At 39.8% G+C, this 72,089-nt stretch overlaps 1 protein-coding gene across 3 annotated transcripts; it reads right to left on the bottom strand.

Moving 5' to 3' along the window:
* Positions 1 to 16,382: 16,382 nt before the first annotated feature.
* ATP6V1C1 (ATPase H+ transporting V1 subunit C1) lies at positions 16,383 to 54,426 on the bottom strand. Of its 3 annotated transcripts, none has more exons than XM_068525854.1 (14): positions 54,262 to 54,423; positions 53,216 to 53,391; positions 40,718 to 40,888; positions 39,372 to 39,439; positions 34,136 to 34,221; positions 31,446 to 31,540; positions 29,793 to 29,884; positions 28,514 to 28,612; positions 26,586 to 26,654; positions 22,291 to 22,383; positions 22,111 to 22,204; positions 20,077 to 20,174; positions 18,745 to 18,871; positions 16,383 to 17,016 (listed from the first exon to the last, which is right to left on the bottom strand). In XM_068525854.1, the coding sequence occupies exons 3-14, from the start codon at positions 40,847 to 40,849 to the stop codon at positions 16,921 to 16,923; spliced, it is 1,149 nt and encodes a 382-aa protein (XP_068381955.1). In that variant the 5' UTR covers positions 40,850 to 40,888; positions 53,216 to 53,391; positions 54,262 to 54,423; the 3' UTR covers positions 16,383 to 16,920. The 3 variants fall into 3 exon arrangements, with proteins under 3 accessions (XP_068381955.1, XP_068381954.1, XP_068381953.1); XM_068525853.1 differs by lacking the exon at positions 53,216 to 53,391 and adding an exon at positions 41,308 to 41,382; XM_068525852.1 differs by lacking the exon at positions 53,216 to 53,391 and having other exon boundaries at positions 54,262 to 54,426.
* Positions 54,427 to 72,089: the final 17,663 nt, after the last annotated feature.

The following is a 72,089-nucleotide window of genomic DNA, read 5'->3' as shown; positions in this document are numbered from 1 at the left end:
TGGAGAGGCCTTATGAACACATAGAGGGTTCAGGGGACTGAAGAGGCCAAGCAAAGAGGTGCACTTTTAAAATAACCGATGATAACTGCATGTCTTTTTGATTAAATATTATTATTTTACCAAGTTTTTTCAAATGCAAATTTTGGTTTCCTGTGTTTTGCAACAGCAAAAAAAATATTCATTGTCATATATTTAATGTTACTGTAGCCTTTGAGGGAGAGGAAATGTACCAGAAGCTGAGTTCAAATGAATCCAAAGAAAATCCCATTGCCCAGGATCTGTGACAATGCCTTTTGAATTTTCAAGATTTTCTGGAAATCCATACACATCAGGTGCTTGATGGGCAGGCAGTTAGCTTTAAAAGCAGGTTTCTGCTTCGCTGTCTACCATACATTGCATCAAATAAGCCAAGAGGCAGGTTGGGACCCCCTACAATCAATTCTACTGGACACAGCATCAGCTAGTCGGGCTTCTGGAAGGGCATCAATGAAAAGGCATTTTTCTAAGCTCCCCTGGTCCAAAGCAGGGCCCTCCCCAGTCTGGCTCCCCACTAGCTCTGGAAACTGGTCTCCTCCTAGTTTGCCTATGGCTCATTCCATTCCAGCCACGCTGACATAAACTGTATTTATCCATGCCCAGCGATCTCCTGACTCAGGGATATTTGCACTTGCTGTTCCCTCTGCTGGGATGCTCCCACCCCATGTATCTGTATGGCTCCCTCCTTCATCTCCCTTGTTCAAATCTCTCACTTTCTCAGGAACCCTGATATCCCATTTATAACTACACCCTTCCCCCCACATCTCCAGCTTTCTCTCCATTGCACTTGTCATCTTCTTACATTCTCTGTTTTACTTGATTTGTTGGTTGTCTGTCTTCCCCTTCTAGAAAGTAAAGTCCTTAAGGGCAGCGATTTCTTTCTGCTTTGTACACTGCTATAACCCTAGCACCTAGATCCTGGCACACAGTAGGCTCTGAAAATATTTCTTAAATGGATGAAGCAAATGACGAGTATTTATTGGATTTGAAAGTGACTTTACCTTTTTGACAGATCGCAAAGGGGCAAAGCTTAAAAATTTTTAAATGTTATTTGTGATTTCTACCCATGTCCTCCTCGAAATATTAATATTATGAATGTTTACCACAAGCATCTCTAAAAAGGCTACAGTTTTAAAAATGGATACAAGGCTTAAAATAGTAAATGATACTGTTTTCTTTCCTTCTTCTTCTATCTGCCTCATCCTCTCCACCATCACCATCAGCTTCCCCCACCCCACCCCTGCCCTCCACTAAAACACATACATCCTCTTGGATGTTTCCCCACTTTAGCATCTAGACTACTTTGTAAATTGAAAAATACCATGATGTACGGGGAAAAAAAAAAGAGTCTGTTTTTTGTTTTAAAAGCCTAGGCCCTGAGAAAATTCAGAGCACAGAAAAATCATGAGTATGAGCCAGGTATTTATACCCTCAGACCAGAAAAAGATTGCCCAGGCTATTGGGGGCAGAGACTAGGAGGACAACAGGAATGAGGAGGGAAATGGAGAGGTCAGCAGAGCCCGAAACAAGGGCCCCTTATACATGAAAGGGTCTCCGGTTGAGGAGCTAAGCCAGCACCCTCAGCCTCCATCCACCCTTTTGGTTGCAAGCAACATATCTGTCTAAAGATAGCTTAACAACGGAGACACTTAGTCATCTTATATGAAGTCTTTTTTTTTCTGGCTGCGTCGCGTGACATGTGGGATCCTAGTTCCCTGACTAGGGATCGAACCCGCATCCCCTGCAGTGGAAGTGCAGAGTCTTAACCACTGGACTGCTGAGGAAGTCCATGAAGTCTTAAGAAAGAATTCTTAAGGTTGGTTTGGCAGCTTAATGTCATCAAGGACCCAGGCTCTTTCTTCTGCTATCTCAGAGGATTGGGGTTTTTCTTAGGATTGTCAACTCGTGGAGGCAACATGGCTGCCATGGCTCCAGGCATTACATCCTCATATAACTGCATCCAAAGAAGAATGAAAGGAAATGGGAGAGAAGAGTTCTTCTTGTGCATATTTCTTTAGCAGGGAGGAAAATCTTTCCTAGACACTTTTCAGCAGTCTTCTCTTTACATCTTATTGATGAGGACTGGGTCACCTGCCCTCCCCAAGCTGCAGTGGAGGCTGGGAATGTCTGGCATATTCAGTGTCCATTGTGGGAGGTGAGTTCTTCCAACAGGGTATGAAGGGAAAAGGAATTTGAACAGCTCTATGAAGAGACAACCAACAGTGTAAGCCACAACCTCCCTGATACCAGGTTGTCTGTCATCCACTAGCCATCCTCCACCCCACCATTAGACAGGGGGCACCTGTCTGTGTCCAAGACTTGGTCCTTTTCACTTACACTTTAATGTCCCAGGACAGCCATAAAGCCTCTTCAAGGAGAGGAGGTCCCTAGACACTTGTCAAGGTGATGGCACTGGAGGAGGGAAATGTTCCACATTTGTACCTGGAGGCTAATGGGAGCACTTGCTCGGGATTCAACTCCTTGCTACCCCTTCAAGCCAGGACACAAAGGCCTCCCCAGCCCAGATCACACTAGAACATGGAAGGCTCTCAGCCACTTCAGGCCCTGCGATCAGAACGATCACTAGCAAAATACCATGAGAACAGTGAATCCAAAATTGAATGTTTTTATTTTGCAACTGGTAGTTTATATCTCTTAACCTCCCTCACCTATTTCTCCTCCCCCCTCCCTCCTCCCCTCTGGCAACCACCTGTTTTCTGTATCTATGATTCTGTTTACATTTTGTTATGTTTTTTGATTCGTTTTGTTTTTTAGATTCCACATGTAAGTGAAATCATACAGTATTTATCTTTCTCTGTCTGACTTATTTCAGTTAGGTCCATCCACCTTATCACAAATGGCAACACTGCATTCTTTTTATGGCTGGGGTGAGGCCAGCAACCTGTGGTCTAACAAGCCCTCTGGGTGATTCTGATGCATAACCAAGTGTGAGAACCACTGAAGGAAGGGTTGGGCAGAAAATGGAGGAAAGCAGTGCAAGAAAAGAGAAGAAATGATAGTTTCTGGAGGAAGAAGTGGTCAATGGTGACAAATGCAATGGAGTCAAGCAGAGCAGGAACTACATCTGATGAAACAGGATGCTCTCAATGACTTTGCCAGGAATAGTTTTTTCATGGATGGGAAAATTGAGGGTTTATCTGGAATTAAAAAAAAAAAAGGGGGAGTAAAAGGAAAAGGAGAGATCAATAGTAGCTGTAGAGGGACATAGAATCAAGGGAGAGATTTTAGGATGAAAGAACAGAATTATGCTTATATAATACCAAGGGGAAAAATAAACAAGAAAGAAGTGAACATTACAGGAGCAAAGTGCCAGATGCCTGTGACTGGACAGTAAGATCAAGCAGAATGTTACATGTAGCCGGGGCAGGGAAATACTGGTTGGAACAGGACATACCGTTCCAGAAATGGGAAGGACAAAGGCAGAGAGAAGTCCGGAGGTGTTGGAAAAGCAACGGTGTTTAGCACTTGGCATGATGCCTCGCACCCAGCACGCTCTTAGGACTAACAAGCCCAATCACTTCAAATTACAGTAAGTCCCCGACATACGAACCTTCAAGCTGCGAACTTTCAAAGATGCGAACGTGTGTTCACATGTCCAATCACGAAAGTTAGTTCATGTGTCTGGCGTACACTGTCACGTGTGTGCATCGTCTACAAGTGGTTGTGCTTTTGTGTACTTTACTGTACAGTACTGTAGAGAGTACAGTAGTACAGTACCTATTTCAAGCCCAGGATGTCCAGAAGCAAGTGTAAAAGCAGCGGTGATGTAGCTGGTACTTTTCAAGGTATTGTTGTGTAAGGTTAAAAATGTTTTCTCTATTTTTTGTGTTTGTTTTTTATGTATTATTTGTGTGAAAAGTATTAAAAACCTATTACAGTACTATACAGCCGATGGTGTTAGCTGGGTACCTAAGCTAACTTTGTTGGACTTATGAACAAACTGGACTTACGAACGTGCTCTTGGAACGGAACTCGTGTGTACGTAGGGCTTACTGTAAACCCGGTTTGACCGCTCAGTGGCTGTGTGGCCTTAGGCAAAGCAACTGACCTCTGAGTCTCGGTTTCTCCCATCTGTGAAAGAAGAGACCAGATTTTAAGCAGAAATCAAAGGGGCAGGAGTTGGGAAGGGGCCTTGAAAAATAGGAAGATTTGGAACAATTCCTGTGAAGAATGGGAGACAGAGACCAGTAAAAAGAGCGTGTACAAAACATGGGAAAGGGTACATAACCAGGTTGTGAAACCAGAGTGGTTGTAAAACTTAAAAATAATGTTCCAGCTCTGGACTGAGATTCTAGTCCTTATTTTGGTTCAACTTCTGTACATATCAAACAACAAGTAACCCCAAGCCCAGGACTGTGTGGTTACTGAGAAAGGAAGAGCTGCTTATAACGGATTAATTTCATGTATCATCTTGACTGGACCACTGGGTGCCCAGAGAGTTGGTCAAACATCATTCTGAGTGTTTCTCTGAGGGTGCATTTGGGTGAGATTAATACTTAAATGGGTGGACCTGAATAAAGCAGACTGCCCTCCCTAATGTGGATGGGCCTCATCCAATCAGTTGAAGGCCTGAATAACACAAAAGGCTCACCTCCTACAAGTAAGAGAGAATTCTCCTGCCTGACGGCCTTTGAGCTGGGACATCGGCTCTTCCTCATTCTACAGCAGCTTATGGCCTTCGGACTCAAACTAGGACATCAGCTCTGGAGATCTGGGACTTTCCAGCCTCCATAATTGTGTGAGCCAATTCATTACAATAAATCTCTTCATAGAGTATCTATGTGAGTATCCTATTGGTTCTGTTTCTCTGGAGAATCCCAACTACTCCATTGCCTCACTGCATGATTTTACCATTCATCCACCTCAGCTTCAGAGAGGATTTGAAATGGCCGCTCAGCATCATGAAGTTTCGGGCAAGTAAGCCTTTCTACTTGCAAACTGCAGTCCTTACAGGAGAAAAAAGCAGGTTCATTGGAAAGGGGTACTGAAATGGAGAAAAAAGGAAGACAGAATAAAAAACAGAAGAATCACCAAGGTGAAACAGTCAAAAGGGATCCAGAATGTTAAAAGATTGTGACCAAACAAAATAAGGCATGAACGACAAGCAAAGGCATCAAAGAAGGAAAAAAGGAGAAGTCTAATAAACGTTACTGTGGCCTTACAATTTCAATGTGGGATTTGAGGAGTTGTGGGAGACTGATTGAACAGGAGAGTTAACTTTCCCAGACAGGAGGAACTGAAGCTGTGTGCCTGAGTGTAAAGATAAGACCTTTCCAAATCATTTATTTCAGAAAAGAAATTCTGACATGAGGGGCAAGCAGCCCATTAAAATCTGTAAAGCTTTGTGGAAAACTTGACACTTCCTTTCAACTTGAGTACCTAATTAGACAGGCCCCATTCCAGAACTAACACTAGCACTTCTCAAGCAATCAATTCATATATCCCGATGGTCACACCTCTCCAAAGTTACAGTACTGCTCCTGAAAGAATGTTAGGAATTCGATAATAGCTGAGCCAAATGAACACCTTAACTGACTTAAGAGGCAGAGGCAAGAGAGAAGTGAGAGTAGCAACAATCTATATGATAGATTTATCTAATAAATTAATGAGCGGTGATCACAGCTTCTTGTCTCCCAGCAAAAGGCCGTAACAGCGTGAAGCAAAAGGACAACTTTCCCCCGTCATGAATGTGGAAATGAGCCATACAGACATACTGGGGAAATGGGAAGAAAACCAGAGGGCCTCCCACCCACCACAAGACCCCTGTCGTCATCTATTGGCTATTGTCAAAGGGCTGCAGAGTTTGCTCGTTATGTATCAAATAGGATTTAAACTGCCAATTAATTTTATAAACACGTGATGACCAGGAATTTGAAGAAATCAGGGCAGCTGCGAGAGAAATTAGTCATAAAGTTTACAAATTACTAAATTCTGCCTGGATCTTCGTTGACTTTTGCAGGAGAGCACCGAGTCTCTTTGCAGGGCACTCTTAAAGAGTGACGGGGTGGACAGCTTTGGGGTGCACAGTCTGGCATACTTGCTAGCATAGAATGTTCTCAATAAATGCACGCACTGGGCTTCCCTGGTGGCACAGTGGTTGACAATCTGCCTGCCAATGCAGGGGACAGGGGTTCGAGCCCTGGTCTGGGAAGATCCCACATGCTGCGGAGCAACTGGGCCCGTGAGCCACAACTGCTGAGCCTGCGCGTCTGGAGCTTGTGTTCTGCAACAAGAGAGGCCGCGATAGTGAGAGGCCCATGCACCGCGATGAAGAGTAGCCCCCGCTTGCCGCAACTAGAGAAAGCCCTTGCACAGAAACGAAGACCCAACACAGCCAAAAATAAATAAATAAATAAATAAATAAATAAATAAATAAATAAATAAATAAATAAATAAATAAATAAATAATAAAAATAAAGGAATTCCTTTAAAAAAAAAAAAATGCACGCACTGGATGAACCCAGTGCTGACGATGAATGTGCCAAACACGATGTAAGGAATGGAGGTCACAAACACATGAGTAAGAACACTGCTGGGAGATTCTTGAAAAATGTAAGTCAGACCCCACAGCGGGTTCCCTCTGTTATTAGAACTAAATCTAAGTTCTCCACCATGGTCTGTAAGACCCTGCCTGGCTTATAATGATGGACAGTCCCTCACTCGCTAAGCTCTTGGTCAGAAGCTGCACTGACCTTCTGCTACTCAAACCCTCTGAGCTAGTTCCCTGTAGGGGCCTTTGCACCTGCTGTTTCTTCAGCCAGGGATAGTCTTTCCCTAGTTCTTCGAGTGCCTGGCGTCTTCTAGGGCAGGTCACCACCCCATCCAAAGCAGCTCCCCTCACCCCCTCCCAGCCCAGGTCACTATCACCTCACAAGGTCAGAGGTGAGAGACCATATTTGTTTATGATAGGTTTATTGCCTTTCCACCAGAGCAGGTCAGAGCAGGTCAGCTCCAGGCAGGGAGGGTCCTTCTTCTCATTCAACCTCTTTGCCCCAGCCATGTATTCACACCTAATAAACATTCTGCCCTAGAGGAACTTGTAATGTGTGCCCTCAGTGAATGGTTGCTGAGTGAATGAATGAACTAAGGAGACTCTTATCTAGAAGAGTTGTCAGTGACCTATATACTAAACCAACAGAGAGAGATCGTCGGATCAGTCACGTCTCACACAGTCTATCTTCTCCTCAGAGACTGCTGGGAAGGAGTGCTGACTATGGTCCTGACAACCGGTGACATCAGAGTGCCCTGAAACAGATGTGTGACAGCCCCGGAAATGGAGGTGGGGTCTGCTGCAGCTAAGTGCAACTGGGATGATGAGTGGAACAAAGGAAAGCACAAAAGATAAAGACACTGACCTCAGAATAAATAGCAAGCGTACTGAAAGGAATAAAACCCTGAAGTGCAGAACTCCACATCTTTCATTAAGCAGAATTCAAAGTAAGTTTTTTTTTTTTTTGAAATTCACGTTCTTTTATTTATTTATTTATTTATTTATTTATTTATTTATGACTGTGTTGAGTCTTCGTTTCTGTGCAAGGGCTTTCTCTAGTTGCGGCAAGTGGGGACCACTCCTCATCGCGGTGCGCGGGCCTCTCACCATCGCGGCCTCTCTTGTTGCGGAGCACAGGCTCCAGACGCGCAGGCTCAGTAATTGTGGCTCACGGGCCCAGTTGCTCCGTGGCATGTGGGATCTTCCCAGACCAGGGCTCAAACCCGTGTCCCCTGCATTGGCAGGCAGACTCTCAACCACTGCACCACCACGGAAGCCCCAAAGTAAGTTTTTTAAACTACACTGATATAAACATATGAGCAGACAATTCAAAGAATTTGTAGAAAATTTAAGAAATCCTGGCAGGTTTTTTAAATTGAGAAATAATACCTGTATCATAAAATGCAGCCTTTTAAAATGTATAATTCAGTGGGTTTTGGTATATTCACAAAGCTGTGCAACCATCACCATTATCTAATCCAAACAAGAAACCCAAACAAAGAAACCCTATACCCAATAGCAGACAGTCCCAAACCCCTCCCTAACCCTAAACCCTAACCCCTCCCTCTCCCTGGTCCTTGCCAACCATCAATCTTTCTGTACCTTTGGCTTTGCCTATTCCTGACATTTCATATAAATGGAATCATACAATATATGACCTTTTGTGTCTGGCTTCTTTCATTTAGCACAATGTTTTCAAGTTTCATCCTTGTTATGGCTTTTTGTTCCTTTTTATGGCTGAGTACTATTCCATTGGGTGGATACACCACTATTTGTTTATCCACTCATCCATCATAAGTTGAAGGGCACTTGGGTTGTGTCCACTTTCTGGCTATTATAAATAACACTGCTATGGACCTTCACGTACTGGTTTTTGTGAGGATGTATGTTTTCAGTGCTCTGGGGATTGTACCTTGGAGTAGAATTGCCAGTCACATGATCCTGGTGGGTTTTTAATGGGGGAATTTGCTTCAGAATAGATGTAGCAGGCTTCCCTGGTGGCACAGTGGTTAAGAATCTGCCTGCCAATGCAGAGGACATGGGTTCAAGCCCTTGTCTGGGAAGATTCCACATGCCGCGGAGCAACTAAGCCCATGTGCCACAACTACTGAGCCTGCACTCTAGAGCTCACAAGGCACAACTACTGAGCCTGCATGCCACAACTACTGAAGCCTGCGCACCTGGAGCCCGTGCTCCGCAACAAGAGAAGCCACAATGAGAAGCCCACGCACTGCAACGAAGAGTAGCCCCCGTGCACCACAACTAGAGAAAGCCCGCACGCAGCAACAAAGACCCAACACAGCCAAAAATAAATAAATTAAATAAATTTTAAAAAACATAAAAAAAGAGCAATGTACTTTAAAAATAAATAGATGTAGCTAAGGAGAAACTGATTTCAATTCACATTAGAAGAAACAAAAAAGAAACAAACATCAAATACTATTTTTTTTAAAAAAGGGATAACAGTAACAATAAAAAGAGCAGTTAACAATGTTGCCATGCGCCCTCCTCTGTGCCATGTATCTTGCTAGGAAATTGGTACATATCATGAGGTTTAATCCTCACAATAATCCTACAGTGTTATAATTATCTCTCTTCTACAGATGAATGGGTTCAGACCCCAGGATGTCAGGCTCCCCAAGATCACGCAAGAAGAGAGCACAGATCTGAACGTGGCAGGTGTGTCTGGCTCCGAGGGGCCAGCAGAGACAGCAGACCACTGGAACATTCCTCACCAGCACCCATGGTCTAAATTCCCCATCAAAGAGACTCCGGTCAAATTAAAAAACAAACATTAAACAATATTCTGCTTTTGGAAAACACGTAGAGAAGCTAAATTAAAAAGAAGGAAAACATCCAATTTGCACAAAGGGACATTATTCTGTGGGTATGTGAGCTCTTCAGATCTGTGAGCGGTGAGTGGACATTCCTCTGGCAGCGGTGCTCAGGTGGACTGAGGGTGAGCAGGGCTAGGGACAAGGCCAGTTAGGAGGCTGTCAAAGCAGGCTGGCGAAAGGGAGGGCTGGGAGTGGAGGAGGAGGAAGAGGAACTTCGAGAATGCTGGAGTGCCTGGATGCAAAGGATGAGAGAGACAAGGAGCACAGAGCAGAGGTGTGCGCACGAGGCTGGGGCAGGGAGGAGCTTGGCTCTGGATGTCACCCCTACCTCCTGTGGCCAGTTGTCTTGCCACTGAGCTCAAGAATGAGGCAAGATCCTTGCCAACACATCACTCATGAAAACCACCAACGCACAGGGTGCCCTCCCATTCGTATACAACTTGCTTCTTTCCAAGGCTGCTCTGTAAAGTGCTAGACTTCTTGCTGGAGACCTGAACTGTTCACTGTTTTATGAACTTCTTAAATTCCTAAAAGAGTCAATAGAGACAAAAAATGTCATTCAAGGTACATGTACTAATCGTCCCCTTGAAGTCTCCCTGCAGGGTCTGGCACGGGGACTGCCCTGCACACAATGAACGCTACGTGAGCACAGACTGACAGAAGAAATTACATTCCCATTAGAGCCGCACAGCTGTGTTTTCAATTCCGCTGATTCAATATTTCCCATCAGAAACAGCTTGTGGTGTTTCAATATTGCAACTGGTTTACCCTCCTGCACATAAAGGCACAAAGTATATGTAGTTGTCTTTTGTGATCAAAGAGAAAGCTGTCTGTGCAGCAATCTGAGGCCCATCAACAATGATTGAGAAAGCAATCCTTTCCTCTCCTGGGAAATTAAATCTGGCAATCAAAGTGAAAAGAAGCTAGGCTGGCTCTGCCAGTTAAGAAACAAAGAGAGCCAAAGGATATGCGGCATACTGGAAACTCAAGGGCAGAACAGTTCATTACTGCGATGTGTCCAACCAGACCTGCGCTGTCCAGTGTGGTAACCACTAGCCACCTGTAGCCATCCACATTAATCAATGTTAAGTAAGATTAAAAATGCAATCCCTTACTCACACCAGCCACATTTCAAGTGATCTATGGCTACATGTGGCAGAGGCTACGCTGGGTGGCAGAGATACAGAATATCCACCACCATAGAAAAATCTCTCAGACAGTGCTGAGCCAGACCAGCCATGTGGTCAGATCTGAAAAAAACATGGGCCTATTCTGTACCCACTGACTGATATTATAGGTTGACTTTTCTGGACAGATATCCTTAAGTATGTTTTCAGACTTTGGATTTGACAGATCAGTAAAATACTTTTTCTCATTAGGGGCTGCCAAGTTAACATTTTGTCAAGTAAGGCTGCCACCAGATTACTAGCCTGTAAGGCCCATCACGGCACACATCGTGCCTTTTTACTGCCCAGCATCATATCGCCTGTACCTAAAACAATGCCTGGTTCATAGTTCACTATGTGAACATAGTGTGTGTTCAATAATTATTTGCTAGATAAGTGATTATACATGCACACATAGACAGACATACTTATTTTTTTCATTTTATTTTTGGTGAAAACTTTGTCACTGACTGGCACCAGTCACCTGAAAGGTGTTTGGGTTCTACAAACACACACACAGACACACACACACACGTGCACACACGAGGCTGGATTAAGTCACAAAATGAATATATGAGTCATCTAACATTTTCTGAGAACTTTATATTAATAAAGACTTGTAACAAAATATTACAAATCACAATAGGCTTCTCTAAATTGTATATTTCATAACCAACCATGGGTGGAGTGAGGGGAAGAAACTGTTTGCTTTTCAAAGGCACCAGAGTGCCCTCTTGTGGTAAAAGAAAGTACCCGTGTGGTCACAATTTTTATTTTAAAAAACAAGTTACTTTACATTTCTAATAACACATTAAAACCTGTACTGACCTGTAATTACTCTGAGAATCAGCCCAAATATGTATGCCAATAGTTAACTGTAAAATCTGGCAAGTTGTGTTTGTGAAAAAGATAATTAAGAATGATTTATCACAGAACTATCCAAAGGGGTCATCCACACACCTAGGAAATAGTGTCATGAGAACTGCTCTTTGGATTTGACATTCTGGAGTTTCTGCTTATCCTCTAGTTTTAAAAATCCCTACTTTCAAGTTCAAGGCAGTGTTGTATATACAGTTTATTCCTCCTTTGGTCTAACATCAACAATAATCTTTGCCGCATCCAACTTATTTTCCACTTTTATATTAATATCCTTTTTCTATTGTTTCCTCATACAAATCATTCTTTAAAACTCTGTGTTGGACAAAGGATTAATCTCCAAAATATATAAACAGCTCATGCAGCTCAATATCAAAAAAAGAAACAACCCAATCAAAAAATGGGCAGAAGACCTAAATAGACATTTCTCCAAAGAAGACATACAGATGGCCAAGAGGCACATGAAAAGCTGCTCAACATCACCAATTATTAGAGATATGAAAATCAAAACTACAGTGAGGTATCACCTCACACCAGTCAGAATGGCCATCATCAGAAAATCTACAAACAATAAATGCTGGAGAGGGTGTGAAGAAAAGGGACCCCTCTTGCACTGTTGGTGGGAAGGTAAATTGATACAGCCACTATGGAGAACAGTATGGAGGTTCTTTAAAAAACTAAAAATAGAATTACCATATGACCCAGCAATCCCACTACTGGGCATATACCCTGAGAAAATCATAATTCCAAAAGACACATGCACCCCAATGTTCATTGCAGCACTATTTACAATAGCCAGGTCATGGAAGCAACCTAAATGCCCATTGACAGACGAATGGATAAAGAAGATATGGCACATATATACAATGGAATATTACTCAGCCATAAAAAGAAATGAAATTGAGTTATTTGTAGTGAGGTGGATGGATCTAGAGACTGTCATACAGAGTGAAGTAAGTCAGAAACAGAAAAACAAATACCATATATTAACGCATATATGTGGAATCTAGAAAAACGGTACAGATTAATCCGTTTGCAAGGCAGAAATAGAGACACAGATGTAGAGAACAAACGTATGGACACCAAGGGGGGAAAGCGGGGGGGGGGGGGGGGGGGATGAACTGGGAGATTGGGATTGACATGTATACACTAATATGCATAAAACAGATAATAAAAACCTGAAGAAAAAAAAACTCCGTGTTATGGTTGTGCTTTTACACTTTATAGGCAGTGATAAATCACACCCAAAGTGGGTTTTCAATTAAAAGATAAAAATGTGACTTTGATCATTTTAGATGATTTTTGCAAATTTCAACTTGATACTTTGTGGCCTTGCAGGGGTAAAGGACACCTACATTGGTCAGTTCCAGCCAAGGCAGAACTTTCTGGTTCTACTGATCAATGATGTAGGATGCTTCTTTGGGTGACAGGGTAGGAAAAAGTGACTTATCCATGATGATCCTATTAAGTGTGGTCCGTGTGAAATAGAGAAAAATCACTATCTGAATAAGACCTGAATAAGATGCTCACAAATTCTAAGTCAACAACCCCATATGGGGGCGGGAGGTAGGAAGAAGGATCTTTAAAAGGCAGTCTCAGATTGCAATTGGCTGACACTAGCATCTGAGCCTCCTGGGTGTTTGTCCTTATAGAGTATTCCTCAGATGCACTCGAGAATGTAAACCACAGCTCTATACAGTTTAGCAATGAATTTGCATTTTTCTTAAATTCTGCAAGTAAAGAACTACTGTGGATATACTCAATTTCAATAATGAGCAACTGTCAGGAAATGTCCCGTTTGTGTTTGCTGACTGCCTTTTGCTTCAAGCAAACACAAACAGGACTTGTAAACTTTTTTCTTCTTCCATTATTTTGACCATTCTTGGTATGAAGCGTGTTGTCCTGTTTCTCCTCAGTTTCATTTTCTTCTCTAGCTAAACAATCCCAGGGGGTATTCTCTACTGCTAATCACTTCCATGGTTTTATTCTGTTTCCTTTTTCTCTCACAAGTTATTGGGCTCGGATCTAAGAATATTATAAGGATAATCCGCCAGTAAATAAAATAGTTCTGATGTGTCATATTACTTTAAAAAAAAGCTAGAACTACGTTCATATATTAATCTAAAGCTATTTATGCTAGAAAAATAAAGACCATAAATAAGTTTATATTACAGAAATGGGTGAACTTCAATTTAGAGACAAGAACTAAATTAGCAAAGTTTTCAACACGTTTCCTCTAGAACATAATACTATTACAGACTTTCTAGGACAAACCATCTCTTACTGATGTTAACAGGAAACAATAACCACATTTTTTTTCTAAAGGTCAGCAAGGTTTTCATTATAAGCTGCTTCATAATATTTGTGTATATGGTTTTTAACCTTGTGCATGTTACCTTAATTTCGTCTTTTTTTTTTTTTTTTTTAAAGAGGCAGCCAAGAATGAAGGAGAATAAGCTCATATCTCGATCAACTTCTTTTATTTCCAACACTTGGGACTATTTAATTTTAAAGTGAGAGCAAGAAAAAGTTCACATCTGCCGAGTGTTCGTTACATACAGAGCATTACTTTAAAGGTACTACTTGATACGTGCTCATTCAACAAGCTGTACGGAGTGTGCTCTACCCAGAACACACAGCGCCTGTTTAAGAGCAGCTCCAGCATGCAGGGAAATCTTCCAGGTCGAATAACGTAGTCTACAGAAACTAGCACGGAATACCTGGGGACGTCGTCACCGCTCACTGACAAAATGTTCTGGGCCAAACACTGACACGATTCGGTATCTGATGACCCACACCCCATGCCTTTTCTACATCACTGTCTGTCTTGGACTAAGGTTAAGGAACGTGTTTGCCTCACTTGTTCAGCGCCTAGTAAAGATGGGAGGCACGACAGGAAGGAAAGAGCCCAGCAATCGGAAATCTTAGGTTCAAATTCTGACTCCAACTCAAAATTTGTGAGTTTTAATGAAGAAATCACTTAAACTTCTTTGACCCTAAGCCTCTCCTGGTACCACGGGAACTGCAGGTCCTCCCAGCACCAACACCATGGGGAAGGGAGGAGGTAATGGGGGTGAGAGCACCAGGAGAAGGGTCTCTGTCAGACACTCGATAAATGTTCAATGACTCTCAGAGTTACCTGAGCTCCATCCTAGAGGAGAACCAGCAGACGCCAGAGCAAACAAAGCACGGCAAGCAACAGGAGCAGGCCCTCCCAGAAATGATAGCTGCCATCAACACGGACTGCAGCTCAGAGACTCTCAAACTGCTTTAACGTTGCGCTACAGACACAGACTGTATTCCTTACCCCACCCCACCCCCCCACACACACACATCACTACTTCTTTCTAACCTTCAGACTCCACAATGACTCACGCCTTGAAATTCCCAGGTTAAACACAGGTGGAAAAGGAGCTACTGGCCCTCCTCTAGGACTGTCCGCCCATGAATCAAGCTCTCCTCGGGCACCACTCCAAGCACTGGATGGGCCGCTGGATACTCAACACGACAGACTAGGAGGTGGGCACTCTAGCTACCCCATTCTACCAAGGAGGGCGCGAGCGCTGAGACCACAGGGCTAACTGGTAGCAGAGCTGGGGTCTGGCTGCAGAGCTACTCACGCAGCTGCTCTGCATCCCAGGGAGAAGTGATAATCAAAGTCCCATAGTTCCAAACATATGCTGGAATTTTAAACCTGACACAATCCCCACCTACTCCTATCACAATAATACTAAAGTCTAAGAAAAGCCTTCAAGTCATCGTGTGGGCCTAACAATCTTTTAATCATCAAAACACATCCCCCCATGATAGAGATTATACCCGTTTTACAAACACTAAGACTCAAAGAACACTTGCAAAAGAAGACAGAACCAGAATTTGTTGACATCAAAACCAAAATTTTTCAGCTTCCTCTTATCCAAAGAAAAACTGAAAATAAAACTGCATTCCAATCATGTCTTGAATTGAGAATTCTGACAATAACTTGGCAGTTATGTCAAAACTTTAAATATATATACCCTATGACCTACCAACCCTACTTCCAGGATCTTTCTTACAGAAATACTACTACGAATACACAAAGACATGTATAACAAGGATGTTTACCGCATCAGTGCCTGTAAGAGCAAAACCAAAAACAAGGTGAATATCCATCCAGTTAGCTACACTGTGACACAAATACATGATAGAAAACCACTGTAGCCAGTTAAAAGAATGAGGTAGCTCTAGACACATTGACAAGATATCCTGGCTATACCAGTAAGCAAAAAAAGCAAGTGACAGAATATGTGCGATATGATCCTATTTTTATTTAAAAATAAACTGTGTGTGGATATATATGTTGTAGAGATACAGGAAAAGGCCTGAAAAACTATGTAACTTCCTTGCGAAGAAGAAACTTAGGGGGTAAGAGGGCTCGTCTCTCATGTTTTACTTCATAGAAGTCGGGATTTGTTTGAAGTTAACAATTACTTTTGACGTTAACAGTATACAATTTTGAAATAAAACGGATTTGAGAGGCTAATTTTCTAGATGGAATACGGTAGTTTAGAAATGCCCTTAAAATGTAAATTTATTTCTCCCATTTACAAGCCTGTGAGGGCACAGGAAGGGGAGCACTGCCACAAAATCCTCTTTTAAAAGCTCACTCAGGATGCTAACCTAAGTCTCATTTCAGAGATTTGTAAGGTTAGCAATGTCTCTTTTCAGACTACATCAGAAATGACATCAATGTCAAGATGAAGGCAAAATTAAGTCTTAAAAAGGAAACATGTAAAATACTTAGACAAAACAAATGACTAAAACTGCAGAGTTCTACTACACTTTATTCAAAAATTGGCCCTACCTCCTAATTGAGAGACCTGAAAGTCTAGTGTCCAAATGTAAATACCCATCACGTGTTCAAAAATAATCTTCAAACTTGAACCGTAATCTTTGGAAGTTACACACACCACAATCCACCTTTGCACAGGTAATTTTATTCTCTCCTGTGGGTGTCAATAGTGCTCACAGATTGTAATTTGAAACATTCAGAAAGCACATACCTGAATATTGTCACATTTCTTTACATCATGATTCAATAACTATTAAACAATTAGGTCTACTAAATACAGTGAACAAAATGGTATAACTGTTTACACCATTCCCTTGTACACAAGGCTTCTGTCACAACAGTAACAAATGGAATTAATGCATACCACAATATCGATGAAGTAAGACCTTCTTTTTAAATAAACTATTCTGTTTATAAATAAACTCTGATTTTTTTTTTTAGCACACATTTACAGACCTGATCAATAAAAAGAAACAAGACATATAGTTTCCTTTTAAAAACAAAATGTTGACAAATGGACCACTACGAGAGAACACGACTAGGAAAGGGGGTGAGAAGCAAGCAACGGGTAAGAGAGAGTTAAAAGTACAGCCAAACTACAATCTATGTCTGTTAGCAAACACCGACACCGACACGAGGGCAGGGCTATCTGCGGGGCTCATTTTACTTGAATTCCAGCAAGTTGCAATCGATCTTGTAGTACACATAGGGGTAATACTCCTGTTGACTCAGGTTTAAGCCTGGAATATCCATAGGAGCCTATTGAAAAATCAGATGATTATTCAACTAAGTACTTAAAGAAATTAAACAAGAAAAAAAGTATTACCATCGTAGGCATACCTTGGAGATACTGCAGGTTCTGTTCCAGACCACCACAGTAAAGCGAGTGGTTTCCCAGTGCATATAAAAGTTATGTTTACACTATACTACAGTCTATTAAGTGTGCAACAGCATTATGTCTTGAAAAACAATGTACATACACCTTAATTCAAAATACTTTATTGCTAAAAAATGCAAACCATCATCTGACAACGCAGGGTTGCCACAAACCTTCAATTTGTAAATTGAAAAGTACAGTATCTGCAAAGTTCAATAAAGTGAAGCACAGCAAAACAAGGTATGCCTGTACCTTCTTAATGAACATCTACTCTGGGCTAAGTTTATACATTTTTGCTAATTTAATCTGAGTTTGGCATTGCTAACTCCATTTTGCAAATGAGAAAACAATCTCTGAAAGGCTGACTTGAGACCTCCCTGGTGGTCCAGTGGTAAAGAATCCACCTTACAATGCAGAGGATGCGGGTTCGATCCTTGGTCAGGGAACTAAGATCCACATGCCACGGAGCAACTAAGCCCACGTGTCACAACTACTGAGCTCACGGGCCCTGGAGCCTTCGCGCCACAACTAGAGAAGAGAAAATCCACACGCCGCAACGAAAGATCCTGCATGCCTCAAAGAAGATCCCGCATGCCACAACTAAGACCTGACGCGGCCAAAAATAAATTTTAAAAAATAAATAAATAATAAATTAATCTTTAAAAATAAATAAATAAATAAAGGCTGACTTGCCCTAGGAAACAGAGTGAGTAGTAAAGCCAGATTGAAGCACTCTCTGCCCTCAAAGCCTGTGTGTGTTTAACCGTCACCCCACCATCCTTTCTCATGCATACTGTATAAAATTTTCTTTAATCTCAGGCTTGGTGTACTGAGTTTAGGAGACACATGGCTTATAAAATGCTGGATAAAAATAAACCAAGTGTGATTTTTACAGAAACCACTTATTACATATGCATGTTATAGGAATTTACTGGTAGGAAATTATGTATCAAACAGTTAGACTTCACATATTATCAACTCTACAAAATGTAGAGTCATTTCCTGCATTTTCTTCTATCAAAAAACCCTGATTTTTTTCATGGGTTCTAACTAATGCACATGTGAAATACTGCCATCCTAAACTAAAGAGGAAAAAAATCAGCAAGATATTTGAAATCAAAAACATAAAAGCCTATTACAATTTTAAACAACAGCAACAACGAAAAGCACACATACTGTTTGTATCTTTCTGTTTAAAAAGAACACATAAACACATACCATTTTAGAGAAATGATAGTTCCCTTTAAAATGCTCATCTATTGACTCCACTACTTCTACCAAATAAAGTTACAATAACTACTCATTTTCTTGCTCTCTGCAATTTATAACTTTTGTAAATAACTAGTATCACTGGTTGTGTGTGTATTTCTGCAGCTATAAACATCGGATCTACAGCAAGATAACTGGCTTTTAGAAATACCAAGAAGCAACTAGTAAAATGGGGTAAACAAGGTAAATTATTTGCTAAGCTATCAGGTAAATTAATTACTAACAAATTGAGACTCTTAAAGCAACTTTCAAAAGGTTAAATAACATCTTATCTGCTTCCAATAATTTTTTCTGAAATTCATCCAGTTCCTCTTCTACCAGGCTGTCTAATAAATACTTACATCAATAATAGCTGCTGCACTGCTATCTAGATGTTTATACAATTCATATAATACTTCTCTTAGTTTCTTCATTGTTTTCTTATTGGGCTGAAGGAGCATTGCTTGGAAGTTCACTGGCAAGCCATACCTTATAAATAAGCAGAAATACAGGATGTAACACAAGCAAACATATGCAGAGATTTTCTTTTTAAAGCAAATACTCTCATATTCTTCTTTAATCACAGTTAATGGGGAAAGGGTACCTCACTTTAATGACCATGTTTACAAGTTCAGCTAATATACACAGAAACTCAAACCTTCCCTGGTCCTCAATGTCCATTAGAAATCTTTCTTTAGGATGAGAGCCAACTGTCTACTAGGAATTACTTTTAATTACTCTTCAATTTTTAAGGTAATCTATGAATACCCTCAGCAGACAGTGGTAATATGTAAACTTAGTGCAGTGTCTCTAGGTATCTGCAGGGAATTGGCTCCAGGACCCCTGTGGATACCAAAATCCACGGATGCTCAAGTCCCTTATATAAAATGGTGTAGTATTTGCATATAACCTACACATATCCTTCAGTATACTTTAAAATCATCTTTAGATTACTTATAATACAATGTAAATGCTATGTAATTAGTTGTAAGTAAAATGCAAATGCTATGTAAATCATTGCTAGTGCTCAGTAAATTCAAGTTTTGCCTTTTGGAACTTTCTGGAGTTTCTTTTTTGAATATTTTCAATCCACGGTTGGTTGAATCCATGAATTCGGAACCCAAGAACATGGAGGGCTTTCATGATAATAAACAACATGAGATTACTACCCACATCTACTATGAAAATTCAAAGAAATTTACAAATAGTGAGCATGACTGCAGATAAGCATTTTGAAATATTTCTAATATGAGCAACATGTACAGAGGATCACAAGATGACTGAGATTTTAAGTACCTCAAAATAAAAAAATATTTTAGGTTAATTGAAATGAGGACTTCAAATAAGGCATCGTTAGGTATACTGCGTACCAAACTACATGTAAAATATTTGAATGATCTTCTTTTAAACAAACACTGGCTAATATTTCATAATCTACATTTAACTTAAGTACATAATAAGAAAAGAATCAGAGAGCACAGCAGCGTGATCTCTTTCTTCAAACCCGGTATTAAGGGACAAGACCAACGTGCACGTAATAAGCAGTATGACACTGACAATCTCTCCCTCACAATTGGCCCTTTGGTTTCTCCAAATCAATTTCCTATTAGTAGACTGTGTGTTTTAATAAAGAGATCCAATGTAAAGGGATCTATAAATTCTTTAGTTGAAGTTTCTCAATTAACTTCCTTTACCTCAAAACAGACTCAACAAAAACCCTCAACGCTTTTACATGAATCCACGCAATAAACGCCTCACTGAAATTCACTTTCAGCCACCGTACAAGTGGTCCCTAGAGAAAGAAAGAAAAAAAAAAAAATGGCAGTTAGAAATTAGATAAATCAAGTATTTTTAAAGGAGCAACTATCCAGTAAGAATCTTTAAGAGCATTAAATCACATTATAATTCACTTTAAAAATGTTTCATTATTCTCATTCTCTTGGATACTTTACCTTAAATTAGATGAAAAGATTAAGCCACTACTCTGTAACCTAAGTAGATACAAAAATCCATTGAATCTATTCACTACACAGAAAAACGTGTATATATATATATTTTTTTTTTTTTTTTTTTTTTTTTTGGCCACACCACGTGGCTTGTGGGATCTTAGTTCCCCGACCAGGGATCGAACCCACGCCCCTTGCAGTGGAAGTGCAGAGTCCTAACCACTGGAGCACCAGGGAAATCCCAAAAAGGCCTATGTTTTAATGAAAGTCATTTAAAGTGACACAGAATATAGAAGTGTCCTTCTACAGGTTTGAAAACCAAAATATAAAAATCTAAATTTACTATCCAATACTCTTAAACATTTTATACATTTAAAATAGAATTCAATTACACACAACTTCTCAGAAATAACGAAAAATAGCTATGTAGTAAGTCATTTAATATCCCTAGGTGTTAGTTTTCTCATCTGTAAAATCAGGGGGTTGATCTAGATCCCTAAAAGCTGTTCATCATGTTCTAAGTTTTTAATGGTTCTATTATGTAGTATAAATTCTTTCTGAATTTAGTTATTCAGTACTTCTAAATAAAAACACTTCTTTAAAGAAACAAATTACAAATAACTTATTACCACCTCTCCACACTTAAAAGACACACATGATCAGTTCAGCTAATATTTAGGTAACATTATTAGGCTCATTTGGATGTAACAATCAATTTACGCAAAAAGGATAATACGAGGTCTTTGGTTAAAATTATCTGTTCTTTAAAAGGGATCTGGACCTCCCTAACAAGTTGGTTTTATTCGACATTACTTGGTTAGGGTTAGTTTTCTCCTAACTGAGATGCAATGGCTTATAAAGTACTTGGAAATAATTTTAAATGGAATGTGCTTTTATTTCCTCTTGCATTACAAGAGAAATACATTTTCACTCATCATGTTTCCCCTTCCATACAAGCTTCAGTCTTCACAATAATCCTGCGCTTGAGATGGCAAGAAAGTCAACACCATCTTTCACTCACAATTCCATCCCTGTTCTCCATTGTGCCTAGAACATACTAACTCACCAATGGTTTAAATACAAATTCCTCCAATAAAAGACTGCATGCAGCATTAAAAAAATCTGCGTCAAAAAATGAAATTTCTTACTGAAGAGAGAGAACTACTACTTAACTAAAATAACCCCTCACTATATGGGTATTAATCAAAACACTGCATTTAAAATTAATTTCTGATATGGACTTAGGGGGATTAATTTTAAGACAATATATTTTAAGATAAGGATTCACAGATCTCAGTTTGCTTAGAGAAAACTTATTTTGATTATTTAGTAGAAAAAAAAGCTAGAATCAAATGTCTTAAAAGCAAAATCAGGGCTTCCCTGGTGGCGCAGTGGTTGAGAATCTGCCTGCCAATGCAGGGGACACGGGTTCGAGCCCTGGTCTGGGAGGATCCCACATGCCACGGAGCAACTAGGCCCGTGAGCCACAGCTACTGAGCCTGCGCGTCTGGAGCCTGTGCTCCGCAACAAGAGAGGCCACGACAGTGAGAGGCCCGCGCACCGCGATGAAGAGTGGCCCCGCTTGCCACAACTGGAGAAAGCCCTCGCACAGAAACGAAGACCCAACACAGCCAAGAATGAATAAATAAATAAATAAATAATAATTTAAAAAAAAAAAAAAAGCAAAATAGAAAAGTTTTGTTTTCTTTTAAATTAAAGAAAAGCAGTACCACTTTTTCTTCTGCTTAACACTGATAATACTAAGTATTAAAAAACGCATACAAATTGCTTTTTCTTGTCGGTAGAAAGCCTGTTCATTTCTTCTTTGTCTGCTTTCATCTCCTCTTCATTATACTGGAAGTCACGAACGATGAATCTAAATTGGGGGGGAAAAAAACCAAATTTGTCCACACCATGTATAGGTGATCTAACAAATTAAAAAATAAAAAATAATAATCTTACTTGTTTTCCCTGGCTTTGTGTCTGAAGTCATCAACTGCCTTCCTAAACAAGGTGACATTACACAGGTAACTGTCTTGGTCCTCTGAGAGAACACTAGAGAAAGAAAGACCAAGTCCATTTAAAGCTTTATATTTATTGCTCACGTTCATATTGTTGGCAGAATTCAGAAACGGGGAGGAAGAGGAGGGTATGGCAGCCCTTCCCAAACCACTTCAGTGCTTTTCATCTGTACTGCCTCAACACTGAAGACACTCAGTGTTTATGATGTTTTCATTTACGATGCCTTAACAGCCCCCTAGTGCATTTCTTCCTAACCAACAAAATTAAACATTAAATCAAGTAAAGCATCCAAACTCAAGAACCATGCTTTTCAATCTGTATCAGCACTAGGCCAGCCGAGGAAAAACTGTCCAGCACCTGGCTGGTTTCCAGACTCTCCTTACTTCCTTGCTAAACACCCTCTTCTCTTCTGGTGACTGAATTCTCTCTTCCTCTCTCCAGTCCAGCCCTGACCCATGAGTCCTGGCCCACCCCTTTTAACTTGTGCCCTCTCAAAACTATTATCCTGCGTTCTTGTTCCCAGTGCCCATCAGATCTAAAGCAAGGTAGCTACAAAGTGGACAGAACTCGATAAAAAACCTTTAATGATCCTCAGGTTTGCCAGAATTGACTCAGTAATGTGCAAACTGATTGGGATCAAAACAAAGCCAAGAGACTTCTCTGGTGGCCCAGTGGTTAAGAATCAACCTGCCAGTGCAGGGGACATGGGTTCGATCCCTGGTCCGGGAAGATCCCACATGCCACGGAGCAACTAAGCCTGTGCGCCACAACTACTGAGCCTGCACACCTAGAGCCCGTGCTCCGCAACAAGAGCGAGAAGCCCACGCACCGCAACAAAGAGTAGCCCCCGTTCGCTGCAACTAGAGAAAGCCCACGCGCAGCAACGAAGACCCAACGCAGCCAAAAATAAATAAATAAATTTGTTAAAAAAAAACACAACAAAGCCAAATCCAACTTGACAGGCTATCTCAGATCCTAACAATATTCCACCACTATCATATTCATCTTTTAAACTTATCTTAACCTTAATTGATCTTTTTAACTTTAGTACTTTGCTGTTTTAAAGGTCCATGCAAACAAAGGGGTGGGGACCAGAGATGTGGACAATGTCAAACAGCAGGTTCCGTGACAGTGAAAAAGATGGAAAGAAGGCTCAGGTTCAAGAGTTGGGTTACAGTTTAAGATTCCAGACATAAAGCCTCTCTAGAGGTTGAGGGTGAGACCAAGGGAACAGCTACAGAAATCAAGTGGAGATGACAGTCTGTGAGCTGCAGGCTGGGTCTCCAAACTCACTCTCGTTTAGTTCTACTGCTGTGTAGAAACAGTAACGCTACCTCCTCACACCCGCAACCAGGCCGAGAGGAAACTGAAAGTCAATGCTTTCCGGCTGCCTCACGGCATTTTCAGTCTCCCATGCGAGTGGCAGTGCTTCTGGAGCTTACTAGCTCTTCCTGCTGCTTCTGACTTCTTACCTCTCTCCTAAGACTCAGTCCTGCCATCTGCTCTGCTCCCCAGTCAACCTACCCACTTCATTGCCAAGACATCTTTCCTGCTTTTCTTCATAAAAGTTATCTTTGCAACCCCTGCTCCAAAACACAAAAGAAACTTTTCTTTGAACAATGGCTAGTGTCGTTTTTTTCTAGGCCTTCCTCGCTAGGATCCTCTGGTTCATCTGGAACTCCAGCTCCCTGAACAAAAGCGTCTGTGAAGCACCAATGAGTTTGTGGTGCTGTTTTTCCAACAACAGAGAAAAGGCCGAAGTCAACCAGTGACGTAACCCAACCAGATTATCTTAACAAGCAAAAGTAGGCAGACAAAAAGCTAAGTGGTAATTCTGAAAGTACAAGTGAAAATCACCTCTTTCTGAACAGTTTTTCCAACAGAAAGAAGCAGAACAGCAGCTCAGCCTCTCAGCTTCTTTGGCCTTTAACTCTGACTTGGCATTTATACACATCCCTGCACTTAACCACTCAATGATGGCAATATTTCACATGGTCCAATCTTTCAAGATTTATGTAGAATATTTTGCAAATAGCTAGATTTTGTGTGTTTTTTAGGTGAAATTATTTCTTTCAGGTTTAAAGATGGTTGTTTTCAATCTATTCTTCTTCCTCAGAAGTCCACTTTCATCTTCACTGCTTCCACAAGTAACCACTCAGGTATTGTGCCAAAAAGCAACAAGTGACAGTATTACTACTTATAATTCACTTTAAAATAAAGCACTTAGAACAATGACCAGCACATAGTAATCACTCAAAAATGTTAGTTATTATGATAAGTGAAAAATCCAACATCAAGTCATAGAGATCTTTCCTAAACAGAAGTACAAAATTCCAGACTAACCCACTAAAACCTGTCTGCCCCACGTGAACTAAGCATCCTCTTCAGGTGCTGGCTGAACTACTGCATTATTCTCAATGACTAAATTTAACTAACTTTTCAAGTCAATGATTCCAAAAGTCTTTAGACTGATAAATAGGTGAACAGATGTTTTCACTGAGTGAGGAAGGGCTGGGGACTCTCAGGTGGTCAGTGAGCGCTCAGGGGTCATGCAGAGGACAGGTATTGCCTATACTCAACTGTTGGCATCTGAAATTTTTTTTCCTTTTAACTACTAAAGTGATTTTTCAAAAGATGTAAGGCTGAAGCAATATTTCTAAAGCCCTTCTTTCCGAATAAACCTGGGCCTACACGCCACTCCCCTGGACTAGGCTCACACACCACAGGGTGGAAGGACACTGTGTGCGCACTGGGTCCTTATTTTCCTCCTCTCCCTGCCCCCAAACGTAAAGACAACCTCTGTGACTTTTACGGTCTCCAGAGCACAAAGGTCTAAGAAGGCGTCATCTGTCAGGATAAACAGCTTCGGAGGAAAACCGGCATTAAGACACAACCTCAATCTTCAGTTTACCATGTGAAGGGCCAGTGTGAATGGAAAGTATTCCCCCCAAATGGGAAAAGAATTCACAATGAGCATAGGTTTGTGGTTTCATTCTCAAAAAATCAACATTTGTGAAACTACAATAATCATATTACCTTCTATTTTATATATCTTATCAAGCCTTAAAAGAACCTCATAATGTGTACAGGGAAGGTGCGATGCTCATTTTACAGAGAAAATGAGGCCCAGAGAAGTTAAAAGACTTACCGCAGGTCACATAGCAAGTTGGTAGCAGAACCAGCAATAGAACTCAGATCCCTGGGTCCAGGACTCTTTCCATTATACTAAGCTACCTCCCATATGACACAATGAAACTGGAAAAGAAAATATTTCATGGGCCTGGCCTTACTAACACCACTTCTTTACTACCTCCTAGACCTTTCTTTCACCATGCTGAGGGTATATATATATATACACGCTGAGGGATATATATGTATATACAAAACAATTCTTTGGGGGTGCATATACACTGTACTTAATATTTTCTTGAAGAATATCTTGTGTAGAATGGCAGAATGCAGGAAAAATGACATGCATGTAGTGTCAAGAGTGCAGGACTTGGAGTTAAAAGACCTGAGTTTTAGTCCTAACTTTGCCACTGCACACTTATACAGCCATATACGCTTTAGGCAATGACTTAACTCTTCTGCATTTTTATTTCTTCATCTATGAGAAAAAGTATAACTGCCAAAACTACTTCATGGAATTGCTGCACATATCAAATTAGACAGTGAATATTAATCCATAAGTTTAAAATTGCTTAATAAAAGTTTTGTTTTTTTTTTTTAAGGAAAGTACAGATTCAGTAGAATCTATGCTTACTGGAAAGTGATGGTAAATATTTGCAGATCAACAGAGTACCCTAGTAGTCATTTTGGTACACTTCCTTTGCAAGATAAATGAGGATATGTAGACACACAGTAGGTATACAATAAATATTGAAGGAAGGATTTTGAGAGGGTAGCACAGCAGAAAAAGTACCACACCAGAGATCTGGGTTCTAGTTACAGCTCTGTCACTAATGAGATGTGTGACTCTGGGCAAACCACGTCACCTCTGTGGCCTCAAACTTCTACATCTATAAACATGAGTGGGTTGATCAGACTGTACAAAGGCCCTTCCAGGTCTACAGTAGCTAGAGCTAATATAACTCACTTATTTTTAAGGTGAAAATGATGGCTCCAAAACTGTAAAATTTACCACAAAGGAAAGATAAAGATATCTCCTATTCCAACATCCAAACTACTAAAGGAATTCTACGAAAGAAACAGGCTTTACAAAGACTACTACTTACTTGCTAGACCTTGGAACCACCATTTCAGCTAGTGTTTCATACTGCTTAATCCAGTCATTGTGGTTTAACCTGCAGAAAAGGTACAATTAAGTTACTGGAAGAGAAAAACAAGTCCTACCTTCCTGCCGAGCCCAGAAAGAGAAAAAATTATGAGACAAATAGGAAATCCAACTATAATAGGTATACCTCGAGTCTATTTAACAACAACAAAAAAATCAAGTTTTCTACAGAGAATGAATTTCAAATACACTGAGTGGTAAAGCAGGAAATACAGCTCACCATCTCTTACATCCAGTAACTATTGCAAAAAAGGCACATTCTATAACTAAGTTTGGAAAGGAAGCAAAGCAAAATACAGATTCTAAATTACTTTCAAACTTTAGGGTTGATATACATTATTACCTCACTAAAAAAAGAAAAAAAGGAAAGAAAGAGAGAGAGAGAGAAGCCATGCTGAAATCACTAACATTCCTATTCAGTGGCCATTATGAAGAGCTGGGTAAAACCACATTTACCAAAAGCACAGAGTACCAGGAAGTGCTGAGTAAACAAAGTGACAGTAAACCAAGCTGCCACAGATCACTGTGCAACAACCTTCTCTAGAGACCACTGGCTTTTGTGGGTGTGGCGAGAGATGATTATATATGCAGTACAAAATAAAGAATTGTAGTATCTATAGCCAGGATAGTGAATAATCCATTATACAAGGTATCCTAGGTCCTATCCGAGGTTTCAAGTGCAGTGCACAGAAAACTATGAAAACTTCTGGTCTTAAACACAAATTTTAAATAAAGGTTGCATGAGACAAATCTTTTATCTGGGCAAAGGTTATTTTCCTGCATAGTATAAAAACACAAAGACACAGAAATTTTTTAGAAATAATCAGTGTTCTAGTATTCTGCAGTAAGGGGGAAAAAGCAGAAGTCAGGTAATACTGTAGCCACTGAAATTCAATGGAGGTCCTTTCCCACCCCTTTCCAGGAGGCATCATTTTCTAATATTCCCAGTTTCCTAACCAGACAAAAATGGAGAGCACAGCAAAGAAAGATTTCATGACTAATGCTCTGAAGAGTCCCCAAATCTCCCATCCCAGTTTGGATCCCCCGAAGATTCCCTGATAGTGAGATTTCAGTGTAAGTCAGAAGTGAAACCGTTAACAGTGTCTCTCTCCCTGTCTCCCTCTCCCTCTCCCTCTCTCTCTCACACACACACACACAGTTCTAATCTTCCAAAGGTTTCATTTTACCAAGATTACCAAATATTAATTAAAACAGAAGGCCTAATCTAAAGGAGATTTCAAAGGATATTCTAACCCAGCAAACTATGCCCATAACCTGTACACCTGTTTTTTTAAATAAAGTTCTACTGACACACAGCCACGTCCATTCATGTACACACTGTGTGTGACCGTTTTCAGCTACAACCACAAAGTTGAAGTGGCAGAACTGAGTAGTTGTATCAGAGACCATATGCCTTGCAAAGGGTAAAATACTTACTATCTGGCCCTTTGCAGAAAAAATATGCCAAGCTTTGATCTAATCCATCCTTTGCTTCTTAGAGGGCTTAATTCATCCTAACCAATCATCAAATATTTTTCGGAAAAACAAATAGCTCCCTGTTTTGAAAAATCTAAGAACAATATTTTTTTTAAATCCAATAATTTAGCATTATCTAATTTTTTAATGGGCCAACTCTACTAAGCAAATTTTGATTTGGAATATCAATTTATAATTGACAGCTCTATTACCAGGTTATGAACTAAATTCTACTGTATGTGCCATATGAGTACATGTTGGTTGACAGAATAAATGACAAGGTGATACTCCCTTTACACTTGGGTTTATGGAAAACTTCAAATTACAATATCAGACACTAATACTTTTCTTGTATTTTAACAGGTAAAAACCTTCTGTAATAAAAAGACATACTTGGGAACCACGACCAGTAATGTGACAAGATACTCTGAGTCAAGAACAAAGTCATCCTTCTTCACAATTTCTGCTAGACTTCTAGTTAGCAAACTTCCTCTGAGGAATAAGAAAAAAATCATTAGGCTGGATAATTATGTGCTTCCAGAACACAAGTAAAGAAATAGCAGGCTAATTATAGTCACATATACTATATATACATCTCAAGAGAGGGATTAGCCTGAGTTAACATTTTATTTTATAAGAAGTCAAAATTTAGCTGAATATTTCCCACATCCAAACCCAAAGAAATGTAAACATTTTATCAGAATTTGCCTCTAGTGTCTCCCTTTGTGTTTGCTTTAATTATTATAACTCAGCTCTTCTCTTGATTACATATATAGTATCTTAACTGAGAAAGTGTTATTCATTAGGTATCAATTACAGTCTACCTCATCATAATTATGAAATCATATCATCTAAGCACAACCTTTGATTATCCTCCCTCTCCCTGGGTATCAATTTTGGTTAGTTAACCCAATAATCAACTCTTTTAACACAGTCTTCATTTGGTCTCCTAGTACATTTCACAGTGAAAATGACTTGCCCTGTTTGCACCACTGACAGTATCCAACCAACTTTCTCTCTGGGATATGAATGCATAACTGGAAGAGTTAAGTGCTTAAAGCTACACTTGTAGTAGTCATACTACAGTGATATTAACCAAAACAAGAGTGGTCTATTTTAAGAAAACCTAATATGTAAAAAATCAAAACTTGGAAAACAGAAAAATTAAAGAATGAGTATTACATTACAAAAGGATTCTTCTATAGAATTCTTTTAAGCAGCAGATAATTGCTATGTAATTAAACTATCATTTGATTTAAAACAATTAACTTTAGCTCATTTTCAGTGAAAAACCAGATGGATAAAGGGATAAACCAGGACCCAACTCACAAGTATTATGTATGAAACGAGTATAATAAATCAGCCTCACATCTGTTTTGACTAGCCTGAATTAGTGAGCTTTTCTCCATGAAGTGAAAAAAACACCATTTTGATTATAGAAACAGCACAAGGTGGAACTTACCAACCCCTAACAACAGTTCATTCAGTGTATGCTAGAGTGCTTCCCCAATTCTTTTTTTTTTCGGCTGTGCCATGAGGCACGTGGAATCTTAGTTCCCTGACCAGGATTGAACCTGCACCCCCTGCAGTGGAAGCACAGAGTCTTAACTACTGGACCTCCAGGGAAGTCCCTCCCAATTTTTAATTATTTACATATACTTGACATGCTTACGCATTCTTTCGTTCCAAATTCTGAAGATTCCCTTTCAGGTTGTTGTATGCGGATGCTCGAGATTTCAGGTCATTGTCAATCTGAGTCACTCCCTTTAAAGAGAAAAAGAGAAAAAGGGAAAATTTTCCTAAACCTGCCTCTACTAATACAATCAAAGTAGCTGTGCTTAAACTTTAAAAACCAAAACACCACTAGTTCCTGATGTAAAAATACTCTATTATTTTAAAAGCATGGCTTTAAAGGTCATTAAAAAAAACCTACTTCATTTTTAATAACTATGGTAATTTTCATATAATCTTTTCTATTAAAGATAATGTTTTAGTCTACATGTATTTTAATTATTGCTACTATATCACTTCTTAAACCATGTAAATGGAATCTAGGCCACTGGTTACAGAGATGACTAATTAAAAGGCTTTAAAACACAAGTCTCAAGGATTAATTTCCAAAGGAACTACATCACATAGAGTTTTGCTGTTCACAACACCACTACTCTTCCACAAAATATTTTTGCAATAAAATTAAAATTATGTTTGAATTTATTTATAAATGTTACACAAGCTGATTTTTCAAAAAGATGATTAAAACTACTAACAACTTAGGGAGAAAACACAAAGCAGTAGATTTAACATTTGAAGAACTAATTTCAACTCAGCTCTACCATCATCAGCTGTGTAGCACTGGGGTAAAACTACTTCACCTCTCTGAGCCTCTTTCCTCAACTATAATAGTATCAGGAAGAAGACGACTAAATCCTTGGTAAGGATCAAAAGAAAACAAGGCTCAGTCATAGTAAGAGCACCACTTTATATTATCTGACTACTCATTTTCATTAAATTATATGATGACTTGAGTTAAAATCCTTGATAGGCTATTCATTTACATTTAACCATAGAGCACAACGTACAAATAAAGCCAGTGGGAGCCAAGGAAGTCTGTCCAGATGATTTAAACCATACTTTTCATCCTAGCCAGGTCATAGAAATGTTGTCAAACAATTAATAGGTCTTTGTCTACTGCCTCATTATAGTTTCAGGTAAGACTTTTACATTTTTCTCTCAAGCTCAAGGACTTTGAAACACAAAAGGAGTTCTTAATTCAGTGAATTCATGGATGGGCTTTAACACCTGTGGACTCCCTGAAACTGTACATAAAATCATGTGGTACAAGAATACAGGCAATTTTTCTGGGTAGAGAATCAATACTGAACATCAGAAAGGAAGGTGTCAGAGAACCCATAAAGTTTAATCTGAATCAGTACTGTACATAAACATACTTAAGTGACCATTATCATACATCTGAATGATTCATAAATCTCTTATCTATTCCAACTTCCTGTTCTATGTGATCTCAATTACACTTCAAATTTATATAAATAACTATAAAATTTTAAAGTTACTTTTCTTATTCAAACATTGTTGATGCAACATTTAACTTAACTACCTAAATAAACTACACAATTTGGATAATGTACACATGAAAGTGTTATCCTTTTTTGACACTTTTTTTTTTTTTAGTAAAATTGTAGTAAGTCACATATAATTAAGCTGCCCTGTCAAAACCTAAATTAAAGTATTTAATAACTAAATACTTATAAAATAAATAAAGCCACTATAAATCAATGTGTCCTACCTGTATCATTTTTTATCTTACCTTGGCAATTATTTCAGAAATATTTTTCAGGGACTGCTTGATTGGATATTTAGCCATGTCCCATTGAAACCTTGTTATATAAGTAACCAAGTCAACTGAAATAAGGGAAGAAATTAATTACTGAGGAGAAGCAATAGAATTTTTTATAGTTTGCTACACAGTAATAGATTTTAGTGCTGAAACTGGCATTAAGAAAATCAGTAAAGATGTCATCATTTGTGAAGAGTCCTGGTTAAGTAAACGTGGAACTGTATTAAGTAACATGGATTAATAAAAATTTTTACCTTGTAATCTGACTGGATCTCTTCTCCTTACTCAAAATTTAATATATATTAAAATATTCCTTTCTAATCTGATGACTTAATAAATGGAATATGTACATACCCATGATATGCCTCATATGTAGAAGGAAGAGACACAAAAAGATTAAGAATCTACTTCAGGGGATTCCCTGGTGGCACAGTGGTTAAGAATCCGCCTGCCAATACAGGGGACACGGGTTCGAGCCCTGGTCCGGGAAGATCCCACATGCCGCGGAGCCTGTGCTCTAGAGCCTGCGTGTCACAACTACTGAGCCCGCGCACCTAGAGCCCGTGCTCTGCAACCAGAGAATCCACAGCAATGAGAAGCCCACGCACCGCAATGAAGAGTAGCCTCCGCTCGCCTCAACTAGAGAAGGCCCGCGTGCAGCAACAAAGACCCAACACAGCCAAAAGTAAATAAAATAAAATAATTTAAAAAATAGTATATTAAAAAAAAAAAACTACTTCAAACTGTCTCCTCAATAAGTAGAATTTGACAAAAGTACGTTCTTTCTTTGCAACTTACCCAAACAAATTGAAAATGAACTTGTCTGTTAAAACCTTGTGATGACTGTTTCTAGGAGTCTATATTTCAGTAATCTTCAAAACATGGACCTTTTCACTTTCAAATGACAAGAATAAGAAATGCAGAGCCAAAGAGACACTCAACCACTAATTCCCTGGAAGTGTGGTAGTCAAGATGACTTTACTCCTCAAGTCTGATGGGATCAAGGTCAGGGAAACCAAATGTCAATTATGGTTAACTGGCAAAAGTAATTCATACCAAAATATCTTCTCTCCTCAACTTCTCCCTACATAATACCAGCGAGTCAACAACATAGATGGTATCTCCAAAAGCAGTTTTGGATGCAATGCCCCCTAGACTGTCATCCCCCATTTGGCCTCGCAGACTGACCGCCCTAGTTCATCAGGTACCTAGAGACCAGTGAAGGCACCTAAGTTGTTAACACACCTAACTTTCGTCCTGCCCCAGCTGCACGTTAACAGACACAGTAAGCAGCTCAGGATCGCTATTATTAGCAAAGAGCAAAAATAAATTATTAAATTTTTTTTTTTTTACTGATTAAATACTTCTGAGCATCTATTATTTGCAAGGAGAAGAAATGAGATTAGAGAGACACTGGATTTAAAATACAGTGACTGTTGAGAGTTTAGCCACATCTCCATACTGCTGCCTCAGCAACCATTTCTGTGTGGCCAAGTGGCCTACAGGGGCCTAGAAGCTATACTAGATAACAGCCTGCAATCACAAGTAGATGTAAGCTCCTGATATGATTTCCCTGATATGAGCCTATGATAAGCGCTCTCTGCTGCTGCCCAGGGCCTCCCCTGCTAGTGTACCCTTTAGATAAGACCCCCTCGAAGTTAACCGAAACCCTTCTTTTTGGTTTGAATCGACCAACCTGGACTTGGCTTGGGAACCCCAAAGCACTCCACCCACGGACCCTAATAAAGGCATGTGCCCCAGGTCCTGCCGCTCTCTCTCTGCCAGCACCCCGCCTTGACCTCCCTGCCTTGCCCCCTTCCTCCAGGACCTGTGAGTAATAAACTTCTCTATTTCTCTTTCCTTTGTGGTCTTTGTGGCTCACCAACCCATGACACCCCAGGGCTTTACTTAACAAACGTTAATTTAACCAAGTCACATCAGTGACCTTTATTTATCACAGTAGGCAATATAGGACAGAAAGAAAGGAAAGGGTTGTTTCTTATTATAATGACATATCACTAAAGATCAGCCTAATTGAAAATGAAGCAAGTGCTAAAGTGATATTTCAGGAGAAAACAACAAATGCAAGTACAAATGACAACAATGCGGTTGAAACCATCTTTATAAAGCCATTATTACATAGAGCAAACTCTACGTAAATACTAGTTTCTAGCTATAGAGAGGTCGGTGGTAGACTATTCTATGGGTACTAAAGAAATGTCACATTCAAATCTGAAGGGAGGAGGCATTACTCTGCAATAAAATTAATAATTTTTATTTTAAGGCTTTAGCAGTTGGATGCTATTAAACACAAAAAGCTAGAGAAAACAAGTATTCAACTGGAACAATGCTGAGAGACATACTTGGAAAAACAGTTGTTAATGGGAGTTGACAAATAGATTCTGGAAAGAACTAAGGTAAATCTTTATAATATTGCTTTTGGAAGGATCCATATCATAAACTATATTATATATTATGTAGGATTGTCTTATGAGAGGTTGTGTTTCAGAGGAAAGAATGTAACTGGCAATATCACCAAATTCAGTAGTAATCATTCTATTTTAATGGCTTTCTATTGCATTTAATATCCTTACCTATAAACTTTTTTTAAGTCGTTCACTTTATAGAAATCAATTTCAAATCATGAAACATTAGCTTACCTCCGTTGGCCAACAGATTCTCCTGAACTTTATCTTTACTGTCCTCCAGTACGTCAGCCATATACTGAGCCACTTTCTTAACCACCCTTGGGAGAAAAAAAATCAACAATCACTTTCAGGAAAACAACCTAAATTCCATGCTATACAATGAACACATTACATAAAGACACGAATTTGACTCTATTTGTTCCAATTACACTATCTGTATAATATAGAACAAATGGGTCCTAACTTCTAAAATAATGTTTTAAGGACAAAAAGCACCAGGATCTTATTATATATGTCAAACTCAACTGAGTAACTAGTTTTAAGGAGACCACATGCAACATGTTTACCAAGTCTGGAAAGAAAGTAGTGGAAAGCTACCGAGAATAAGCTGAAAAACTGGGCAACAGATCTCACTGCACTGCAAAAACAAAGGGGGAAGCAGGAGCTTTCATTCACCAGTTATGTGCTTCCCCTTAGGACAAAAGGGATCCCACAGGCAATAGAATACAAGCAACGGTAACAATGAAGAATGCGGTCCTACACTATTTATTCATTAACTATTTATTGAGCATCTACTATTTGAGAGAAACAATGCTAAAGAGGAAACCATGGTGCCAAAACTACTGAGGCACCTGCATATCACCTTGTCGATCCCTTCACTTTATAAATCAAGACACCCCCAGGTATAAAGAGAGTAAGTAACTTAGCCCCAAAACTCACAAAACCAGTTCCCAGCAGAGCTGTGACTAAAAACGTGGTGTCTTGACTCTGGAGTCTGGTGTTCTTTCCCCCATTCCTTGTCTGCCTCTGGGCCGTGGGTGGGATACAAAAGTATACCAGACAAAAATCTACCTTCCCATTGCTTACAACCAAAATGGAGAGATACCAAAAAAGACGGATGACTAAATACAAAGCCATCTGTGATGAGCGCCAGCTGAGATGACCAGGCTACAGACAGAAACGCATAAAGGAAAAAGAATTCACTTCCAGCTACTGTAATCAAAAAAGCATAATGGATCAGGAGCAGGGCAATGAAGTACAGGAATGGTTTTGAAAGGCTGATTAGGTGGGAAGAATGTATATTCTTGCCACAGGGCATCATATGAGTCAAGATCCAGAGAGATAAGAAAAGCAACGAATGATGAGGGGTCCAGACTGCCGGGAGTGTCGTGCTCAGGAGAAAGGAGTTTGTGCTAGGACGGCCGGCTGGGGCCAGACTGCAGGTAGATTGCCTCTGATGTCAGCCTTTAGGGAGAGGTGTAATATGGTCAAAACAGGACTTGGGACAATTTCTCCAATGACTTTGTGCTCAACAGCAGGGAGTGTAAACTGGAAGACAAATTAAGAAACTCCTGCAACATGAACCAATAAGGGCCAGAAAAAAGCAACAGAAGGAAAAATTTGAATGACAATCCTATGCAGAATGACCTCAAACCTAAGAAAGTGGAACAAATTCAGAAAAAAATGATGTAAGCCGTAAGTCTTCAACATGTTTAACTTGGGATTTGTCCATACACTTGGCTGTGTCTCCAAAATTCACCCATTCCTTCAAAGAAGACAAACCATTATTCCCATATAAGTTGACGAGCATCTTGTAAACAGAACCATCTGCTATGAACATTCAAAAATGTGCATGTTCACAACATTGTAAATCAACTATACTTCAATTTTTTTTTAAAATGTGCATGTTTACCACAGAAATAGTTCAGAGTATAGAACTGCCTGGTGTCAAATTTATCAACTTAACATCCCATAACTCAGACCTTGACAATCTCCCTATGCATCTCTAGAGGAGTATCCATGACACATGGTGACCTTAAAAAAAACAAACTGCTCTAATGATCAGATTACTGAAAAAGTATAAACTATAATTTACTCCATCACAATGTTCAGACTTTAAAAACTGGAACACTCAGTCATTAAGCTAGCATCTGTCAATTCTACCAAGGTGTAACAACCATATGATTTTTAAATTCCTCATATCTTTCAGGAAGACTGATAGAGACAAGATTGCGTAACAGTGCAGAAAAGAATAGCTGACAAACTGGATAGGCAACTTGCAATGCTTCTGACCAAATGAACTGCATTTGCCCTAAATACTTACTTCCCTAAAAAATGTGTGCAAACCTTAAACTATACTCAGGACATCCCACTGATGATTAAAAGAAAGATCTAGAGAGCTACTGAGGTGATTAATAAGGATCTAAGTAAGTGTTAATAATTATATTCTCAGGAACCTCCCTTCTCACTGTCCTCTTCGTTGTCATGACCTAACATTGCAATGAGGCTGGTGGGACCGCAGAAAGGACAATCACCTCAGGGGGGGCGACCATGAAAAGTTTACTTAATTAAAAACCTATAATCAAGAAACCAAGAGACAAAAAACTAACTGATGGTAAGAACTGAGACTATCATCAAAAATTATTTTCACATTTGCTCTACTGAATGCATGGAATTATTAACCCTAAAAGCAGTTTGTTACTTTTGCTTTCATTCTCTCTTTTCCATTTTTATTGCCTAGTGCCTGCCCTTAGCTGACATTTTCAATATCTCTTGCATAATCTACTGTAAAACTGGCCCCCAACTGGCCTTTTGCCTCATGAGTACATCTTTAGGTCTATTTATTTACTTACCACATGTTGTTATGTCAAAAGATCTCTCTGCAACACCTCAGCCTCTACTACCAGAGTACTGCATTATGGTGGTTCTATCAATTCAGAAAAGCATAACAGCATAAACAAGAAAACCCTTCTGCACAGATTTTGAGAATAAGTTCCCCTCTATTCAGGTCTGTTCCCTTAAAGCTTTAAGCTTTAATCAGATGTACATTTCTAAGATTCTCCAAAATTCTGTTTTTTTACAAATTATACCTATTTACCTAAGCCCTAAGTATTTAGAAAGCTCTGTACGTCAAGAGTCAAAGGGACTGTAGACTGAGTCTGTCAATTAATCAAAATTCAGAAAGTTATTAAGGATCCCATACCCATCTTCAGCTAAAATACACAGTAACTGAATTTCAAGTGACTAAACCTGTAGCCTAGAAAAATCTTCTAATGTAACTGAATTTTGAAGACAAAAGCATCACCAAATAAATCTTCAAATAAATGGCATAACAGCCCATGTTCATGAATCAAAGACCTAATATGTCAGGATGGCAATACTGCTCAAATTATCTACAGATTCTACACAATCCCCATTAAAATTCCAGCTGACTTTCAGCAGATATTTGACATGGTGTTCCTAAAATTCAAATGGAAATGAAAGGAACCAAACAGCCAAAATAATCTTGAAAAAGACAAAGTTAAGTTGGAGAGCTCACATTTCCTAATTTCAAAACTTACTACAAAGCTGCAGTAAAGAGGGCAATGTGGTACTGGCATAAGGACAGGAATATGGAATACAAGTGAGAGTCCAGAAATGAACCCTTACATTTATGTTCCATGGATTTTTGCAAGGGTGTCAGGACAGTTCAATGGAGAGAGAATAGTCTTTTCAACAAATGGACAACTGGATATCCACATGCAAAAGAATGAACATGGACTTCTCCCTTACACCATATACAAAATTCACTGAAAATGGATCAAAGACCTAAATGTAAAAACTAAAACTATAAAACTCTTAGAGAAAATACAGACATAAAACTGTGTGACCTTGGATTAGGCAATGTTTTCTTCCATACAACATCAAAAACACAAGCAACAACAAAAAAGAGATAAATTGGACATTAAAATTAAATGTTTTGTGCTTCAAAGGACACTATCTAGAAAGTGAAGACGACCGACAGAATGGGAGAAAATATTTGCAAGTCACATCTGATAAGAGAGTTGTATCTAGAATATATAAACAACTCTTACAAGTCAATAATCAAATGACCAATAAGCCAATTAAAAAACAGGCAAAGGATTCAAACAGACATTTCTCCAAAGAAGAAACACAAATGGCTAACAAACACATGAAAAGATGCTTAACACGTTATTAGCCATCAGGGAAATGCAAATCAAAAACACAATGAAGGGCTTCCCTGGTGGTGCAGTGGTTGAGAGTCTGCCTGCCAATGCGGGGGACACGGGTTCAAGCACTGGTCTGGGAAGATCCCACATGCCGCAGAGCAACTAGGCCCATGAGCCACAACTACTGAGCCTGCGCGTCTGGAGCCTGTGCTCCGCAACAGGAGAGGCCGTGATAGTGAGAGGCCCGCGCACCGCGATGAAGAGTGGCCCCCACTTGCCCCAACTAGAGAAAGCCCTCACACAGAAACGAAGACCCAACACAGCCATAAATAAATAAATAACTAATTTTTTAAAAAACACAATGAAATTCTCTTTAATATCCACCAGGATGGCTATAATCAAAAAGATGGATAGTAACAAGTATTGTCAACAATGTGGAGAAATTAGAACCTTCGTACACTGCTGGTGAGACTGTAAAATGGTACAACCACTTTGGAAAACAGTCTGGCAGTTCTTCAAAATGTTAAAAGTACAGTTACATTGACCCAGCAATTCCACTCCTAGGTACATACCCAAGAGAAATGAAAACACATGAGCTCACAAATACTTGTACACAAACATTCATAGTAGCATTATTCATATGAGCCAAAAAATGGAAACAACCTTAATATCCATCAACTGATGAATGGATTAACAAAATGCAGTATATCCACACAATGTAATATTATTTGGTAATAAAAAGAAATTAAATGTTGATACATGCTACAACACAGATGAACCTTGAAAACATTACACTAAGGAAAAGAAGCCAGTCACAAGAGACCACATATTGTATGATTCCATTTATATGAAATGTCCACAAAAAGCAAATGTATAGTGTCAGAAAGTAGGTTAGTGGGCAGTGGGGGTTAGGGAGTAACTACTAATGGAAACAGGATGTTTATGATAGTGGCAGGGGGATGAAAATGTACTAAAATTGATTGTGGTGATGGCTGCACAACTCTGTGAATATATGAAAAATCACTGAATTGTACACTTGAAGTAGGTGAACTGCCTAGCATGTAAATTATATCTCAATAAAAATATTAAAAGGAGTCACCAGTTTCACACGTCAAACAGGTGTATTTTATTGTACGTTAATTGTATCTTCATAAAGTTGATTTACAAAGAAAAAAAAAAGTCATTGTTTTCTAAAACCATTCCAATAAGCAGAATACACATGTGATAATAAACCCAATGCCCAGGTAGCCTAATAGTGACTCTCATTTTGCTCTAGCCTATGCATATAAATACATTACCCTTCTACAAATGCATCCAGTTTAGCCAGTTCATCCGACAAACCAACCAAGACATCCAGTGTGCCAACCTAGAAGGGAAAAACAACATTTCATTACTGAGATTTCATCCTGTTTTTTTTTTAAACAAGGTAACACAACATCTTGGTTTGAAGGGCCTGCAAATCTTAAGTTCTCCATATTTTATTTCATAATATGCAAGTGTGGTTAAAAAATGTTTGCTAGACACTGCAAAGCTATTTATATGTACAAGATAATCCTCTAATTCATGGGCACAACCACCACTTAGATGTGAAGATTCCACAATAGCAGGCCTGTGCCTCTGGTGGTCCTGCCCAGTGGCAGTGGATCATTTGAAGTCATGGTTTACAAGAGCAGCTCTTAAGCAGGGGTCCAGAGCTGTGCATAGAGCGTCTGTAACTGAAATTGTGGTGTGTTTTTTTTAAAGGAAACTTTATGATTATTATTATTTTTGGCCGCGCCGCATGGCACGCAGGATTTTAGTTCCCTGACCAGGGACTGAACCCGTGCCCCTGCAGTGAAAGCATGCAGTCCTAACCACTGGACCACCAGGGAATTCCCTGTAATCGAATTTGTACTCAAAACTGTGCATGTGTAAATGAGCGTGTTTTGGAAGAAATGTCCACAGTCTGTATCAGTGTATCAAAGGAATTCGTTAAGTCCCAAAATACTAAGAACCAGTGGTTTTAAGTATTTCTTAAACGAGTGTTGTATGTAACTGCCTCATTTGGTTAACCAGAAAAATATAAGTATCGTGATCTTTTCCATTCTTTACAAAAGTTCAGTCAACTGATTACTGGCAGCCTGCTTCACTTAGAGGCTGCTAGATTACTCATGTTTAATAAATGTTAAATAGATAAACTAGATTAAACAACTAGGATAGATTTGCCAAGTATAATTAAAGAGGTGCAATGGTAAAATATTTACAACATCAGTGAGTATTACATGAATTTAATAACAGAAAAATGGATTCACTGATATTTAAGAATACATAGTCCCAAGATTTTTCACTTCTAAAAATCATATTTAAGTAATACATCGAGTATTTTCATAATATTTCTCATTAAAATTTAAATTACAATTTAGAAAAGCACAAAAGTTTAGGAAAAATGTTATTTTGTTTTGGTAGTTTCCTTCAAGACATCTCAATTTCCTTATTATCTAAAATTTGAAGATCAGAAAGAACAAGATAAGTTTTAAATTATGCCAATCCCTAGAGATGAGAGTTTTCTTTTGAAGGAACCTGGATATCTCGTTTCTACCAAAAGGTAAGCAGAGACAACTGTCCTCTCCTTCATGATGAACGATTTTGCACAGCACAGTTTTACCTTTAAGTCAGGAATGTTGAACTTTGAAGTAACTGCAAGATTGTTGTTCTTCGTAGTTGCCGCATGCAATTTCTCCCATGTTTGCTGACATGTTTTCTCCCCAGGAGCTGATATAAGCCAGAACTCAGTCATGTTGGTTACCAGATATTTCTTCCAAAATCAAGAGAGACTCTGAAATGTAAAACAAAACAAACCAAAAGTACATTTAATATCACTTGTTTCTAAATTACTTCAGAGTGATAAGCATAGCCTGTTGCAAAACTATCAATAATTCAACACTGGCATACAATCCTAAGCAAAGTCAAATCTACTTACCTGGATGTAAATCCATATAAATGGTAAATGGTGATTTATTTATGATACTAGGAAAAAGGGATGATAAAGACCTAATACATGAAGTACATAATTGTTTTAAATTACAAAACATCCTAAAATGGGAATTAGTCAAGAAGTGAGACTACCCAAAATATCAGCCACCAATAGTTTCATTCCACAAAAGAAGGTGGGAGAGTCACAAATTTATAGGTTTATCTTAAATTTTTAAAACATAAAACCAAAAGAGGAAGTAAAAAGACATGCATAACTCTTACCTTTGAAAAAGAATTGAATCAATGCATTTGAACAGTAGCCACCAAATAAATTTGCCACATCTGGCTTAGCAAATCCTACAAGGTCAGCCAAATTGGTGGTTAATTTTCTTCCATATTCAATCTAAGGGAATCTCCTCAATCCCTAGCATATACTTAGTGGCCATCAAACGCTTACAAATTTGCAAAAACAAAACAAAAAAAAAAACAAAAAAACTTGCCAATCAACCTTGTAAATCAGTCTCTTATTTAAAATATGACTTGGGGCGGGAGGGATGCATAATACAACACTATTGGATCTGAATTAAGAGGCTGTGGATCTCCCTTTCCAGAGTTCCATTAAGACACAACCAACCCTCTTCCACAATCTTTCTCCCTCTCCCCTTTTCCCTCTCTCCCTGACACACATGCACGCGCGTGCGCAGAGAAAAGGAAAATCCAAAACCAAATCTACTCAGAATCTAAGTAGGTAAAGCACACAAACACAGAAGAACTCATAATATAATAGTGTCATTATTTCTACTTTAATATTCTTTCATTAGAACCACCATAAACTTTCTACTACCACTGCTTGTTTAACCTTTCCTGAAATTTGGAGTCTTAGGTAGAAGATAACGATCTTACAAAGTTGTCCTGATAATCAATCAAATAATGAATGTGAAAGAACTTTGTAAATTTAAATTTCCTTTAAAATGTGAAGTATTATAGTTAATCGCAATGGACTTCCATAATTTCAAAAGGCAACTGAAATTAAAGTAATCCTACCGGGCTTCCCTGGTGGTGCAGTGGTTAAGAATCTGCCTGCCAACGCAGAAGACACGGGTTTGAGCCCTGGTCCAGGAAGATCTCACACGCTGTGGAGCAACTAAGCCCGTGGGCCACAACTACTGAGCCTGCGCTCTAGAGCCCGCAAGCCACAGCTACTGAGCCCACGTGCCACAACTACTGAAGCCCGTGCTCCTAGACCCCACGCTCTGCCACAAGAGAAGCCACTGCAATGAGAAGCCCGCGCACCACAACGAAGAGTAGCCCCCACTCTCCACGACTAGAGAAAAGCCCGCACGTAGCACTGAAGACCCAATGCAGCCAAAAATAAATAAATAAATAAATAAATAAATAAATAAATAGTTTCTAAAAAAATGTTTAAAAATAAAGTAATCCTACCAGGTCATTACACAATTGAAGGTGACCTGAACATATATGCCATTCAATATTCTTATTTTTTTCTAACTTCCATTTCAAGAGCATCTACCATGTACTAGGTACTACTCTAAATGTTTTATACGTTATTATTTCAATTAATCTTCCTAACACCTCTACGAGATACATATCATCCTCCCCACTTATAGATTTTTTTTAAATAAATTTATTTATTTATTTATTTTTGGCTGCATTGGGTCTTCATTGCTGCACACGGGCTTTCTCTAGTTGCAATGAGCGGGCTTCTCATTGCAGTGGCTTCTCTTGTTGCAGAGCACGAGCTCTAGGCGTGCGGGCTTCAGTAGCTGTGGCACACGGTCTCAGTAGCTGTGGTGCACGGGCTTAGCTGCTCCGCAGCATGTGGGATCTTCCCGGACCAGGACTCGAAGCCATGTGCCCTGTATTGGCAGGCGGGTTCTTAACCACTGCACCACCAGGGAAGTCCCCCACTTACAGATTTAAAAACATACTCAGAAAGGTTAAACTGGTGAAAATACAGATGGTGGTATTAAATGAATCTCAAGAATTGTACTCTAAGATGATTTTTTCCAACATTACTAAAAAGGCTGCACTAAGAGCTGCACTCTCTCAAATGGCCAACAAACTAAACACAGGATTAATAGTGATGGTAAGCCCAGACAAAGCACTCAGCCTGGCCAGAAAAACAGTATCTGATGACCTGCAGATCACCTCCTCTCCCTGCAAAACGGCAGGTGACAGAATCAATTGTTAAGGTCTTCCTTATGATACTGTTAAATTATCTAAACTGCAGCTTCTTCAAAGACTGTAACCATATGAGCTATTACAGTAGATGTCACTATCATACCACTTAGAGTTCTAGAAAATCTTTTTCAGCCAGCAGGTTTCCGAAGGATTTCAAGAAATATAGAAAGAGGACCATATTTCCTCATGTATAAATACCTGCCTGACTCTACTGAGCTTTCATCAGGATCAAATGAAATAATGTCATGGTAATTCTAAACAAAACTAGAGTCCCATCCTGCCTCTAAAGGCTGTTCCCAGTGTCCCACATAGGAAATATCTTGTTTATTTACTATCTTGTAAATGCCACAATTATGCATTTATCACACGATTCTGCCTCATTTTTTTCATAACATCTTTTCCTCTCCACCTGACTGGGAAATCCTGAAGCGCCAGAATCATACCTTCTTTTCTGATGCTCTAAAAACCCAGCATATACAATTCCTGCCAACAGCAGGGACTTTATGAATAAATAAGAGACTTTATGAATAAGTCCTTGCTTGTTTTATGAATAAATGAAATATAATTATAACAATGACTCTGAACCAATCAAAAAGTCTGATTAGAGAAAAAAAATAAGGGCCAAGAAAAATATTTAAATGTTTTATAAAGCTTTTTTTTAAAATTTAGTCTTTCAGAAAACAAATCCTAACCTTAGAGTAGTATATAAATTAAAAATCAGTAAAGCTGCAGATTACTAAGCCTTTGTCTTTCGTTATTTTACAGGTGAATATAGAAATATAAAAGAGAGGGATTGAGAAAGAACCTGTTGGTACTTTCGGCAAAGCCATGGCCTCAATCTTCTATCCTCTGGTCAAAGCAAACTATATAAGAGGAGTCTGATGGGAAAGACAAGCGACTTAAGTATCTAAGGATAAATGTAAGAACTGCCTATGAGAAGAGCATCAATAAGTCTTCTGCAAAATCCCTGTTTTTTTGTCCACTGTTATCCTGTCACTTAAACAAGTTACATAAAAAATTTCTCTTTGAAACTGAAGTACAAATTACGCTCAGTTCCAAAAATACCCTATCTTTGCAGATGAACATATTTGGGGGGGGAGGTCAAAAAATGAAATCCCTGTTGCTAAACACATTTCCCTTTCTGAGCCACACAGACAGTCAAAACTGGTGTCCACTGGTTATCATCTCACCAAAGGTCTGGACACCTCCACTTCCGCTGACTGCTTCAACTGACTTGTTTTTATGCCTTATTATTTCCCTTTGTTTCATCGTGTATATTGGAAGTCAGGCATAAATATAGGCAAATCATATGTTAAGCAAAAGAGAAAATGATTTAGAAGGCATTCCTCAAGACTCAGATCAAGGTTTAAGTCCCTCTCTTATATGTGTGTATACAGTTGCTCTCTGATGATCTTATTTATACTCAAGGCAATTCCAGTCTAGATGCTGAACACTATTCCAAATTGTATCTCCAGCCTAGGCTCCTCTGCTGCATCTAGAGCTGTACCCAACAAGTCTCCACAGCTGACTACAAGACATCTCCACCTGGATGTCTCCAAAAAAACCCAACATTTCTAGTCAAACTCCTAATGGCTTCCCCCAAACCTGGTCCTACTCCAGTGTTCCCTGAGTTAGCACAGTACCCCTGCAACATTAGACAACTATCAATAGAATTGTCAAATGTCATCAAGATAGCAGCCAATACTTATTGTGCACTTCTTATCTACCAGCACCAGTCAAAACACTTTACATGGATTAACTCATTTGGTATATCGCATGGATAGCAGTTACAAATGAAGAAACCAAGGCACAGAAAATGCCTCATATATTACATGAAATATATATTACAATATGTATCATGTCATATATCATGAGTGCATATATTACATGCTAAGGATGAACGTATTATATGCTCTCACAGCACCTTTTAAGTATTTCCCTGAGCAACACTTTTTATTGATGTCTTTCTACCAAATAAACTGCGCATTAGGGTAGGTGGAAACCATGATAGCTTTTGCTCACAACCGTACTCTCAGTACCTGGTACAGAGGCTGGTATGTAGAACCTCAAAAAGTATTTGTTGAATATTCTTGAATGAATAAGTAACTGTGAAGATTAAGTAAGATAATAAAGTTAAAATACCTAGCTTATAATTGGTTCGCTCCCTTCACTTCCTCCATATTTTTTAAAAAGTCAATTTCATTGAAATATAATTTATATACAATAAAATGCACCCATTACAAGAGTACAGTTTGATGAGTTTTTGACAAACATACACACCTGTATAACCACCACCAAGATCAAGATTAAGAACATTTCTGTCTTCCCAAAGCCTTCCCTCACACCCAGGCCCAGTCAATCCCTACCCTACTGCTGGCCCTGGGCAGATGCCAATCTGCTTTCTGTCACACTATAGATTCATTTGGCCCGATCTAGAATTTCATTGTAAATGGAAGTGCACGCTGCGTACTCTTTTATACCTGGCTTCTTTTGCTCAGCATGTCTGTGATATTTGGCTATGGCCTGTGTATCAGTAGCAGTTCATTCTGTTTTATTGCTTAGTGTTCCATGACATGAATGTACAATGGTTTGCTTATCCATTCACCTGTTGATAGACATTTGGATGGTTACTGGTTTGGGGCCATTAACAACAAAGGTGCTATGAATATTCCTCTACAAAGCTTTTGTGAAAATACACATTCATTTCTCTTGGATAACCATCTAGAAGTGGAATTTCTGAGTTGAATGATTAGCATATATTTAACTTTATAAGAAGCCACCAAACTGTTTTCCAAAGTAGATGTAATCTTTTATATTCTCATTAGCAAGATACACAGTTCCAAGATACACAGTTCCAGTTGTTTCACATGCCCACCAACACTTAGTGCTGTCAGCCTTTTTATTTTCAGCCATTCCAGGGGGTTGCAGGGGAATCTCACATTTCCACAATGACTACAAAGTTCAGGATCCTTTCATGTTCTTATCAACCATTTGTATATCTTCTTTTGTGAAGTTTCTATTCAAATCTTCTGTGAAATTTCTATTCAAATCTTGTGCCCAATTTTTTAAAAAGCTGCATTGATCTTACTGAGTTGTAGGAATTTTTTGTATGATCTTGATACAATTTGACAGGTGTGTGTGTGTATTTCTTACGTATTTTCTCATGTCTTGCCCTTTCTTAATGGTGCTTTGAGTAGAAGTTTTCAATTCTGATGTCCAGTTTACTGACTTTTTCTTTTATAATATATGATTTCTGACATAAGAAAAATCTGCCTACCCTCAGGGTCACAAGGATTTATCCTGTTTGGAGTTCAGAGAGATTCCTGAATCTGTGCTTATAGTTTTCAACGTTCATCCATTATTTTCTTCAAATTTCTTTCTTGCTTCTCTTTCCCTTTTTTTGAGACAAAAATGGCATGTATATTAAACCACCTGATATTGTCCCACAGGTCACTGAGCTTGCATTCACTTTTTTAAATTGTTTTCCTCTCTGGGCTTCAGTTTGGATACTTTCTTGCTACATCTTCTAGCTGGCTGACCTTTTCTTTAAAGTAATCTGTCTCATGAAGTGAATTTTTCGCTTTAGATGTATTTTTCACCTTTATAAGTTCCATCTTTTAAAACTTCTCTTTCCTCATTATGTTCATGTTTTCTGTTAAATCACTGAGCATATTTACAATTCACAACATTAGACTGTTGATCACTGGATTTTGTTTTCTTCCTTTTAAGAATGTTGTGCTTTGTTCTGATGGTTACCTTACTTGAGCTTTAGCATGCTTCATTTCAAGGCTTGTTTTTATACTTTGTTAGGCTAAGTCTAAAGCTTTACTCTAGAGCTAATGTAGCCCTTCTACTAAGATCTGACCGTCCGGGGATTCCATGGGATGCCCCAGGGATTCAATAAGGTATTCATATGCCTTCTGGCCCCATGAGCTCTGGCAACTGTCTAAAGCTCTCTAGTCATTCTTTGCCGGGCCTCCTACAGAGAGAGACTCCTTTACAGATGGTGGGTTTTCTGTCTAGCTCCCCCCTGTCAGCCAATCCAACCTGCAAATTCTAGCCAGATAAGCCTTCCCCAACTCCAAGTCTCCTCAACTCAGCAAGACCAACATGCTCTGCTTGGTCTCCTCTAAACCATGGTCCAGAGAGTGACTCCAGGCAGAAAGCCAGAGGGATTATAGAGCTCATTTCATTTGTTTCCTGTCTCTTGGTTCCTGTATTACCTCTGTTGTCCAATAACTGGAAGCAGTTTTTTCATATATTTTATCCAATTTTCTAGTTGTTTATGGTGGGAAAGCAAGTATGGTACCAGTTATTCCACGCTGGCCAGAAGCTGAAGTCTCCTCTAGTTTTGCTGTATGTATTGTTCCTGAGTTTTTGGTTTTGCTAGGGATTCGACCACAACCTCCCAACCCCTCAGCCCCATGCTTTAACATTTAAAAGAAAACAGGATTAACAACAATGAACATGAGAAATATAACAAGTCTAGGCTGAAAGAAAGACTGTAATAATACTATGTGTGGGAAGAATGCAGCACTGCTTTGGCAGTAAGGTGGAGAAATGTTCATTTCTGTTTAAAAAAAAAAAGGACAGATGTAGCTTGAATAAATGTCCTACACATATGTGTCATTAATTTTGCAAATGGATAGCATGCTCGCATGATTGATAAAATATAAATTCACTTAAAAGCATTAATAAAGATACAATAACTTGCCATCATTAATATTTCCTCAATCTAAAATAATTATATATCACAGGATAACCCAAAAAAGTTCTGTAACTTTTTTAAAAAGGGACAATTTCTAGAAGGCAGTTTGTCAATGTTAATCAAAAGCCATAAAAACGCTGACACAGCTTTAAGAAAGAAGACTATATATAGGTATAAACATTAAATTGTTAAAAAAAACTATTAAAGATTATCTCTTGGGAGTGGATTATGAATGTTCATTTTCATTCTCTCTGCATATTCGTTTCCTAATTTTTTATTAATGAATTACTACAGGTAAATGCCAAAAAAAACCCACACACTTCATTAAAAAAAAAAAAGTGGGGCAATATCCTCACACTTGAAAACACTGAAAAGTTTAGAGACCGTTAAATGGCATGGCAACAAAGAACCCTGGATATAAATACAAAAGATAAAGGCAAAGCTGGTTAGTAAAGCTGGTTAGTAGTAGCTGTGTCTGAAGTATGAGATCAAGGGTGGTAAACAGCCTTTTTAACTCACTGGGAATTTCAGTCAGAAAGAACCTAAATGCCAACTTCAGGAAGCGTAGTGTAACGGCCACAGCACTGCACTGAGAATATGAAGACTTGGAATCTAATCCCAATTCTGCATATCATTATCTGCATAAATTTCATTTGTAAAATGAGAGGACTGGATTACCATATCCAGGATCCTTTTTTGCTCCTATATTCCATGAATCTATACTGGGTAAGACCCAGGACTCTTTTTTTTTTTTTTTTCTATTTTCTTGTTAAGTCCCTCAAATAAATCAGATTATCGGACAGGTTTCAGAACCACTATAGTAAAATAGGTATTTCCATGATTATATAGTGAGTTACATAGTAAATGTTACAAGAAATGGCAAATATTCCTTAATAAGATGGCTAAATGTCATACCATCATTATCAAGAATCACGCAGTATTGTTAGTTCTATAATACAGGAATGATTTTTGTTCTATGGAGTTCAGAAACCTTAAATACATGAACCCACTTTTTGCATGCTTTCTATGGCAGCTTACAAACTTAAAAAGTGAAAAGCAATATATGAAATCACGTACAGAACAATACGAAATCTGGGTAAACTACTGCTTTGCTCAAGAAATACACAATTTTATTTCATTTATGAAGGACAGACAGAGGATTTTAATGTCCTTTGTACAAATAGGTGGTTTTGTGACCACAGTGTTAGAATCCGGATTCATTCCCAAAACTTCTTGAAAAACTTTTCCAGCACTAAAAACATTGCTCTAGGTGATAGGAGGCTGAGTTACTCACAAAAACATATGCCCCTAGTCCTGCTTCTGCTCAGAAATAAAATTCAAATCTCCCATTCTTCACAGTCATCACTACTAATGTCCTTTGTCTGAGTTTTTCTGCCTTATCTTCACAATGTTCTGACCTCCCTTTATCCATCTTTACCTCAGGCCTGCTTGTAGTCTCTTTCTTACTTGCCTCTGCTCAACAGTCCATTTTGCAGAAAGCAACCTCTCTCCTCCTATTTCAACCAACTCAAAATTCTCTTAACAAAAAGATTTCCCCAACCAAGTCCAACCATGCACCAAATCCATTCATATAATCCCAAACTATTTCTCCCTCAACCCGCATGTCCACTGAAATCCATGTAACAGACTGCATTAAAGCAGACATCTATTTTACGTTTTTTTCCACCCAAATATCTGTTTGATTGTAACTGCTTTCAAGTTAGGGTCATATCATTCATCAAATGTTTTAGGTGCTTAAATTCCCAGAACTGTGGTAAGAAGCAAAACAAAATGTACTCCCTGTCTTGAAGGAGCTTATACTTGTGTGTGTGTGGGTGTGTATGTGTGTGTAGGTCTCTACGAGTAGGTAGGTCTGTGTGTGCAGGGAAAGGTAGGAGGAAAACAATGCAGATGACAAGATAAAAAAAAAATCAAGGCAGAATACACTGGAGGCACAAGAGAAACACTAGTCAAAATTTTTAAACACTTCTATCTTGTCTGACTGCAGTAAGTATTTTTTTGTTTTTAAAGCAGTAACAACTCTTTTTCAAAATGGAAGGAAGGAAAAGAGAGAAGAAAGGAAATCCTGGGTCCAAAGCTCTGAGACTGTTTATTTCATTACTGTATTGCCCACTTATGAGAATTTAAAGGCGGTGGATTATTTTCCTACCGCAAGCGATTTGAATGTAAAATAAAAAGAGTAAAGTAGTAACTATCACAACAACACAAAAGGTGGGGACAATAAACCCAAACAGCAACTAGCATTTCTTTTGTAAATGAAGGTATGAGCCTGACCCAGGATAGGGGCAACCACAGAAAACAGTACAGCACCCCTATAAGTGCTCCAATACTTAAGTCCTTTTAATGCTTTCAAGGAACCAATATTTTAGTCTCTGAAATGCAACCACCTTTCACAGTAAATTAAATTTCTCAATAAAGGCTGAAGGTGGTGTAAATGCAAAACAACTTCCTTTTTCAGTCCTTGAAAATACCAAGTTGTTTACTAAAGTGACTTATTTCAACAAGCACAAGAAGGCATACCTCAGATATCAGTGAAATATCACATAGCCTTCCAATTGTGACACATCAACTTTTAACAGAATTGATCAGTGCAAAACATTTACCACAATCCATTCATCTTAAAAAGTTGCTACATCCTTCCCCTAGAAATTTTTAACACTATACAAATAAAGAGTAAGAATAACTGTTTCCTCTCTGAATGTTAAAATTCTAGCCTTCAAAACAGAAGCATTTTAACTGGGATTGTGGGAGGGACTTGCTCACAATAAAACTTGTTTTAAAATTTTCCAACAACAATGGGGGATTTTACCTTCCAAGAGAGACTTTCGTGATTCACACAGAAGGAAATTTTTAAATTATCAGGACACACACCTTCTTTAAATAAATCTTAACTTTTGTGTTGTTTTGTTTTCAACTGAAACTGTACCTATAAATGCTCTATAATCCTTTTAAGGATTACCTGAATTTCATGCCATAAATATACTGAAATATGAAAGACAATTTAATCTTTAATGTATTTTATAAACAACTGCCATCTTTTTATTTTACAGTTGGCTAGAAATAAATGTGTAAGAACCAAGCCTTACTTAGGCATAGATGCTGATCATAAAAACTGAAACCAGCTAGAAAGGTAACAACTCATAACACAATGTTAAAAATCTCTTTCAATTTCTGCTAAAGCAAACTGAATCGATAGGCAAGGAGGGCACTGTACCCCCATTACTAAAGGAATCATCAGAACCTTCTGAGGGCCCAGAGACTTTCTCTCTGCTACAGGCAACTCAACATTGACCCAGGGAGCAAACAATTCCTTCCATGCCAGGCAACTCCCTGATTCTACACTTACGGCTCCCAAAACGTTACTTCCCTTCTCTTTCAGGCTGTTATTTTATAACAGTGACTGGACCACAACACCATGTTTTCCACTAAAAGGTGCTGATATCTCTAAGACAATGTATTCTAGCCTGAAATTCAACAAGCCAAAGACCTAAAACAAGCTTGTCACCCCCAATTCATCACTCAAGTAAGCTTGAGATCCTGTTTCCTGGTAATGACAACCACTTATTGAATATGTGCTATGTGATTAGCACTTCAATATGCTAAGCAATTTTGTAGTTGATTCCTTCAAAGAAGATGGTATCACCAACCCCACTTGCAGATGAGAGAACAGTTAATGAAATTTCTTGCCCAAGGCCACAGAACTAGTGACTACATACATTTTACTTGCTAGTTTATTAAAACACTGCTCTTAACCTCTATATCCCCATCATCTAGTAGAGGGCCTGTCACTAACAAGCACTCAGATATGTGTCCAATAAATAAAGGATGGCACCACATGGAATGTTTCACAACCAAATGGTACCTCTCTCCACCAGGAGGAGTTTGGAAATGTCTGGGAGCATTTTAGGTTGTCCCAACGTGGGGGCCACTACCACCATTTAGCGGATGGGGACCAAACAAGGGACAGTCCTGTCCAAAATGCCAACAGCACCCACTGAGAAACACTAAACTGGTTCACAAAGAAAACCTTTCATGGTAAAGTCAATCCACCTGTTAACCAGCTTAATTTATAAATAACTTCCTATTCATGGATAGTTTGCTTAAAATATCTTAAAAGATACATCAATCTCTTTCTATAAAACACCATTTTTGCATTTACCTGCATTTTATTTTCAAGTACAGAGCTAAGGCTCCATCTTCTATCCTATGATGCAACCAAAGTACATCTCCTCCACTGCCCACAGGGCTCCTCTTGGAACTCAATAAATGTATAGCGGATTTGCTACACATTTGGAACAGGATTTTGCTTCCTTATCAAGAATACAGTTTGAATTTTCTAGTTCCAAGGTTCACTCTTGTCAAAGGGAAATTTTAGACTGCCCTGCTTCACTGCCTGAGCTATCTTTCCAAGGTCACCATGCTAACGGTTTCTACTATGTCTTCAAAACATCAGTGAAATGCGAACCGAACATGAATTAGTTTATAACTAAAATGGCATAAAATTCCACATCCAAAGGGTGAAAAAGGTTTACTCCAGCACATAGATCAGAATACATTCAAGAATAAAATTTAACTAGTAGGTATTTGGTCAAAACTGCAGCAACACCTAAACAGGCTCAAGTGCAAAAGGAAGACTGACCGCTTGGGGACTGGACCACAAGAAGATCCTTTGGCAAAGGTTTATTTTGGCATACCAGCTTTGCTCTTTAGCCAATGCAACTATTTCGCAAGCTGTGGAAATAATTACGGAATCAAATTTTTGAAGCCCAAACGTTTCTTTTTAGGTAGAGAAAACTAATGTAAATAAGGCTCTTAAGACTAATATGCCAAAAAATAAAAATGATCATTTCCTGCCCAGTTCTAAAAGCAGTATTACACTAACCACCTAGCTCTCAGCATTTACTTTAGTCAGATCCCGAGTACTGTTTCTTTAGATTTTATCTAGTCCCTGCAAGATACACCAAAAGAGAAAAAGATCCGGGAGTTCTGAGACACAAACCCGAGGCTCCGTCTTCAGCACAATTTGAGACTTGCTTGTTGCCAAAGAACCGTGATTGACAAGCTGAGCGCCTTTTGCCCACCTTGTTGCTCGTTATCTCCTCCAGCTGAACTGTAAACCGAACCGCTTCACCCAAGCTAACAGAAAAGCAGTTTTTAAAGCACTGACCACCGCTGCCAAATCCCTTTGAAGCTGTCCTACTCAAAAAAGTTCACCGAAAGTGCTGAATCAAAGATTACAGTGCACTACGAAAAACTCACCCTTCTCTCTAGATGTAATTGTGGTTAAGTACTGTGCAGGTAATCGGCAATCAGAAGATGATGGAAGTTATGCTAGACTTAGACACATCACTTGATGTCCATTTCTAGGTCCAAGGGTCTAGATAGGTCCCTAACTATACAATGAATGGCATTTTCATCTACTTTCTCTCAAAGACCTGTGAGAACAAAATAAACATGAAAGGTAATTCCTGTGACTATTGTTCAGTAAAAGATGTTCCGGAGTAGATGACAGTACCAAAGGATAAGTTTGGAAGGCCAAAACAGATCTTTGCTAAGGAGTCTCCCCTCAACCCCCAAATGATCCAGTCTCCCCTGTGTACTTCAGGACTGCTTTGGGGGTAGCTATAACTACCCTCAGTGAAGGGTGCAAACAGAATCTAACCAAACTTTCCTTCCCCTTACTCCTCTGTTTCTCAGGTGATTCAATTTGCCCGTGTGATTCTCCCCTCAAGTTCCTTTTCAGGGGTTTCTTGCCTACCCTTCCCCCATTCTAATAAAAAGTGGTTTCAGTTCTCTGGATTCTCGTTCTTTCCCCTGCCCACAAGGACCCTGCGTCCTCTCTGAGGGGCTCCTAGACCCTTTAAACTGCCACCCCCATACTCGCAAGCGCGTACACCCAGTGGAGGCTCTCGCGGTCGCTGTGACCTCACACACACCACCCCGGATCCTCATCTGGGCCACTCAGTCACCTTTCATCCCCCTCAATCAAGGGGACGAGCATTCGCTGTGACCCTCACTCCAATCCAAGGAGAAATATCCCAGACCCGCAGTGTTTATTTCTGCCTCTGCCATTGAGTACCCCCTGGGGCCCTTTCTCTTTTTCCCTCCTTCCTCTTCCCTAGAGACAGAACCTAGGCCCAAGGCGGCCACGAACCCGCACCAAGAAACCAGACACAGCCGCCCAACTGGCTCCAACGCCTCAGCCTCGGCCCCCGCGCCCGCCCCCATCCCTCCCCGGGGGCGACCGCAGCGCAAGCTTCGGCCTGGCCGGGGCTCCCCAGCCGATGTAGCCATCGCTCACTGACCCAGGGAAGTGTCAAACGAGGAAGTGGCAGCAGTAACAGGTACAGAGGTGTACAGCCTGGCAGACGTTAACGGCTCAGCGCTCCATCCCTACCCGACCTAAGCTCCGGCCTCACGGCTTCCTGGACCCCAGAGCCCACGAAACAAGTCACGTGCCAGCCGGAGCAGTCAGCTGACCGCGGCGCGCGCCGCTCCGCCTACGCGCGCGCCACCGCGCAGCCGCCGCGGCCGAGCCATCGGAAGAGGGGAGAGGAGGGGAGCGGTGGGGAGGGGTGGGGAGGGTCGGGGAGGGTCGGGGAGGGGTGGGGAGGGTCGGGGAGGGGTGGGGAGGGGAGGGGCGGGGAGGGGAGGGGCGGGCCTGGGAGGCTCCCGGGGGATCCAAGGAGACCCGGGAGTCGCTGCTGGCGGCCGCTGTTCCGCGATCGGGTAGGGTTTCTGCCACCATCCCTAAGGTTATCCCACTTCTTAAGGTTTCTGCAGTTTGGAATTTGTCTCCAGCCCCTACACAGGCTTCTCCACTCGGGGTTTTCTTCGGACAGCCCGGTTTTCTGAGTAATATCCTTAATAGTTCACTTCGGCCGCTGATTCACCTTTTCCTTCCAGTCCATTTCAGGTTAATTCCATAAATGTTCATGGAGCATTTACTGTGCGATAGTGACTGTGCGAATTTTCTTAGGATTATCTGCTGGCGTGAATCACTCCTTGCAGGAGAGAGCCTGTTATCTAGTTCAGGGGTATGTGAAGCGTGTGATAAACATCATAAATAGTTGGCACCACATTAGATAGTGGGAAATCAAGGAAGGTTACACGGCAAAGGCATGGACAGGAGAAATCATGTCCTTTGGGGAAAAAAAGGTAGCAAGCCGCTCTTTTGAGCCCTGCATATTTCATTGGCTGGGGAAGGTAGGTGGTATTATTCTAATTTAGAACATAGTTTTAGAAATGGTAAAGAACTTTGTGATTTTCTAATTCAGTACTTTTATATTTACAAATGGGGAAGGTGAAGAGCCAGAGGTCACAGAGCTGTTTAGCACAAGAGAATAGACATACCTGGTTTTAAATCCTGGCTCCACTGCTGACCAGCTGTGTGACCTCAGGCCTGTAAACTTCAGCTTCTTCACCTGTAAAATGGTGGTAATAATACATCCCTTATAGGGGTGTTGGGAAGATTAAATGACGTGTACATTTGGCATAGTGCCTGGCACATATGAAACACCCAGTAAATGGTTGCCATTATTACTATATATTATAGGACCCAGGTTTTCTGACCTATTTTATGCCTTTTCTGCTGTTGTGTCCCTGCAGAAATTCACCACAGAATTTCTTAGAGCCTTAGTAATACATTGGACAAAAAGTAACAACCAACCAACCTATCCCCAACCTGATGCTTTTCACCAGTTTTGGGTGATGTTCAGGCAATTCCAACAACCAGTTCTGTAACACAACTTTGGAAACTTGTCAGGAATTCCAAGGGCTTTATCTGGCATCACAAAAGGTGGGCCTAAAGGCAATGGTTTGTTATATCTGTACTGTCCAATACAACTTTCTTCAGTGGTGGAAATGGTATCCTGTGCTGTCCATATCGTATCCACTAGACTTACATGGCTCCTGAGCAGTTGAAATGTGGCTAGTGTGACTGAAGGACTGAATTTTAAAATTTATTTCACTTTAATTAATTAAAATTTAAATACCCAGAGGAGGCTAGTGACAACTGCTTTGGGCAGTGCAATATTAGGGTCTGCATTTAAAACCTTTTGGTTTCTTTATGTTTGCATATGGCCCTGAAGCAGAATTCTCATGTCCATTTCTTAATTTTTGAACTCGAGTACATCTACTTCTGACGTCCAGACACTTTCCAATGTTTTAAACACCATGTTATACTTGAGAGGCAGTATAATGTAGTGCTTGATAAATGTTAGCTCTAATTATCATTAGACCTAGCATATATCATTTAAAAATCTAGCAAACATGTTTAAAATAAGCAGAGCATGATTGCTTTCTAATGGCTTCTAATAGTTAGGGAACATATTTTACAAAGAGTGGGGAAGCTCGCTTTTTGATACAATGCATAGGAGCATCCTAGGTATCTAAGTATGTGTAACAGGCATGACACACCTTTTCCTCCATTTCCAGGTATCTAAATACTCCCCATCTGGAAGCATCTTCTAAGGCTTAAAGCACTGAAAAAATACATAGAGAAGATTTTTTTTTTTCTCATAATTTTGTCAAGGGAAAAAGATAAATGTTTTAATGAAACAAAGTGGGGAAAGTATTTGAAACTACTAGCACAATAGGAATCAAAATCATTTTTCACCCCCCTATAATATTAAAAATATCTTGAAAGTTGGTACTGATATTCCTCTTAGAAAAGGAAATGTCCTTGTTTAGGAAAATACTTTGATAAACTAGCATAGTGGAAGATAAACTGAGAGCTTGGGTAAATGGAGACAAAGAAACAAAAGACATAACTACACTAGTTTCCAATAGAGATTGGAAAGGAACAGAAATGGGGTGAGGGCGTGTTGGAATGTGAGGAAGGCATAAGGTGAAGAGAGCAGAGAAAGAAGAAAGCAACACAATAAAGAACTTGAAAAAACACGACTGTTTAGAACCCCGTTTGAGATCACTTCAATTGCTATGATGTAAATCCATTGCCATCTGCCCAGACGTTTAATGAACTCAAATGCTTTAATGAGCTATTTTTTTTTGGTAGAAATTTATGGTATCCAGGTGACATTATATGAAGCTCTCAGACAAATTAATCAGAACAATACTAAGACCCCAACATGCAAATGAACAAAAAGCACAAAAAATTGAGAAAAAAAGAAATACCACTGGCTAAAACATATAGGGAAATGTACACTCTTACTAGTGCTCAAAAATATAAATAAGATAGCAAATATAAATATTTATCAAAATAAGTAAATAATATATAAAAATAAATATGAATAAGAACCTGTATTAGCAAAGATAGAAATATGTACATAATAGCCAGTGCTGGTGATGGTGTGATAAGACGGTCTCTTACACTGCTAGTGGAAATGTAAACTGGTACAAATTTTATGGTCAGCAATTTGACAGTATGGATGAGAAGCCTTAAAAATGCTTATTCCAGGGCTTCCCTGGTGGCGCAGTGGTTGAGAGTCTGCCTGCCAATGCAGGGGACACGGGTTCGAGCCCTGGTCTGGGAAGATCCCACTAGGCCCGTGAGCCACAATTACTGAGCCTGCGCGTCTGGAGCCTGTGCTCCGCAACAAGAGAGGCTGCGATAGTGAGAGGCCCGCGCACCGCGATGAAGAGTGGCCCCCGCTTGCCGCAACTAGAGAAAGCCCTCGCGCAGAAACGAAGACCCAACACAGCCAAAAATAAATGAATAAATAAATAAATATTTTTTAAAAAATGCTTATTCCATTTTGATCCATATTAGGATGGAAATAATGGAAAAGGTAGGAAAATATTTATGCAAAATATATTCATTACAATATAATGTCTGTTTTCATCATCAACAACATTAAAGATTTAGTTGAAGAACTAAGCCCCAATGAAGATGAAGCATTGAAAATGATTTGATGTGTATATCTGGTATTTTTAGAGTATAATGTTCGGGGTTAATGAATAGGATACACTAGGGAATTCCCTGGTGCTCCAGTGGTTAAGACTCCGTGCTTTCACTGCTGAGGGCCTGGGTTTAATCCCTGGTCAGGGAACTAAGATGCCATAAGCCATGCGGCACAGCCAAAAAAAAAAAGAGTAGGATACAGTAGACCAGTGGGTCTCAGCTAGAGGACATTTGGCAATGTCTGGAGACGTTTTTGCTTGTCACGACCTGTGGGGAGAGAGATGCTACTGGTACCTAGTGAAATCAGGGTAGAAATCAAGGACGCTGCTAAACATCCTACAATGCACAGGACAGCTCCACAGCAAAGAATTATCTGATCCAAAAAGTCAGTAGTGCTGAGGCTGAGAACCCTAGTACTAGACCCACAGGTTCTCAGAGTCCCAAATTCTTGATGAACAACATAGCATATAATACTCTCAGTTTTTTATCTGTGAAACTGAGACAATATTAACCTCTGTTGTAAGAATTACGTGGAATCATGTAATAAGTTATGGTCACACTGCTGCTTTGAGATGTCAGCTAGGCTCACTCACTAGCTAGGAGGTTGGCTCCTGTATGCCAGCCTCTCAGTGAACTCCTAACTCGTCACAATCACAAATTTCTACGTATCATGTCCCTTGCTTGGGAAGAATAGAAACAGAAATTTTTTTTTCAATACATACCAAATATTTATAGAATCACGGCTTTTTAAAACATGTTTTCATTTATTTCTGTTATAACAATGAATACATATTAATTATTTAATAATTAGGTAGCATAGATAAGCAAAAAGACGAAAAACATCACCCATTATTCTATGACTCAAGATCACTAGGGTACATCCTTCGAGAATATTTCTATTCAGATGCATGCACGTATGCCACCTGTGCCACAGGCTCAGGGCAGCAGGTGGAGAGGGTCTGTGTCTAACCTTCCCCAGAGCAGGAGTCAAGGACATCTGTCCTCCTGGTGCCCCAGTTACCTGCCGGTGACCAGGGTCACCACTAATGCCTCCCCATACATGAAGCTGCTCTGAACCCCAGAATGACATAGGACAACAATAACAACAGCTGGACTTCAAAAGCACTTAGCTTTGTGCCCAACACTCTTCTGTGCTTTGCGTATAATAACTCATTTAATCCTCACAACAACCCTTTGAGACATGTATTACTATTATCCCCATTTTACATATGAGAAAACTGGGGCACAGGGTGATTATAATTTGACCAGTTAGGAAGCAACAGATTGGAGTTCTGAACCCAGGCTATCTGGTTCCTGGGTCCATGCTTTTAACCTTGTAGCATAAAGCCCCTCTTTGCACTGTTCCTTAACCACACTCCTTTTATACTCTGAATTCTCATGGCACTTTTATGGCATTTAGCTAATTTCACTTACATTTTATCAACTTTACCAAGACCACCTTTTGCTCAGAGAGTCTTGACTGTGCATTGTACATAGTAAGCGTTCAATAGGTGATAACGAAATAGATTTCACAACTAAAGGAAATGCCAGATTTTCAAACATTTTATGTCAGAGGGGAAGGGAAGAGGTTATCTGAGTAATTAAACCTATCAGTTCCTTTCTTCTGTTCCCTGTATTCTTGGTCCCTGAATTAATAGAAATTTTCATCTTTGTCATTATCTCCTTGGAAATGTTATGAAAACTTCTTGGGAGCAGGAAATGGTTATAGAAGTAGGAAGATAAAATATTTTTTAAAGTAGTTCTGCCCTGTCACCTTCATTTCAAGATTTTGCTCCCTTTACTACTACCTTCTAATTTTCTCAACCCAGCTTTAAATGATACAGTGGGAAAGATTTTGAAGAACTACTGTTCTGTACTGAGAAGTAGTTGCCTATGGACTAAATCTATTTAATTTTCATCTTATTTACAAGTAATAGCACAGGAAGTTATTATTCAGTAGTTATAATGAACCGATCAGTTAAGGGAGAAAAAAGGCAAAAAACATGCCCCCATGCAGTGGTTAAGAATCTGCCTGCCAATGCAGGGGACACGGGTTCGAGCCCTGGTCCGGAAAGATCCCACATGCCGTGGAGCAACTAAGCCCACGTGCCACAACTACTGAGCCTGCGCTCTAGAGCCCGCAAGCCACAGCTACTGAGCCCACGTGCCACAACTACTGAAGCCCGTGCTCCTAAAGCCCGTGCTCAGCAACAAGAGAAGCCACTTCAGTGAGAAGCCCGCACACCACAACGAAGAGTAGCCCCCGCTAACCGCAACTAGAGAAAGCCCGTGTGCAGCAACAAAGACCCAGCGCAGCCAAAAAAATAAATTAATTAAATAAATAAATTTATCTTTTAAAATGCCCCCAAAGCTGATGTATTTAATAATTATAAACATTTTATCATTATTCGATTTATTGTTAGACCTAGTTCCTCAATTTACATCTTTAAAAATAGTCAATAATACATAGGGCAAATGATTTACTGAGGGGAGAGTATGTTTAAAAAATTATCAACAGAAATAATCAACACATTTTCAGGCCAGGCTAACTTGTCGGGTAAAATCTCAAACCCTTCCCGTTCCTGATAGTGCTGGTGACAAGGATGGAATATCTCAGAGATATAGTTTTCTGGAAGAGAAAGCATGAGCACCTCATAAGTCAATTAATGGAATTTGCAAGAAGTCCATGGAAATTGATAGTAAGGCAAATTGTGTGGTTCCTGGGAATCAGCTGTAGGCTAGATGGTATGGTCTGCCGAGCAATAAGTGGTCCTCTGCTTTATTGGCTGTTAATGAGGAAAACTGGAGAGGTGGTTTCGGTCCACGTAGTCTCAAAGACTCCAAACGGGGCCATGGTTGCTACGCTACTAACTCTCTTCCCACCATTCTGGCAGTCAGCCTCAGGTCTGCCCCTTATAATGACTGCTACTAATACTTGTCCAGGGTAGGCAGAAGGTCCCACAGCCTGTCCAACAACAGTTATAGAGATCCTAAGGGTAATGACCACTTGGTTGAGCACACTGCCCACCAAGTCTCCCTTCAGTGGCCCATGGGCCAAAGTGGGGACATCATAAGTCACTGTAAGTTTATAAACTGCCTTGTCTCTCGTGCATGACTCTTAGAGGTGAAAGGTCTGAGAGGAGGAAATGATTGGGGAAAGGAGCTACTGGAAAAGGACGCACTGAATTTGGGATGATGGAAGGAGAACAACAACCCACCACCTGGGCAAGTAACATCTTAGACCTCAGCAGGTCATCCAGGGTGGGAGAGGAAGGACCTTAAGGACCTTTGCCCTTTGCAGTTGTCCCTGGAGCCTTCCTCAGGAAGGAAAACATCTTAGCGTGATTCTCCTAAACTGTTGCAAGCACCGTGATTTAACTCACTGCTGGGTCTGCCATCCCCTGCCAGATGGCTCTGAGCACGGTTTGAGGTTTGATCCCCCTTCCCCTTAAGCTAACCAAGACGTCTATCTGAAATAACAAGGGATGCCCCAGCTCCTTCACCTCACACACAAAACCCTGTCCATACCTCTGGATGTCTTCCCCACCCCCATTCCTACAGCCATTGCTCAGTCATTCCTTGGGGTGGAAATATGTCACCCACCTGGTGACACGGACAAACAGGAGAGTTTAGTCTGACTGCACTAGGCATCTCCTCCATAAACAAGGACTAGACTTGATTATTCAAAGCAACCTGAGAACCCCAAGATTTAACAGCTGATGGAGAGGCCATGTTGGTGATACAGCCAACCTGTGTCCACTGAACAGTGTAGGTCTGACTTGAGTGGCACCGACAGTTGTAAGTAACACTTTCTTTCCAGGGCTACCATGTGCATTCCCAATAATTCCCATGTATTCTTGCATGGAAGCCAAGCATTATCTTGACTTACTTATTCCCCCAAACATGGTGACTTGCACCTTATAGGTGATCATAAGAGACCTTCAAGTATTTAAGGAAATGCCACTAATAGATCACATAGCTCTTAAATAACTGTGAGGCCCAAATGAAGCATCCTTTGATTACCTGGAAGAGCTTCCCAAAGAGATAACAGACTCATAATTTATGCACAATCTGTGGCTAGTTATTGCTCCAGTGGAAGCCATCTAATTAGAAAAAACAGTACAAAATTTGTCCCTAACTTTAGCTAAAGTGATCAATAACATCACCTTGGCCCTGGAAGGCATTCAGGCCAGCCTGAAATTACTGGTCAGGGATATTATAGATGGTAGAATTGCTTTAAACTTCTTCCTCATGGGCCACAGCAGAGTCTATAGGATTGCTTATAGGATTGCTAATAAATCCTGCTGTGTCTGCATTAGTGCCTTGGGCCAAGGGGAAAGATCAATAAAGAAACTTAAGGAGAGAGCCCCATGACTTTTCTTAAGTTAGACCCTGGTAGTTTATGGGATTTATTCAGTGGGTTGGTTCTAAGACCCCGGGAGGCATAGCTGAGGTCATTGCTGCAGGATGGCCTACTCCTGTTGCTAAATTCCTGATCATAGTAGCCTTAATAAGATGATGTATGAGACAAATTGAACAGATTTGATCCTAGCCTCTGTCAGTTAAATTAATCGGAGTAGCCAGTGGAGTGGCATATTTATGGGAAAATTCACCAGAAACAACAGGTGGATATTGCTGAGAGACAATGCTTCATGGGTTTCTTGCATTTCTGCTATTGTTCTGGATTCTTTTTCCAAGGATGTTTGTATAACAGTGTTGGAAGGTAGAAATAGTACTTCCCTCTAGAGCGAAGGTCAAGTAAGCATTTTTTTAAAACAGATATTTATTTTAGAATAGTTTTAGATTTACTGAAAGGTTGTGTAGATAGCAGAGAATTCCCATAAGCCCTACATTCAGTTTCCACTATTATCATCATCTTAGTATGGTACCTTTGTCTAGGTAAGCTTTTATGCTGTTTAGCCTGAAAGATGTGGGTTCCCTAAGCTCAGGATCCTCTCCTGTGATGCAACCCACTGTGTGTCCAGGCATCCAGCTCGGTCTGTCCACATCAATCAACACTGTGGGACTCAGAGGCAAGGGGAGCTGACGTAAATATGAGTATGCTCATGCTGCTTACTGTGTGGGGAGTAATAAAGTCCCTTTTCTCTGACCCAAGAGATTTTTGTCTTATATCAACATCCATTAAAATATGGCAGGCTACCTTGTTAGCTTGCAAGCGGGATAAAATCCCAAACCCCTCACATTTTTGACAATCCCCCCTCTCCCTCCACCAACTCAACTCCTTGAAGACATGGAACAAGTTCCTGTTTGATAAATATATATTGAACTGAACTAAAATGGGCTAATGATTTATTTTAACAATTGTGTAGGATAAATTTGAGGTCAGAGGTCAGGCTGGTATCTGCATAGAACTTGGTCAAATCAGTCAGTCTTTGCCTATTAACTGAAGGACAATGGAAGACACTCTACCGGCCCATGGGAGTAAAGCAATTCTAAGAGTAAGGGGGAGAGAAAGCGGACCGTTGGGAGAATTGGACAGGTAAGAGCTAAGGAGTGAGAGAAGCATAGGCCAATTGATGAAACCTGGTGTCTGGAGAAGTCAGGAACCACCCTCAGGTATTGCTGTCATGGGGTCATGAGGGCGCATGAGGAGGGCCGTAATGCTCAGTAAGCCACCTCAGTAGAGCACCGTGACAGGCAGCCCCAGCAGACGTCCAGTGAGGCCTATAAGCCTTTGGAAGGATCTTGATCTTTTTTTTCAAAGTATTTATTTATTTTTATTGGAGTATAGTTGATTTACGATGTTGTGTTAGTTTCAGGTGTACAGCAAAGTGATTCAGTTATACATACATATATATTTTTTTCAGATTCTTTTCCCTTATAGGTTATTATAAAATATTGAGTATAGTTCCCTGTGCTATACAGTAGGTCCTTGTTGGTTATCTATTTTATATATAGTAGTGTGTATATGTTAATCCCAACCTCCTAATTTATTGCCCCCCCTTCCCCTTTGGTAACCATAAGTTTGTTTTCTATGTCTGTCACTCTATTTCTCTTTTGTGTATAAGTTCATTTGTATCCTTTTTTTTTTTTTAGATTCCACATATAAGTGGTATCATATGGTATTTGTCTTTGTCTGTCTGATTTACTTCACTTAGTATGATAATCTCTAGGTCCATCCAACCTAGAGATCTGCAACAATCTCTAGGTTGTTGCAAATGGCATTATTTCATTCTTTTTTATGGCTGAGTAATATTCCATTGTATAAATATATCACATCTTTGGGACTTCCCTGGTGGTCCAGTGGTTAAGACTCCACGCTTCCACTGCAGGGGGCACAGGTTCAATCCCTGGTTGGGGAACTAAGATCCCATATGCCGTGCAGAGTGGCCAAAAAAAAAGAAATCACATCTTCTTTATCCATTCATCTGTCAATGGACATTTAGGTTGCTTCCATGTCTTGACTCTTGGCCTGGAGTTCAGCAGTAGGATTTCAGTCCTGAACTGTATAGCTCCCAAAGGCATGAATGATATGGGACCTGGATTCCAAAATAGGAATCCTCAGACCGGTGGGGATGGACCTTGAAAAGTACCGTTAATATCATAATGTCAGTTTATTGGGGTGGGAGGCACAATGCTTTTAATACGAATTGACATCTGACAAAATATTCTTGGCATAACTGATCCTCTGGGGGCCATGAAAGTTCTGTGACTATCAGGAGTGAACGTGGGCTGGATAAAGGGAAGGAGTGTTGTAAAGCACAATCTTAGAGGGACTGGATATTAGGCAGGGACTCGATGGAACGATTAAGTTGGACCAGGCTCTGCCACTTGCTTCTGTGTATGATTCTGGGTTTTCCCATCTATAAACCCCAATGGGCTTATTAGGAGGATTAAATGAGATAATGCATTTAAGCAAGTACCTAGCACTCAGTGACTCCCCTACAATGATCATTATCATTTATGAATAGAATTGGAACATAAGGAAGGGGATTGAGTCTCAAAAAGGCTGTAGCCAAGTTACTGGAACAGTAACCAGTTAGGCACAGGGTGGTGGTCATGAATCTCAGCATGGGGAGCTGGAAGGCCTCACATCCGCTCCCTACACATTGGTCTCATAGAAGAGAACAGAGCCTTGAGACTCCAGAAAAAACCTGCCTCAGAAGCTGAACACAAGCAGTGTCTAAAGAAGCAAATGAATGATCATAACCTATTTTCTATACACACACACACTCAAAACTTTTAAAACTTTCACATTTAAAAGTTAAAGTATCAAAAAAAAAAGGTTAAAGTATCACTAAACACCAGTTTGAACCAAAACAATCCCTGACATGAATAACACCCCCAAAGTATCAGTTTACTTACACAGCACCTAGCTGTAGCTAATACTGTATAAATGCATATGAGGTGATCTTTCAAGTTAAAAAAAAAATCCTATAAAATTAAATCCAGTTTATATAATACCACCAAATCCACCATGGCATACTAAAATAAAAATTTTTTTTTCCTGGCTCTACTACCTGCATGATCCTGGAAAAAATATCAAATTCCTAACCTGTTAAATGAGATTAATTTTAGCACCTCATAAGTGTTGAGGTTTGAGATAATGAAAGGGAGAGTGCTTTGAAATCAGACTTGCTATATCATTTTTGTTATGATTGTGATCATTATATACATTTTCCAACTAGGTTTTACAAGTATCCAATCCAATGGTGTATCAATACTAGTGTTTTCATTGAGAAAACAAGATACATACATGCACACATACACACCCCAAGCAAAGGGAATGATTACACCTCAGAAGTAAAAGGGTGAATTAACAGAGGGAGATAAATACTAATGGGATATAAATGGAAATGACATTGGCAACATGAAAGCAAGCATGAGTGAAGCTGCTGGATGGAATTTAGACTCTTTCTTTACTTTAGACAGTTAAATAAGAGCTGTAGCAAACTAAGGTTTTTTTTTTTTCAATGAACATACATTTTGCAATCAAAGAGGAAATAATAGTCTCTCCCTACACCTGTAAGTTCTCTGGATACAATAAATTATAAAGAAATCTAGGGTGGAAAAATTGGTGTTAGGGAAGGATAAACATGAGCCAATGTTTTCCATTCATTATTAAAAAGCAACCTGATAATTTTATGTGATTGTATTCTAAAATAAACAAATATCTTCAAACTTGGAAACCCTGTTTAACCGTTAAGCCATAATTCACCTTTTCTTCATCAGTCAGCAAGTTTAGGCCCAGAAGGGAAACTTTACACAAGTTCCCTTTGTACATATGGTTCTTTGATATGAACTATAGATCCTAGCAACCACTTTACAAATATCAGAAGGTAAACCGCTAGTTCTTTAATTTGATGATTCATTAAATGATTTTTTTTAAATTTTACCCACCTACCTCAACCACAGCCTAGAGCTACACTCCCTAACACCAACGGAGCTTGTCCTGGCGCCCCCTGAAGTTCTCGTGAAAAATGCAAATAACTGGGGCCCATGAAAAACACTCAATCTGAATTCTGGGAGTCGTGGCCTGGGTATCTGCACTTTAATAGAACCTCACTAAATTTGATCAGTCATTGCACTAGAACATGTTAGCAGTCCTTCTTCTGAACCTCTACGGCATGACGATGTTATTTATGTAGCATTTAGGGTGTATTAGTATGTATTCATTTATCCAACAAATATTTTTAGGTCCTAGTGTGTGCCCAACACCATACTAAGTAAACACTGCCTTTTAATCCCAGAGGCTGACAACATACCCTCCATTCAAGAGTTGCCCACGCAGCCTCCATTTCCTACTTCTTCCTTTCTAAGAGAATCCAGTTTTGTTTAGGGACCCATTCATACAGCCAAATACTTTAGAGGAAATTGTGAAAAATGGGTCTGATGCCTCTGAAGGCAATGCCATTTCACTCGCCAATGACTGCATCATGTACTTGCATGTGACCTAATTCTGGCCAGTGAGGCATGAGGAGAAGTCAGCTAGGGGCTTCTGTGAGGTTTCCTCACTCTTAGGAGAAAGTGACAGGAAAAGGTGGTCTCTCTTTTCTTCCAAATAGTTACATGTACTTCTGTTGTGATATCTAGAACTGCTACAGCCATTTGTTACTTCCCTGAAGAAGAAGCCTCCACTGGGGATGGGGATAGCAGGGAAAAGAATTGGAAGAAACCTGGGTCCTTAATAAATTTGTTGAGCCACTTATCAACCAGTTGCAATATTCACTCTGCCTCAGGACTTCCAATGTATTGTTAACACCAGTTTGAGTCTGTCTTTCTGTACTTGCAGCCAAAACATCCTCACTGATGCTCAGGAAATGTCAGTTCACGATGATGTTGACAATGATGTGAAAAAACAAAATGGTAGACTTGCCGTATTCCAAGGTGGTGCCACCAGCCATGGCTGAGATTTATCTGTGAATAAAAATAAGGGTGCAAGTCCTACAATCTTTTGTTTTTTTGTGGGGGGGAGCCATGCCACAGGGTATGCAAGATCTTAGTTCCCTGACCAGGGATTGAGCCCACACCCTCTGCAGTAGAAGTGCAGTGCAGTGCAGTGGAAGTGGAACTACTGGACCACCAAGGAAGTTAAGACCTACAATCTTTACTCCACAGAGCTACCCTCTTTCTCCTAAGCCCCAATGGTCTCCTTATGTGCCATCAGGAAGCAGGAAGGTCAGGAGAAGGTGAGTGACCCCCACAAATGTCTGGCGGCCACCACCATCTTTTCCCTTTTTTGACCACCCCGAATTTCCTGGCGTCACTCTGTCTCCTCTCTTGGTTTACCTGACACTCGCTTATTATGTCAATTTTCTTCTTGCCTGACCAACCCGTCCTCCCTCTCCTTCAATGCCTCCCTCCCTCTTCTACCCAGAAAGGATGAGTCTTTCCAAAGAATGAATTCTTCAAACTCTGTTTCTTCCATTCAACTAGAGTTTAAGCCATTTACTCATCCCACATGTGCAGTTGCTTAGTGGACAGTTTCACCTAGATCTTTCACTCTAATCAAAAGCAATGTGTTCAAAGTCAGACCTACCAATTCACATCTGAAAACCATCTTCTTTTTCTGGAAATGATACTATAATTTTATCAAGGTGAAGACCTTGAGATCCTCTTTGATTTTCTCCATCTTCCTTGTAATTTTCACCCAGTTCCAAGTCCTAACAAGTCCTCTTGCATAATTTCTCTCACACACACTGCCTTCCTTTCTGTTCTTACAGCCACTATCCTGGTTCCGGCTCTGACTTTATCACTTTAAACCTGGAACACTGCAATATCTCTAAAATACACTCCTATCTGTGCTCTCTCCCTGCCCTGCCCCCAACACTTCCTACACATCCCCGAACAGATCCCTAGTCAGAAACCTTCACTGAGTTTCCACTGCCTTTAAATTCGTACCCAAACTCCCTAGCCTAGCAAGGCTCCAAAATTAGACTCAAAGTTATCCTTTCAGGCAGAGTTTCAAATATGCCTCTCTACAAATTCTTCAACTCAAAAAAACTAGTTTACACCTCATTACCCACATACTCCTTACAGTTGCCTTCCTTGAGCCTTGGGTTTGTTAGACAGCTCTTTCCCTCCTCCCTGTCTACATCTACCAAAACTAAACCCTTTTTCCAAGGCCCGATTAAGAGTCTGAATGTGTCCTGATCACCTCATATGGAAGTTATTCATAAAAGTAATAACGATGATTTAAAACAATAGCTACCATTCATTAGTGCTTACTCTATTCCGGCCACTGTAAAATCTCATTCTTGTAAAATGTGGATGATAAAAACTACCTAATGGAGTTGCCATGAGGAGCCAGTGAGTCAATGTACATACGGGGCTGAGCCCAGACCCTGAGATATGTGGAAGATGCCCAATGAGAATTGGCTGAATTGTCGCTAATTATGCCATTGAAATGCCACAGTGGGGTTTTGCTCCCAGTCAAAATGCCATGTCTTGGTCACTCAAAAGAGAATGAGCTCCAAGGAAATGACTAAGATGCAACATTGGGATCAGGGAAGGACAGACTCAGTTCTGGTTCCTCACAGTATCCCAGCACGCCTTTCTGAGCTTTAGGCAAACAAAAATGTCTTTGTTGCAAATTGCATATATTGGCTGGCGATATGCTTGTTCTTTACATTTCTGTTATGTGTGTGTGTCTTACATATCCCTTCACTTCCTTGTTCTGGGCACCAAAATGCAGAACTCAGACAGCATTAGGAAAAAAAGAACTTTCCGATGCGACCAGAGGTACAAAATCATGTGGGACACTAAAGAGAGAAAGCTCTTTTCCGGTGAGCAGAAGCGCTTCGTCTCCTTTAAAATAAACAACAAAATTTCCCCCTCATGGTGAATTTGTTCTTGCTGCCTCTCAAGCCAAAACGCAATTTAAGAGACAGTTACTACAGAGGAATGTTAAATACGTGGCTTTCAGGCTAAATCTGTGACAATCCTTACATTCCAACGCTGGGAAATTAGCAATGTAAATCTCTCTTTGAAACCTACTGTGGACTTACTCCTCAGCACTTCCCCAAAAAAACCCCAAGTTGCATTCAATTACACTAAGGTTAGGACATAAGTATGATTTACATAAGTGTCTGCTATAATTTACGTAAGTATCTGTTAATAAGTAAATATTTCACTGAGACGGGAAGTGTAGTTAGAACTCAGACCTACTTAAAATGGTTCTTCTAGTGCAAGGAAAGGCTAACCTGGTGCTTTGAAAAGTATGGCATCATACATTTATGAATGACACAGGATTTAAAATTCCTAGAGATGGAGTCATGTCCCCCTACCCTACCCCACCCCCCACCCCCCTGCCTGCCCCAGCAGGGGGCTGGATTATAACCCCCAGGGAATGCAATCTCCGTTTCTCAGGGAATTCCAGTATAAATTAGCTTGGCAAGGACAGACGAGCTTTCCTGGAAAGTCACAGCATTTTCTTCTATCCCAGCATTTTTATATAGGCAAGACCCCCTACTTAACGTTTTATCCCCAGATCACCTGGGATGCTTGTTAAAAGTACAGATCCCCATGCTCAATCCAAGGCCTGGGAATCTGTATTTTTAACAAACACCCACGTTTTGGTTGACTCATCCCTCAATCCAAAATCACTTTGCAGCAAGAAGGCTGTTGTCATTTGTTTGTTTGTTTGTCGTGGTAACAGATCCTCTGGTTTTCTCTTTTTGAAGCCTGTCCTTCCAGGGTGCTGAAGACTGCCAACCCCCAGCTCTGTCCTCTGCAGCAGATCTTTCTCTTCTCTTTTGCTCATCAATATTCACTTATTCTGTTGTACCATTTCTTCACTGGGGGATGAAGCTCATCTGATGAGTGTTAAAGGAAAACTGTAACCATCACTCACGTGAGCTTTTATCTGTGACCTTCAATACCTTAATTCCTTTTTTTTTTTCTTCTTCCATGGACCCCTCTTCAGAATAGTGGTTTTAAATGCATAAAATAAAATAAGGAAAGGAAATCAATCATATTGAAATACCATTCTTAAAATATGTTTTAAAATGTGAAATAGTAATACATACATGTTCTTCTTTATTAATACATTAGAAAACAAGATCTAGAGGCAGGTCTAGTAGTTTTCTTAATTTCAAAGTATGATGAGTATAAGTGATGTTTTGAAATAGTCACAGCAACTGTAATGTTATATGAAAATATCTGTGATTTTTATTGGTGACAAAGTCTTAGGTAGTGCTAAGTTTTGTTCTGTACATTCATAATTAAAATTTTGGTTAGATGAGAGTGAAAATAAAAATACAATGTTTTCCTCATCCAAGTTCACGGGCTCGCTGAATTCAAGGTCCTTGGGCTGTGGGTCCAGGTTAAGAAATCTTGCTTTAATCAAATGGCTTGATTAATCATAGCAATTCCAGCCACTGCAGCTGGCCAGTGCAAACTCTTCCTACGCAAACAGGATGTGTTGTGAATTTTTTAGCCATAAGTCTCTAACTGTATTGCCTGGCAGTTAGTAAGTGATTAGAAAGTTTTTGGAAGCTTCTCTACCTTGGGCGTTTATCTGTGCTGTGTCCCCATCCAGTTCCATCTATTCCAGTGATGCCCCCAGGCCTTCCTGCTCCCATCCCATCCTCCTCTGGAATCTTCAGCTGCCGGCCCGGCCCCCTTTCCTCCTCTCTATCAGGCTGGATGCTCCATCTTGTGCCTGTTCCACGCCCTCCCCTTCCGCTTCTTCTGCTTTTCACTGTGTCCCCTACAAATCCCCCATCCCCTCCGGGAGCTAACCTGGCTGTGTTCCCCAGTCTGTCAACAGGTGCCTACAAACCCTTCAAGGCTCTAGTCCCATGAGGGACACAGAAAAATACCATTTCTCTGGCCCCACTGATCAGCCAGGTTTGGAAGTAACATTTTTCACTCTGTGGTCCCAGGCATCAGTGATAAGACACTTCGGCAAGTCATTTGGCTGCAGCCTCACTGGATGCCAAAGCACTGACCTGACCCACTTCTCTAGTTGAGTGCCAAGCCTGCAACACACATCCATATAAAAAGAGGCACTTCATTATCCTTGAGAGAGAGAGAGATTATTATCCATGTTTTACAAAGGAGGAAACTTAGATACGAGAGGCTCAATAACATGTCTAAAATCAAACAACGAGTCCGTAGTGGATCCAGGATTTTAACTGCTGTTGTCTGATGCTCATCTGTAAACAGTAGGTGGTCAAAAAAGGGTGATTGTAATAATAATAATAACAAATAATGATCATTATTATTATTATTACAGAGTTGGTGGTTTTACATTTGTATTCCCTGGAAGCTGATTCTGAGACAAGGAATATCCATAGGAAAATGATGCATTAGGGAGTGTTCCCAGGAAAAACCCTAGGAGAAATAGGAAGTGGGGCCGGAAAGAAATGAGGACCAAGTAAGGGAGTGACATGAAGCAGAGGTGATTTGGAGAGGGGGTGGGTCACATCTCACAGTTGTCCCATCAGAGGAAAGGGAATGGGAACATTTATATCCCCATATCTGTCAGTCATTGATTAAGGGCTGCTCTTGCGTGTTGTAGAGGGGGGAAAATCACCAGGGAAATCTGGCTGTCTTAGGAGCACAGGTAAAGTGGGCTATGGCAGAGAAGTTGTGGCCAGTGGTGGAAACCACCCCCAGAACCACACTGACAGCATCTGCCAGGGTGATCTTGAAAATGAAGCAGCGTCATAAAAGGAAACAACATACAGCTCTGATTTTCCTATGTTTTATTTCCATACGGATACCCAGCACACCCTCAGCTTCGCCTCAGAACCATGTGCAACCTTAGAGGCAACACTGAAGATTCTAAGTAAACGCTTGTTGGTT

The sequence above is a fragment of the Eschrichtius robustus genome, chromosome 17 (genome assembly GCF_028021215.1).
Source record: "Eschrichtius robustus isolate mEscRob2 chromosome 17, mEscRob2.pri, whole genome shotgun sequence".
NCBI lineage: Eukaryota > Metazoa > Chordata > Mammalia > Artiodactyla > Eschrichtiidae > Eschrichtius > Eschrichtius robustus.
Note: the sequence above shows the minus strand (reverse complement) of the source record. Positions and strands in the feature narration are given on the sequence as shown.

Bases quoted from the DNA above. Each gene is read 5' to 3' on its own strand.
- ATP6V1C1 (XM_068525852.1), bottom strand. From the start codon at position 40,849: ATGACTGAGTTCTGGCTTATATCAGCTCCTGGGGAGAAAACATGTCAG. The intron at 28,613-29,792 runs GTAAGCATGTCA...CTTATTCCTCAG, and splicing joins AATTTGGAACGAAAGAATGC to AGGAAGTTTGCTAACTAGAA. The intron at 26,655-28,513 runs GTATGTCTTTTT...CCTTTTCTGCAG, and splicing joins TTACTGGTCGTGGTTCCCAA to GTTAAACCACAATGACTGGA.